The 72,089-nt window shown below is 33.5% G+C and overlaps 4 protein-coding genes and 2 pseudogenes across 5 annotated transcripts in view; 1 reads left to right on the forward strand and 5 right to left on the reverse strand.

Annotated features, from left to right (window-relative positions):
* Positions 1 to 7,730, forward strand: part of LOC129901471 (prolyl 4-hydroxylase 1) — a 12,507-nt gene extending 4,777 nt beyond the window's left edge. Inside the window, exons 4-12 of the mRNA XM_055976665.1 lie at positions 129 to 181; positions 1,137 to 1,202; positions 2,387 to 2,461; positions 4,154 to 4,228; positions 4,477 to 4,547; positions 4,641 to 4,692; positions 4,794 to 4,883; positions 6,417 to 6,509; positions 7,395 to 7,730. Coding sequence (XP_055832640.1) covers positions 129 to 181; positions 1,137 to 1,202; positions 2,387 to 2,461; positions 4,154 to 4,228; positions 4,477 to 4,547; positions 4,641 to 4,692; positions 4,794 to 4,883; positions 6,417 to 6,509; positions 7,395 to 7,502 — 683 coding nt within the window. The 3' untranslated portion in view covers positions 7,503 to 7,730. The remainder of the gene's footprint in view (positions 1 to 128; positions 182 to 1,136; positions 1,203 to 2,386; positions 2,462 to 4,153; positions 4,229 to 4,476; positions 4,548 to 4,640; positions 4,693 to 4,793; positions 4,884 to 6,416; positions 6,510 to 7,394) is intronic.
* Positions 7,731 to 20,536: 12,806 nt separating this feature from the next.
* On the reverse strand, positions 20,537 to 22,154 carry LOC129887049 (WD repeat-containing protein RUP2). The gene has a single exon (XM_055961999.1). The coding sequence runs from the start codon at positions 22,019 to 22,021 to the stop codon at positions 20,915 to 20,917; it is 1,107 nt and encodes a 368-aa protein (XP_055817974.1). The 5' UTR covers positions 22,022 to 22,154; the 3' UTR covers positions 20,537 to 20,914.
* Positions 22,155 to 27,754: 5,600 nt separating this feature from the next.
* LOC129891397 (uncharacterized) lies at positions 27,755 to 30,478 on the reverse strand (annotated as a pseudogene).
* Positions 30,479 to 42,749: 12,271 nt separating this feature from the next.
* LOC129887058 (uncharacterized) lies at positions 42,750 to 44,014 on the reverse strand. Its single transcript, XM_055962011.1, has 5 exons — positions 43,928 to 44,014; positions 43,546 to 43,632; positions 43,360 to 43,440; positions 43,163 to 43,243; positions 42,750 to 42,963 (listed from the first exon to the last, which is right to left on the reverse strand). Exons 1-5 carry the CDS (start codon positions 43,949 to 43,951, stop codon positions 42,931 to 42,933), a joined length of 306 nt encoding a protein of 101 aa, XP_055817986.1. The 5' UTR covers positions 43,952 to 44,014; the 3' UTR covers positions 42,750 to 42,930.
* LOC129891406 (uncharacterized) lies at positions 43,953 to 45,783 on the reverse strand (annotated as a pseudogene).
* A 1,671-nt stretch (positions 45,784 to 47,454) lies between these two features.
* Positions 47,455 to 56,662, reverse strand: LOC129901479 (uncharacterized). Of its 2 annotated transcripts, XM_055976683.1 has the most exons (14): positions 55,904 to 56,044; positions 55,309 to 55,406; positions 54,167 to 54,245; positions 53,994 to 54,050; positions 53,472 to 53,527; positions 51,894 to 52,122; positions 51,374 to 51,460; positions 51,195 to 51,269; positions 51,004 to 51,087; positions 49,244 to 49,308; positions 48,931 to 49,120; positions 48,742 to 48,830; positions 48,172 to 48,286; positions 47,455 to 47,724 (listed from the first exon to the last, which is right to left on the reverse strand). In XM_055976683.1, exons 2-14 carry the CDS (start codon positions 55,314 to 55,316, stop codon positions 47,683 to 47,685), a joined length of 1,176 nt encoding a protein of 391 aa, XP_055832658.1. In that variant the 5' UTR covers positions 55,317 to 55,406; positions 55,904 to 56,044; the 3' UTR covers positions 47,455 to 47,682. The 2 variants fall into 2 exon arrangements, with proteins under 2 accessions (XP_055832658.1, XP_055832652.1); XM_055976677.1 differs by lacking the exon at positions 55,309 to 55,406 and having other exon boundaries at positions 55,904 to 56,662.
* Between the last annotated feature and the right edge of the window lie 15,427 nt (positions 56,663 to 72,089).

A 72,089-nucleotide genomic window follows, 5' to 3' on the forward strand; every position in this document is an offset into this window, starting at 1 on the left:
GAAGCTTAAAACTGCATAATTGCATCTGTATATTTTGAATGATTTTGGAACTTGATTTATATATTACTTGTTAATTTTTTTGACATATTTGTTTTTCAATTAATTAATCAATTTTTGTTTGAGTTCAGGAATCTCTAATTGGGATTATGACAAAGAAGCCATAGCACTACGTATAGGATATGTAAGTCCAAGGAAAGGAAATGGTCTCTGTTGTTTTCTCAGCTTCTGTGATTTGTCTGTGAAACTATACAACTCACAGTTTGAATATGTTGCATTTGCATGATTGTAGTCGGAAAACACATGAAATACATAGTTTTGTGATAGAAATGGTATTAGGTTGAATTTTGTCTTTGGAATGAGTTCTTAGTAACTAATGTTATCATTTTTGGGTTGCATTTTGTCTTTGCTCCCTGTTTATAATTTCAATTTGAAGGAAAAAAACTATCTTTTGATTCTTTTCTCAACACCAAGCCATCCAATGTACGATTTATAGTAGGATGTAGTGGTAATTCTGCTTGTAGTCATGTATTTAGCCATGTTCCCTCTTCCAATGACTTCTCCTCGTGGAAGTAGACAACACAAATTGTTTACCTTCTTGGCCTTCCTAGTAATGTTAGTCAAGTAGGTTGGCACTGGGGATGAGGTTTGTGTATGTAAATGTACAACCAGTAGGTCTTTAGATGGTGACATGTTGATCAGGTAAGGTCTTAGGTGAATGAACAAAATGTAATTTTCAGATCTCCAAGGATAGGAATCAACCGACCCATGTTCTCATGAAACTGAGTTTCTCGTTCTGTCTTATGTTTTGACCAGCAGAGCCTACTTGGTTTAGAAGTGCCAGACTGGGACCACTAGAATCACTTCTCGGGAAATAAGAAAGTCATGTTCATTCATATGTATGGTCTTCGTTTTTTTGTTTTGAGCAAATAAATGGAGAATCTCTTCATTCTCAGACTTAGATGAACCAGTAATTTTTTCCTCAGCTGACAACTAGGAGAATGTGCCTTAGACAAAATCCATCCATATTTGGACAATGTTTTTCTGTAACTTAAACTGACTAGCTGCATGAATGCCATTGACTGCTAGTTACTGCTTCATTGTTTTAATTATGTTAATTTGTCATAATGCTGGTGCAGGTGAAGCCTGAAATAATTAGCTGGAAACCAAGAATTGTATTATTTCACAACTTCTTAAGTGCGGAGGTAGGCCAATTCTTTTATTATATCTTCCTTTCTATCATTGCATATCTCTATATGTTCTTTGAGAATATGTTAATTTAACTCTTTGTAATACGGCTAATATGTCTTTGGTGAGATAAAAAATCTTGGTTGATAATATAACTGATTAAAAAAATTCATGGTTGACAAAAGATGGGAGTATTGCCCCTAAGGGTGTGGCTAAGTTGGCAATGAAGTGAATTCAAACCTTAGAGATCAGGGTCCAAATTCCAGCAGAGACAAAAAAAAAAACAAGGTGCTTTTCTATCTGCCTAAGCCTTAGTGGGTAGAGTTGCCTGATGGTCTGTGCTGTTGGGAGGTAGCAAGATATCTAAGGTGCGGACAAGCTGGACTGGACAAAAAAAAGGCAGCCCGGTGCACCAAAAAGCTCCCGCTATGCGCAGGGTTTGGGGAAGGACCCCAACTACAAGGGTGTATTGTACGTAGCCTTACCTTGCATTTCTGCTAGAGACTGTTTCCAAGGCTTAAACCCGTGACTTTCTGCTCACATCGCATCAACTTTATTGGGGTATAGAATGTTTAAAGGTTCTTTTATGGTCCTTGCTCCAATTTTACCAATAATATATGGCTTTTTTGTATACCAAATACCAATATATAGACTTCAACTGCATCTTGGGTTTCCCCAATATATTTCAGAGCCAGAAGCATGTGTGAATTCAGAAACATTGTAATAGCTTCTCTTTGGATTGAGAACTGCTACCAACTTCTCATTGATACTCAAAGTGAGACATTTTTAGTTAATTTAGTCTAGCACAATGTGGAACAAATTTCATTGTGCTTAAATTGCTCTTGCTGGATGTTTTTTTTTTCTTGTTCTTTTGCAACATTATCAAGTCTTTTGTTCACAAACCTTGAAAACAGAAGAAGAAGAAATCAAGTGTGAAAAGTAAGTTAAGAATGTTAAATATGAATTTCAATTGAACAATCGAGTATAATGCCTTGGCCGTATTTACGGCTGGATGGGGGAGACTGAAAAAGGGGTGAAGACGTGGAAGAGAATATGAATACATTAATCCTGATCTTTAGATCAAATATATGGATGGTATTACTAGGTCGTTTACGAAATCTTGGTAGCTTTATTAATTTTTAAAAGTACCATCTATTCGTATTGATAATTTGGGAAATTATATTCTATTGTGCCTTCACAGGAATGTGATTATCTTAGATCGATTGCCATTCCCCGCCTTCATGTTTCCACTGTTGTAGATGCAAAAACTGGGAAGGTATGCACACTATACAAAATCATTCTCTCATATTCAGCATCTATTATGATTCATTTGCTTACTTTTTTTATTTTCATACATCCAGTAAATAAATGTGCTTGGTGAGTTGCCACAATTACTTAATAGAAGTTATTTTTGCCTATAAAAGTACTCTGGTTGAAGTTCAAATTAGAGTTTCTGCCTTGAAGTTGGCCTCTAGAGGAGCACTGACTTTAAAATACCTCTTCAATTTTGATTTCATTTGTGAAAGTTCTACCCATTTTCTATATTTGCCATAGAGGAGTTTAGTTCAAATCTGTGCTCTACAGTAGGGAATGGGGAACACATCAGGTTTCACTTGATAAATGGTTATGAAAGTGCTCCTTGAAAGAGGAATTCCTTGAATTGCTTCCGTTTGTGAGACATAGGCTACTATTATTCGATGTAGAGATAGCAACTCATGGAACATTTTATTTAGGAGAAGCTTCTAAGAACAGGAAATGGACAGCTTGATGGAGTTATTTGACTAAGCTGGAGAATGTAAGACTTCATCTTCAGGTGAAGAACAGGTTGAAATGGGGAAATAGTGAAAATAGAAATAGCCAGTTCACTGTTAAAGCATGGTTTATACCAACCATTACGGGGCCCACATAATATTTGAAGAATGGCTACATGATATGGAAAACAAGTGCCAACTAAGGTAGCCTGCTGCTGTCAGATAGCATTACTTGAAGCCTTCTTTACACAGGACAAACTTATTAAGAGAGGAGTCATTATGTGCAACCAATTCTAGATGTACATGAAAGAAGCTTAAGATTACCTCTTTCTTCACTGCCTATGGCAAAGGACATGTGGCATATGTTTTTGTGTCTTTTAGGGGTATGTTCAGCAATGCACTGCAGTCTCAGCGATTCAGCAATGCACTGCAGTCTCAGCGATGCCTACATTAGTTGGGACAATGGAGAGTTAGAAAAGCCATAAAGGGTATTTGGCAAATGATCCCAGCCTGCGCTCCCTGGTGCATGTAGAGGGAGAGGAACTACGGATGCTTTGATGGAATCTTAACTCCTAGTCATTCCTTAAAGACTGTGGGTGTCTGATGGACCTTCTATGCAAGTTGTGCAATGTAAATAATTTAGATCAGCTTATGAATTTTGTTAGCTCCTTCTGTATTAGGAGTTTCAGAATCAAACTGCACAAGAGCTATATCCTTTTCTAATACTTATTTGCATCTCGTGGATGCTTGTTAATGAAATCCTATACTTCATCCAAAAAAAGGTAGTTGCTTAGCTCTCTCGTCTAAAGGAAAAAACACTTAACGAGGAAAAAATAAGACATGCTTTAGCTCTCGTAGTTTGAAGGAGCAAGCTGTTGAAGAAATATGGCAACAATCATTTAGATGAATAGAACTTCTCATACAATGAACATGCTTTTTCGAAAGTTAAATGACTCCTATTTTTTAGGTTTGTCATTGTCCTTCTGAAAGACTAGTTTTTCTCAATCCTTTGTCAATCAACTAGATAGATGAAATCATCTTCTGTGCTTTTTCTTTAGATTCAAGCTACATGGTTTGATATTTTAGATAGTCCTTCGCGGTTTGATCTTGTACCACTGTAGTTTTTGAAGTGCTATGCATGGAATTTGTTATTCTGTTCTTCTCTTGTTGTAAGTGCATGAAGTCCAATTTGATTGATAGCTTTGTTTTTTCACTAGGGAATTAAGAGTGATGTCAGAACAAGTTCTGGTATGTTTTTGAGCCCTGATGAGAGGAAGTATCCCATGATACAGGTCCGTACAGCACAAGGTCCTTTCAATTCTTCTCTCGTTCTCTCCTCTTATTGAAGCATGTCATTATGTTTCTGAGTTACCAAGGATTTTTATCCATTGGGTTCCCTCTTCGTTTTTTTTTTAACTTGCCCTTTTTCTTTGTGTTTAAACTTTAAATGTTTTACTGTATAGGACATTGCGTGTGGCAACTCGTATTGATAGTTTTGGTCTTATGTTGGTGAAATTCTTTGCATTCCTGTAACTTTCAGGCAATTGAAAAACGAATTTCTGTATATTCTCAAATACCAGTAGAAAATGGAGAACTCATTCAAGTGTTAAGGTATGATTATGACCGTTTGGTTTTTCAGTTTTTCATTATGAGATGGCAGGCTGATATGTGTCAGTGTCAAGGCTAACATCTGCAGAAGCACAGGTATGAAAAGAATCAGTTCTATAGAGCCCATCATGACTATTTTTCTGATACTGTAAGTTCTTTCTCAATAGTTTGTTGTTTCTGTTATTGGTTTATTGCTCTGTTTTTCTATTTCTCTTTTCTAAATGAGAGAAATACTTTCTTATTTTTCAGTTTAATGTGAAGCGTGGAGGTCAACGAATAGCTACAATGCTCATGTATCTGAGCGACAATGTTGAGGGGGGAGAAACATACTTTCCTATGGTAATTACTCATGAGTGATGAAACCTTGATTAGTAGCTTCTTTTTTGTATTATTGACATCCAGTTTCTCTGGTTTCGTACTCTACTTGAATTGTATGAAATGAATCTACTGCCAGATGTCTTTATCATATTCAGTCAATTAGTTGATGAACAAAAAATATTTGTACTGGCATTTCATAATCCTGGCATTTAATGATACCTCATGTCTCTGTACCATCGGTTCAAGTGTCGTATGAGTATTTTCAACGTATGAATCAATATGTGATTACTTAAGTAGGGACCCCTTGCAAAATTTATATTATTTAGAATAGAACTGCTTTGGATGTAGACATTTATATGGTGCTGGAACTTGTCCATAGTTACCTTGTTAGCCAGTTATATTATCCTTCTGCCCTTTGCATTTGTTGATGGAAGAGTTGTCTGTAAGGAACATACCTAGTTTTAGTTGCAAATACTTTTCCTTTTATTTGATGTATGCTAACTTTACAAATTCTGGTTAGACGGCCTGTTAACAAAAAGAAAAAAATGCTTAACCAGTATTTTCTGGAGGAATTTGTTTGTTTTTCTAATATTTAGTTTCTTGAGGGTTTGCTTAACAAGATTTTTCAGCTGCAATTATTGTTCTTCTGTATTTATTGTAAATGTTACTTGAACACTTGTTTTCAGCAGAATTGCCTGAAGTGAAGGAAGTTATGATTTCTTCAGCATATTCTAATAGTATATTGGAATGATAGATTCGATTTATCTCCCCCCCTCCCTTTTCTTTTTTGCGAAAGATAAGTTTCAATTGATCTTATGTTGGAGAAATCAGTAAACATTCCATATTTTGTCTAAGTTCTCAAAAGGTTGGAACTTGATTTCTTTTTGTTTCATAGTTGAAGAGATGCAGAACTTTTGGGTGATTTTAGCTTTACTCTGTATCATGCAAGTATTTTTTGTAATTCTTAGAGACAATATCTTGGACTAAATTTTCCCTTGTTTTATCATGGGCAGAACATTAAACCGTTTTTTGTCCGAGCAAAATAATTATAATCCTAAATTGTCTAAATGAATTAAACCAAATTTTACAGCCTTTAACCTTCTCTGTCACCCTATAGTCTAATTTCTAATTTATTATATAACTAGTAGCTAGTGCAGATTTTGAATGGTGATTTGCAATTCCGAGAAGGTTGTAGGCATGGGAATGGTTTGCGGGGTCTGGAGCGGGGCAGTATAGGAGTTGAAAAAAAGGGGTGGAGAGGGTATTAAAATTCTACTGAGTTGTTAAGGTTTTATTTGATTTTGTTTGCCGCGTTATGAAAGGACTGAACTGGCTTATTTCAGACATGATTGTTTGCTAAGTCTATTGAGCACAACATTTCAGGGAGAAATACCCAAAAATTAAGCTATTATGTATGCTGTTCTCTGGAAATGTGTTACCTGGCCGTGTTGATTCCACCAACTTCGGTTTCCTTTCCATCTCTCTTGCATGTGTTTTTTTTTCTCCAGGTTTCTAATTTCATGCTCGTGTTTTAATTTCAAATACTGTCATCAGGCTGGCACTGGTGAATGTAGCTGTGGCGGCAAAATGATCAAAGGATTATGTGTAAAACCCACGAAAGGAGATGCTGTTCTTTTTTGGAGTATGGTTAGTGTCTTCACCTACTATAAACCTTTTCGCTGGAACTTTTGACAAAAAATTCGTCTATGAAACTCTCTAAATTACTTTGAAAATATTGGCCTAGTTGCTTTAAGATCTTAAGAACTGCATGACATCTTGTTAGTCGTTTGACTTGGCATCCATAATGTGTCATACGCCCAATATTTCTAGCCAAAGTCTCCTTAGTTGAATTTAGTTCCTTTGTGCATCGTTTTGATTTGACGGGATATGAGACTATTGTTATTTATTTATTGGATACAGCCAAAGTTACTAATCTTTGAACATGTATTAGACTAATAAAAGCTTCTGCCACAGAGTACCTGCACTATTAATTTAACTGACAATTATTAACATATAACAACATAGCTACTTTGGGAGGTAGAGAGGCTTTTTCCGATAGACCCTCAGCTCAAGGAAAAACATTTCAAAGCAGGTCAAATAAAAGGAAATAACGGGAGTGAAGAAGTCATGGCAAAATACTATAAGAGAGCATGTCAAAGCATTCTGGGAAAAAAAAAACGAAGGAAAAGAAGGAATGTTAGGAAAGGGACATCAGATGTGTTATTGAGGCCCTTGTAAATGCCAATATATTCCAGACATTTAGGCAGGTCGGTCTAGTAATTAGAGTTGCGCGTGATATGTGAGTGAGGCACACATCACATGTTCGAAGCCTGCCACAAATAAAAGTCTGATATGTAAGTGGAGAAAGATAGAGAGGCGCAGGTACTTTATCCAAGCTTCAAACCGTGTGCCACCGTCACTCGGGGATTTCTCGGTTTTCATATTAGTTCTTTAATTTGTATCATCTTAAAAAAACCTTTTTTTCTGAAACCATGAATTCCACTTGATCAATGTTTCTTTTTTCCCATTTAGGGGCTTGATGGGCAATCAGACCCTGATAGTCTACATGGAGGATGTGAAGTACTCTCAGGAGAGAAATGGTCAGCTACTAAATGGATGAGGCAAAGAAGTGCATCATAAATTGCTCATATATCTTATTTTTTTGTTTTATACTGTATCTTGATAGGAAAAAAGAGAAAGGGGAGTTATATGACATTTGTAAAATTAGCAACACATGAACTGGAAAAAATGTAGCCATATATAGAGTTTACTCATTGAACTAAACTTTAGCCATCCTAATATAAGTGACTTAACTCTTCATTTGGCAACACAGCAAAGAGGAGGGAAAGGAAAATTTTAAAAAACTTTGGGCCATTGGCAGTTATGCTCTTATTTTGTGCTGGTCATTAACTTATGAATAAAAAAAATTGCGTAAGGCATATGTATATATTTTCGTATTATAATATTGTTCTAGTTATGCCCGGCATGACTTCGGTTTTTAAGGAACTTATCCCTCACTGGACTTAAGTTTAGTTGCTAAATGGCAAATTCTTTAAATTTATTCATTTTAAGGGAAAGAAATTAAAGACCAGAAGCAGGCAAGCACAAATTGGACTCATGTGAAACCACAAGTAGTATTGTACATCTGCTTCTGACAGCCCAACATAGGCAATTATAGATAGACTAAAGATTATACACAATTTTTGTGTGCTTGCTTTGTGCATCCGCATAATAAAAATATCGTCTGTTTTTTTTTATTATTTATAATTATCAATTAAATTAAAAAATATTAATGTATCAATTCCGCAAGGATAATAAAAAGTTTAGCACTTCTCGTTCTTATTACTTTTTCAACATGAAAACAAAAAATACAAAAATCAAAAGGTCATTTTATTCAAAATCGTTAAGAAAGTAGGATTTCTAAAGGCTTTGGCTTTTCTTAAAAAAATAAAAATATTTAACGGTTAATTAAATCGTTTAAGAAATTGGATGAACTGGCTCCCACGACAATTCCATAGTCTTAATATCGAAATTATTTTCGAAACTTAATTCGATATCGATAAATCAACAACATTTTTTTCAATTTGAGTTATTGATGATGCCCTGAACCCCCTTAATTACCTCTTACATGTTTTCCTTATTTATCAGTGTATTGAATGCTTAAATAATTACAAGTTGTTAATTTTGAACTTTTCGATATAACTAACAGTCATCCAACGAATTGTTTGTGTTGCCAAGTTTCAACACGTTCACTGAATCCTTGGTGATATTTGGTAGTAGGTAACCATCTCCTTCAATTGGTTAACATGAACTTTATAAATTGCACTTCCAAATTATCAAGTATAGCTCTAGCTACTAGCCCATGGTAGGCATGATATGGTAAAGTGAGTGGCATGTAATAATACATGTAGACACACATAATACACACAATAAAATTAAGTCATTGGTTGTATTACTTATAACCTATAGAATTTTATTGGTGAACATTTAATTACTTGGAGCATGAGGTCGAACTTTATTATCCATACAAATTTTAGAGGTTGCACTTTGCTATTTGACCTTTAGCTTCATATTCATATTGTGATCTCTATTAATTTTAATTTACGCTCGCGTAAGATTCATTTAAAGAGGGAGCGCATCCTAATAAGATTTTTTTCGTACTTGAATCTCAAACCTGAAAAAACTAATCAAAATTGTAAAAGTCCTATTCATATTACCACAACATTTATCAATATATATAAATTGTAAAATGACAATATCTTTTTTTTTAAAAAAAAATCATCCAATATCTAGTATTCATTCATGGACATTGATTAATTCGAATGTACGCCGCATGAGACCCATTTAATGGAAAAGCTCACTCTAATAAAGATTTTTTCATACTTTGAACTCAAATAAAAAATTCTAATTAAAAATATAGAAACTCTATTCATATTACAACAACCTTTATCAATGGTTATAAAGTGATAATCCTGAAAGCAATAGATGGCAAAATGCTAATAGTCTTATAAAACTACAGATAACTGTATCATTCAAAATTTATAACGACTTCATGTTGAATGGCTAAAAGAAGAGGAATTAATTAAAGAACTGAATAAAAAAGATTATTTGCTTACATCATACAAGAGGAAAATAAAAACATAATTTTCTATGATGTATAAGTTTTTTATCTGAACTATATCACTAAATATTTATCGAAATATCATCAGTTATTTACTTTTTCTATCTAAAGTATCACCATCGTTTATGTAGGAAATGTGAGCAATGGATAGTTGAGGTATGTTTCAATAAACATTTGGCGATAGTTCAGGTAGGAAACTCACACACCTTATAATTTAATTATAAAACTCGAAAAATACAAGATATATTAAATGTGTTTTCGTTTTAAATAATGACTTTAATTTTTTATTTGAAATTTATGTTTGTGTATCATATATATTTTAAATAAAACTTTAATTTCAACTTGAAATTTGAAATTTTTTTAAAATTTAAAACTTGACATATAATTTTAAATTTTATAAAAAAGATACATCTTTATTACAAAAGTAATTACTCCAACTCCCACTTTGCCAACTCACTTCCCCTTCTATAAAACACATTCGACAATCAATTGGTACTACTATGAGGAATCCTTTGTTAATCGTGAACTTAGATAGATTTGTTCGTTTAATAGGATTGTATAATAGTCGGGCAAAATTTTTACATATTAAAAGCATGAAGATCTTTAAAAATATTGTTTGAATTTTTTGTCCTTCATTAAAAGATTCTGTTTTAAAAAAATATTTTTCCACCATTTTCCTTATATTTAGTAATTTGAAATCAACTAATTATATATACTGATTATTTCCTTATTTGAATCCTGAATATGAAGAAAATCATCTTGAAAGTGCCACCCACAAATAAATCTTATAGTGCGTGATCGAATTTAATCAAAATTTCAATATGAACACTAAAAACTAGAAAACAAAACAAAACGAAAAAAGAATCGTACAATAATTAGTTCAGATATCTAAATCCTAAAATTCATTGTCCCCAATATGTGTTTTTTTGGTGGGGACTGCTTGATATCAGAATATTGTGTTGTCCTTTTCATTTCACTTTTATTATCGAAAGAAAAAGAGGGAGACAATTAAAAACTCCAATTCATGTAGTAAAATTTATTATTACCATGATATATACTATGTGTCTATGTCACACTTTTTTAGATGCGGTCTTTTCTCTTTCCTTCTTTAATCTTGATCACACAAAATATTTTGGACACCAAATTAATTATTTTTATTTTCTATACATACTACAAGGTTAATGGATACGTATAAATCAAAGTGTAAACTTCCATTGTAGAACGCCTCTTACCAGACAAAAGAATTTAGTACTTTTTTTCTAATAGCATGTTCTCGAGTTAATATCTCAAATAAAGATTATTTGATTATGAAAATTTATCTAGCCAAATTCATTAAGTTTTTATTTGTATAAACAAAATTATTCAACTTAGGTTTTTATATTCCAAAATCACTTGATTAAATATATATTATGTCATGTAAATATGAGTCCCACGCAAAAAAAATATGTTCTTGCAAATTTTCAGTTGAGTATATTAGTGCCAAGACAGTAAATATGACTTGCATATTTTCAGTTATTGAAGATTAAATTATGATGCAATAAATATTGCTATGCTATATTTCAACTAATTTTTGCATCAGTTTAATAAATTCTTGTATATGTTTAACATCTTATCAGAGAGAGTTGTTTAAATTACCAAGTAAAGAGAGTAGGAATAGACAAAATATTAGATATATTATCTATTATCCTAAAATCGTAACACAATATTTTAATAAAAATTACTAATAACACAATTATTAACTATTATACAATTTATCAAATTATAATTAATTATGAAGATCCATCAATAAAAATAAATAAATAATAATTATAATATTAACTAACTATTATTTAATAGGATGTTCTCATATTCTACTAACAATTTCTTTATTGTGAGCACGTATTTTTAGATCAGATAATCAAAAAAGATAAATAGAAATTAGTTGAGGTTATATATAAATAAATGGACTTTTTAATGATAAATAAAAATTTGAGATAAGTTTTAAAAGAAATCAATAGCTATATTTTAACCCCAAAATAATTTTTTAACAGATTTTAGGATATAGATTTCAAAATTTCCTCCAAAACTAAACAAAATTCATGGCTTAATAAATTTTGTTAATTTTCTTTTTCAAAAAGTGCTTTCAAAATCTATGGCCAAAAAGGTCCTAAAGCACCATATTCTCGATCCATTTCATTTTATATGACTATATTTAACGGGGGCACAAAATTTAGAAAGAATATTTTTAAAAAAAAATTATAATATTATAATAATATAATATTTGTCTGGATATAAAAAATTTTCATTAACAATAAAATAAAAATTTAAGTGACTTATAAGTTAAAAGCTACAAATGATAAGTTGAACGCCCAACTTTTACCTTTTTGACTCTTTTTTTTTTACTTTTCCACCTAAAAAAAGTGTTTAAAAGTATTTTTCGTGTTTTTTAAACTCTTGCAAAACTAAAAAAGAATTTAAAAGTCAAAATTCACTTAATATAATACTAAATAATGCCACACATAATACATGAACTACTTTTTTAATACATTCTACCAAGCGATCCCTAAAAGACGGGGAGATAAATGGTCCCTTTTTGCACGAAAATATTGACCGAACGAATCCCAATAAGTATTTGGGAGCTGCTTTTTATGAATGTCAATTTTGTATCCTAAATAAATTATTCTTGGTTGTTTAATTATTTGATTTAAAATCATTTCTCTCTCTGAAGTTTGATTTAAAAATCAAACTCCCCTCTTTCAACTTTCAACAATAATTATTTTTTCTTCTTTATCCTAATTAATTTTTCAAAATACCTATTTTACCCTATGTATAATCAACCTTTGTCTTTTTTTTACTTCTTTAAAATCATGTTTTTTTATTTTTTAGTCTAGGTAACAAATTTTCTATTAAAACAAAAATTATTTTTTTTATTCGAAAAAACTAAAGTAAAAAAGTCCTGATTGAATATATAAATTATTGACGTTCTATAATGAAATATATGAGTAGAGTAAAAAATAAATATTTTAATAATAATCAAAACTCTAATATATACTATTTATCTTTCTTAATTTAAGTATTTATAGATTTTTATTTAAGCACATTAAAATTATATGTAGAACTATTTTTTTATCAGTTTGTCATTAAAATTTATGTTATTATTTTAATATTACATGCATTTAATATGTTAATGTATATAAATGCATGTTTCAATTCTCTCTTATTCTTAAATATCTGAATAGATAAACGATTTTTGTTTGTCAATAATAAAGTATTTTAAATTAAAAAATAAAAAATTACTTACAATACAAATATATAATCTTTTAATTATTTTTATAGGATATACCTTTATTTTTATTAATATTTTTATATTATTTAAAAGTTATTATATTATCTATTATATTTCTTTGTATAAATAGGTGATGAAAATTAAGTGCAAAATAGATATTTCATGGATAAAAGCTTGGGGGGTGGAGGGGGGATGATTATTATTGAAAGTTATGGGAGAATTTGATTTTTAAACAAGACTTGGGGAGAAAATAATTTTGACCCTTAATTATTTAATGAGAAAGAGTTGATTATTCATTCCATGCAATTAGGCTTTAGACAAAGAAGGAAAATTCAAATCGAAAGACAACCGCCTTGAAGAGCTTGATGGAATGAAAGCTTCTGACAAAGATATCATACATACAAAAAAGTTTTTTATTTTTTATTTAAGATATTGAAAATCCACTACGTTTGCCTTTTTAAATTGTTGACTATCTACTTTTTAAATCTAACGATTACTTATAATTAGTGTATATGTATATATAGTGGATACACTTTTTATAACTATTTGATTAATTAATTTAAAGTTATTTTGTGATTAATATAAGCTTAAAAAAATAATTGAATTTGTTTTATTTAACTTATCTAAATCAGCTTATAAAATGAAAGGAGCTTATAAGCCAAATAAAATAAGTTGAGTTGTCGTAACTTATTTTATAAACTGTTTTAGATAATTAAGTCAAACAGACTCTAAGTATATATATATTCCGCCATATGAATATAATTGGCGAAATGACCTAAGAGACTCTTATACTTGGCTCCGTTTGTAAGTTGGACCCTTATACTTACAATTTTGTCAACTGAATCCTTAAACTTACTGAAACACAATATTTTAAACCCCTCTGACCATTGACCGGACTTACGTGACACTGATATTGCTGAGTTGAAAAAATATTTAAATACACGTGTCTTAAAGCGAGTGAGTATTTTTTTATATTAAAAAATTAAAACAAAAAGAGAAAAAACAACTCTTCAGCTCCCACCCCTCACCTATAACTTTCTTCTTCCTTCAGCTCCACTCCCACCCCACCCCCCTCCTCCTTCTTCTTCTTCATGCCCGCCCCACACTCCTCACCCCAGCCAACCAAATCTCTTATCTCAAAATTCCATTTTAGTTTCTTTAATTTTGAAATTCAAACTCTTTTTCTATGAATCTTCTGAAATCTGAATTTTCAAATTTTGTTGGTAAAAAAATAAAATTTAGATAATCTTGAAATTTTGAAAGTCAAAAATGGAAAAGATTTGCAGGAATAAAAGGTGAAAATGAGGGATGAAATTGAAAAATTCACCTTCACCTCTAGTTGTATGTAGTGTTTTTCTCAAATAAAATGAAAATTTTCAACTCAAAAATTTCTTTTGTTGCAAAGTTCCCACAACCCTTCTACCACACTCCCATCAATTTCATGAGTATTTTTCGAATCTTGTATGAATTATTTGTGAAGAGTAATGATGTATATTGAAAAGTTGAAAAGCTTCATGAAGAAGCTTCAAGAACAATAAATGAGTTTTGTGAATTGATGAAATTAATCCAAAATTGTGATGGAAATTTGTTGAGTTTGTGTTGGTGAACTTTTAGTGTAAAAAAATTCAAGTATAATGGAAAGAATTAGACCAATTTGACATCAATTTAGTGCTCAATTATGAGCAAATATGAAGAATATGATATTGAAAATTTTCAGAACGTGCGAACTTATTTTTTTAATTTTATTTCTTTATTTTTAATATTTAATTTTCTATGTGACATTAAAAATGACATAAAATTCTATAAAATGATAAGAAATTCCATGTGTAAGCAGTTGTGCTACACGCACATACATCGAATGAGAAAGGGTTTTAAAATATTGTGTTTCAGTGAATTTAATGGTTCAATTGGCAAAATCATAAGTATAAAGATCCAATTTATAAATAAAATCAAATATAAAAATCTCTCAGATCTTTCAGCCGAATATAATTTGAGAAACGAGAGTTAAAACTAGAGGTATCATTTACTTTTAGTGGTACTGATTAGGGCTGTACAGGGCAAACCGATAAACCGCACCAAACCGACAAATCGAACCAAATCGAAAAAAAACCCGACTAGTGGTTTGGTTTGATTTGGTTTGGTGTTTGGAAAAAAAATCCGATCATTATAGGGTTGATTTGGTTTTAACTAAAAAAAGTCAAACCGAACCCAAACCGATCCGATTATAGATATACTACTTTTAAATTATGTTATACATAAAAATATTTATTAAAATGTAATTTATAAATATTTTTTAAAATTTTTTCATAATTTTTGTTTTCTTTCTTACATTTAGACTTGGACTTGAGAAGCCCATCTAAATAATATATAAAAAAAGTCCATCTTATAAAGTTATATTATAAAGTTAAAACTTCAAACAATGTTCTGCCTCCATCTTATATGTTGATATTTTGTATTAGAACTCTTTTTAAGAAGCATTGCTCTGTGTTTTTTATTAGATATAATGAAAAACCCGAGAAACCCGAAAAAATTCGAAAAATCCGAAAAAAATTGATATCAAAAAACCTGACTTTTATTAGTTTGGTTTGATTTATAAATTTAATAATCCAACACAAATAATTTGATTTGATTTATAAAAAATCCAAACCAACCCGATTCATGTACCCCTAGTACTGTTATCAAATGCAAGCATATTTAATTTATTCTTGCTTAAAACATTAATGTTAAAAATAAAAATTCTGACTAGCTAGTGGTGTTGCAGTCATTGTCAGCGTCTTGGTGCCTATACCAAAAGTTAAGATAAGATTTTATCATACGTGGAAAAAGATATTATGGATAAAATGATTGAAACCTACATTCCAAACAAAAAACCAAGTGACAAGCATGTCAGAAAGAGAGAGGCAATCTTATCTACACTTTTTCTTTTTAAAATTTTTCATTCGGTATTCAGAGTTCATAAAATTTTAATTAAATTTTAATCACACACAATATAATTCATTTATAGGAGACGTTTCAAACATGATTATTTTTATACTCAAAATTTAAATTTAAGATTTCTAATTAAAAATAAAATAAATATAAAAAAGCTTGAGGCGTAAAAATATGTGTATCGCTTTTGTATTGTTCAAAATCCCGTAACAATTGGTCACAATTTTTATCAGAAAGCAAAACAAAACAAAATTCACAGAACTGAATATCTCAAGATTATTTTCTGAAAATTCAATTTAATTTAGAAAGCATGTGGTTCGATTGATATAGCAAAAGACAAGAAATTGATCAATATCACTCTTATTGGGAAATACTTTTTTCAGAAATTGATTCAACTGTACGTGTATACAATAAAATACGTTCTCATATAATATATCTTTTTTTAAAAAATCAATTAATATATAATTTGAATAGAAAACAATAACTTGTCATGATATTTGTGCATTCTTGCCCTTAGGGCTGCTTATCTGACGGATTGGGCGAATAATTTTACTTATCGGTTTGGTCTATCGAATATCAGTCTTTATATTTACTAATCTGCTAAACAATCTATAAGATATCGATTGATTCGGTAACGAATTAACAATTATGGGACGGTTATCGAGCGGTGTATCTGCTAACCTCTAATTAAGTTTTATGGTATATTTTTTTCGATGAACGTACCTTACAAAAGAGATGACTTCTTTTCACAATTTTAAATGCAGTGAGGTAGGAACTTCTTTACGCCTTTACCTCTTTCAAAATTTTAGTATTTTTTTGAGTTTGCTAACTTGCTCTCTATTCTTGAAGACAAATTATATAATTATAGAAAAGTAAATAAGTTTTCCTGCCTTTACGGCTAATTTAGCCTTTCAGAGTTAGGACTAACAAAGGAAATATATATAATTACTCTTATATATTATGGTAAAATATTAAATGAGGCTAATATACCTAAAATAAAAGCGTAAATATTATAATTCTAGACTGTCACGATCCAACTCACCGGGCCGTGCGGGCACCCACTCTAATACCTAGGTAGGAGAACCCTTACAAAAATACATGCAGAAGTTTAACCAAAAAGCCATTAATAGCCAAAAAGAGTAGTGAAAACACCGTAAGTGAAATTTTTAAAGCTCCAAGTTTGGTTACAAGAAAAACACTTTAACACGCCAAAGGTACTAGTCTAAACAAGTACCAGAGCTTCTAAGGATACAAAGCTTAAAAAAAGTAATGACACAACTCCAACCATGAGGAAGGAAGAGTAGAAACTGTTGGAGAATCATCTTCGTCTTCACCTAAGAAACATCACTGACCCTACAACCAGACTATGTCAAGTGGCATAGCAAGAGTAGTATTAGTACAAAAAACACGTACTGATAGGCATCATCGGTCAACCCGATACCCATCGCATAATATAAGAAAATCAATGAGAAGAAAACATGCTCTTAAGAAATACACTGCCAAACCTTTATGCGCAACTCTTAATATTCTCGATAACCTCTTTAAATTCGTTCAAGCCTAACTCTCATCCCTTCTAGTTGGTCCGCTGCCAACTCTAATACGAATCAAGGCCTAACCCTTCTATCACATAGAGGAGATTCCAAACTACGGGACACTACAACTTTGTCTAACAAGTCTATTACCTTTAGCTTTCACACCAACACCTGACCGTAGAATAATTAACATCTTACTTGGAAGAGGTAAAGATTTAAGTGAACTAAGACTTTTCTCTTAACCGTACTGGCCCGTTGTGGTGGGACCTATCCCACTCTGGTGGCCTAGCCACAGTGAGATTCCTTCCGTCAAAGCGGCCTGGCCGGAGACAGTAACTCTGACTTCTCCCTCAATCCCCTTTTTCATATATACCAACAGGAGATCATCAATATCTAACTCGAAGTCACTAATTTATTAAATCACATATCAATTACTCTCCACTTGTTTACTTCGGTCTCACATCTACGATATGAATGTATCTAGCAACCATAACATAACCTGAACATTCATATTTATATAAGCACATTATCAATTTACCATTTAAAGAGTAATATATAGTTTACCGTGTAATTCTCAATTACAACTGTTAACATGGAAACACTTGGACATTTGGTCCTTTCATATCAATTATTACACAAAATGGGCATGCTCAAATATTCATCAATCAGTTTCTCTATCATCACATATATAGTCAAGATCAATTTACAAATGATAGTCACACAATGGTTCTCTTATGGAACCCATATCCAAACTATTAGTGTGTCGGCGTGATACCCGATTCAATATGTGTCAAAGTGTGACACCTGATCCAATATATATGTCGAAACGCGACACTTGATCCAATATATGTATCGGAATGTGACACCTGATCCAATATATGTGTCGGAACGTGACACCTGACCCAATATATGTGTCGAAATGCGACATCCGATCCAATCTCACAATCACAATGCATAATCACAGTCCACAATAATAGTTCACATACTTGCACAATCAAGAAATCAGGTTCATTGCATATAGTTGTTCACAAATAATCATTTCATATGTTTTATTTCACTTTATTGCATGAACACACATTACTTAAACACTTCACATGTAACTGCCCCTATGAACACCAACATATAAATATATATATCTATATCTATATATATATGGATCAATAGTCCCATACTGGATCCTCCTTGATTATCACAAGCCTTTAGATCTCACTCTAACCCAACAATTTCCTTTACCTTAATCTTTACAAGAACCATCAATCATATCAACAAACAGTATTACAGTTATCAACCAAGAACTAGACTATCATCACTAGTCAAAGGATAATCATACCCACATGGTACATTCCTATCATAAACAACAATAACAATACATTTAGCCATCCAAACTCCGTGTTCGAAGACCTACGTATGGAATCTCCTGTCAACTACAATATAGAATGCGTGAGAATAAATTTACAACTAATCAATCAGAGAACCCTAGCTTACCTGGGCGTCAAGCAATTGTAGAAGGATTATAGCACGATCCTTGACTTTTGGAAGGAGAATCTATGAAGACGGGCCTGAATCTGTGGGTTGTAGCCTTCCTTACGTTAGAAATCTCTTCTCCCCTTCTCTCTAAGCCTAGAATAGTATCTTGGGGGTTTCTAGGATAACCCTCATCTATTTTGGCACTTAGGGGAAGAAGGAGATAATAAAAATACGCCACTTTTAAGTTCTGGCCCGTCGGATTCCGCTACAGCGGCCTCAATCCCGCTCTGGCGGCCTGACCCGGATAATGTCTAGTAAAATGGGCATAACCTTTTACTACGAATTCCAAATGAGGCAAATTTGGTGGCGTTGGAAAGAAGACTCAAAGATCTTTAATTTGATAAGTCATGGGCCGCCTAATTCATTATAGACTAAGAGATATGGTCATTTTAAGTTGACATTTGTTTAAACTCAAGTCCAAAACTAAATCGGAAAGACACTTTCAACTTAACTTTGAGATAGGGGCATATTACGACCTTAATTCATAAATAATGCACTCGTATACCAAGGAATTGATCCTAGTATTATGATGAAAGAGATTTGTATACCCTTACCGCAGATATATTTAGTAATGACAGGCTAGGTCGTTACATTAACAGGTTAACGATTTACCTAATAAGAAAATTGAATAATTTGCCTCCACACTAATAAGCTGTTAATTATAAAATTTTAATCCGTTCCCAACCGTTTATTCGATAAACCAATAAGTCAATTTTACGATTGGCTTATCAGTTAAGATTTGATTTTGAACACCCCTACTTTCCCATGAAGGTGTTTTATGACTCTTATAACATGTAAAAAATCAAAATTAAACCACATTTGTTTTTTTCAAAATAAAATACTTCAACTTGCTCCTCACCCTCACCCGTCTCGCACAACCTTAAAATAAACCTCTCCTGCCCCGCATAATCTTAAACTTAGCCCACCTCGTTAATATCTCTACATAGAAGGCGTTCCTACCTACTAAAAAAATTAGAAATTAGCGTCAAGACAATTTCATCGCTGAACAACAAAATTCATTGCTAATTTTTTTAATTTTTGAGACACCATTAGTAACATAATATAAAAAATTCTATTAGCTACGAGTAACTTAATTAACGACCAAAAAACAAATTCTATCTAAAGCTGATCAGTCTGTTAAATTAAGCTAAATTCTCATTTTTCTTTAGCAAATTTCATCTCCTCGTCTATTTTATTATCGTCTTGTAGAATATTTTCGTTTCAATTTTTTGTTCCAAATACATTAGATTCTTGTCTTTTACTCCATATGTAAGTAAACATTAAAAAATTCAAGTGAAATCTCATTTGAGCAACGCAATAAAACCAAAAATTTTAGTCTCTTTACCAATTATTTAGTATATTAGGGCATGAGCTAGTTACGACTTATGAGATACCAACTACAAACATATTTAGTATAGTCCATAAATGAAGTCAGATTTTACAAGACATCACTAATAAGAAAATGAAGCAACAAATCATGTCTCCGAAATGTCTCCTAATTAAAAGTGAAATTTATTTAATACGCATTCAAAAAATAGCAACTGAGGTAAAAAAAAAAAAGAACCAGATGAATGGAGAATTGAACGCATAATATTATTTTTGTTTGGTGTCGCTTAATTAATCATTTCATTGGTACACAAACTAAGGTCTTTAATTTACGTGTCTGTACCTTCTTCAATAATAATAACACTCTAGCTTACACTATAGAAAAGTAAAGTAAATTAAAATATAAGAGAATCTATTTGTTATAAAGTTCAGTAGTAGTGCAGATATATTTATCTTTTCTACGAATTAACGATCTGTCAGTAATTAATATTCCCTTTTATTACAATTGAAGACAGAAAAAGGAATAAAATAGTATTGCAATTTAATTTTCCCTTTTTTTCTTGAGATATTTTTCTATATATAGAATCATATCCTCTATCTATTTCAGACAAATGTAAGTGGCAAACAATTCCTCTAATTCCTATTAATGAGAGAATTAGAAGAATTGAAAAAAAGAAAATAATGGGTACCTTTTTGGGTTGGCCATGGTTTCTATGACTTCTCATGAAAAATAATACTAGTAACTAGTACACATTTTGCCCAATACTCATGGAAAGACTTGACTCTTCTCTGCGTACGTCACTGAATATATAATCAGTGCAGTTTAATATTGCATCCATCATTGAATAATTAATCATTTCTTGCCAGTAAAAACTCGCAAAACACCATCTGAATCTCCAGCCACGAGCGTACATTGATTTTCGTCCTTTTGTTGCCAACATACGCTACTGACGAACCCATGGTCATGCCCGATAAGACCCATGGGTTCGCGACCATAGACCCATATTGGCTCACCCCATCTCTTGTCATAGACAAAAACTTGATTACTTTCCGAGCCACAACAAATTAATCCACCCGGTCTCCATACCGATAACCCGACGAACCTCCTACTATTATTGTGCCCTTTATAAATCCGAATAACCCGTTGTTGGTCCTCCATATTCCACATTTTTAAACACCCGTCTATGCTCGAAGAAACAATCGTACGTTCATCAAGAAATCGAATGTAAGTAACTGCTTTCTGATGTCCGTCCAGGACGAAGAGAGGATCAACCATTTTCCTCATATCGTACGTGTAGATCCTCCGGTCAGCGCATCCAGCGGCTACGATTGGCCCTTTGAAAGGATTGAATTCCACGCAACACACCGGACTATATTGCTTGCTAGGTTGTACCATAGATAAACACTTCCCGTTGTCACCGCAGCGCGGGTCCCACATTTGCATGGTTCCATCGTCCGATCCGGATGCACCCAAAACCGGATCCGAATGGCAATAGTCAATGCTCCAAACCCGCCTACCACCATGCTCATCCCGCTCGAAAAAGGGCATTTTCTTCTCTAGGTCATATTCCATGACTACTCCATCGTAATCACCCGACCCTAGAACCCGACTCCCCAAACCGGGTTTCCACTTTAAGCTACCGAGTCTCGCTGGAGTACAAATAAAAAAGTCACATGCATTGGCATGATCTAAAGCGACAGGCGCATCAGTATTGGTGCCCCTTTCGCCTTCTCTCTCTTTTTGTAAGAGCGAATTTACACTGTAAATTCGAATTTTCCTAGCAATTCCACCGGAAGCTAGGAAATTATCACAAGGATCAAATTCTAACACACCAAGTGCGTCACAGCCAGATCCACCAATACTATTGCAAGATGAAATTACAGTAGAAAGACGAAAATCCCAGTCACATCTTGCTTCTTCTTCTTGATCTTGATGCAAACTTGATGAGATATCTGTCATTTCCCATTCATGCTACTAATTTTTGGAGAAATAAAAGTTGTAGTAGCAAAGAGAAGAGTTGTTAGTGCAGGACATTTTTTGAAAATTAAGCAAGAAAAATAATTATACAATATAGTTTGATGGATTAATATGTTTGAGTAGTATAGTGTAAAGAAGGGAAAAGGAGTTGTGCAGAGAAAATTATATAATGGTTTAGTAGTATATAAGTGGAGGAGACCAAAAAAGGAATTGTGGTAGAATATGTACCTCATATTTCTTTGAACTAAATGCATGTGGATGATACTAATGCATATTGTGTTACGTGGAATAACCAAAGCCTTTTGTCTATTCATAAAAGTACACTTATATGATTGAGAATTTGGTAGATTTATATACACTAAAATAGCATGATTTTTTTCTAAAAACAATATTAGTGTATTTTAGCTTGTGTGATACAAACTTGTTTTATTTTTTAATGTGAGGTGGGTGGAACCTTCAAATGTCAAATTAATTCTGGATCAGCCTCTTCTTTTAACCCTAAAAAAATAGAGTTAAGCACCGCCTACACCCATCCTCTCCAAATTCCACTAACTTGATATGTTGTTGTTATTGTTATATATAATTATTTATTTGTTTTCATGATATTATAATGAATCACATTCTTAGACAATTATTGATAGGTATCTTTCAAGTGCTAATAAATAAATAAATAGAAATTAGCTATCAAATTCATCGTTAATTTGTCTCTAAATAACACACAATTAAACAAGATTTTTTTTACAATATTCATCACTAATTTATCATAAAATAGAATTAGCGACTAATTTTTATTATTTAGTGATAAAAATTATCGATCCTTAAATAATATAAGACAGTTGTTGTTATGGTGTTTTGAGCTTTGCAAGTTGATGATTTGATTCCATTGATATGAAAGTAGATAATGTCTCATGCATGTTTATGTATATATGTGTACCACTTAACTTAAAATGTGGGGACAATTTCAAGGGATTTCATGAATAGGCATCGCAAGTCTGGCCTTTTAATTTCTCATTACTAATATAATATACGGATACAAATTTAATGTATGATTCTGTTGTCTCCACGTATGTTGTTGTGGCAAATAGTAGCTGTAGATTTACAGTAGCGGAATCAGAATTTTTAATAAAGGGGTTCAAAATCTGAAAAAGTAGACACACGAACTAGCCGAAGGGGGTTCGACATCTACTATTTATACATAAAAAATATTTTAACCATGTATAAATAGTATAATTTTTTACCGAAGAGGGTTCGGATGAACCTCTGAACACCATGTGGGTCCGCCACTGTAGATTTATATGTACAAGTACAATCTGTCTACTCTGTCAGTTTAATTTATATAGCACAGTTAGAATTTTAAGATTCAAACCTTTAAATATTAACTGTGAATTCGACTATAGAAACTTTAAGTTCTTTAAAATAATTTTTTTATATTTGAAAACCATCATAGAAGAATAATAAGTCACAATAATATTTAAAAGACATAAAGATTTCCATAAAAAACCTTGGTTACTCTTGAATTCCAACTCATGTGCCACATAGTTGAGACGTAGAAAGCACTATTTGGAGTGTGGCATTAATCAATGGTGAAGTCAGATGTGAGGAGGGGGATTCAAATATCAAAAAATTATATTATCGTAAGGTAAAAATAACTGCTTGATATATACATGAAATTATGATTTTTTCTTAATATGTATAAGAGAAAATACAAGTTCAAATTTAGGATGTGACAATATAATTTGAATTTTTCTGAATTCTCTAGTTTGAATTCTAGCTTCGCGGATGCTAACTATTATCGTGGTATTATGGTACTATATTTCTATTCCAAAATAATTGTGGTTTTAGCACTCCGACTTTATTTTGGGAAGTATTAAAAAATAAGATGTTATTTATGACGTTTAAGGCAAAAAAGTATCTTTCTTGATTAATGTTATTACACGTCTTTTTAGTTGATTTGTAAAAATATTACTCTTCTTGTCTCAATTTTTATGGCACAATACATAGAGAGGGCGCGATGGGAGGGAGAAGGGAGATAATACAACCTAGATGCACATATGAATACAATAAATACAGTCGCCTAATAACTCGAATTAAAAATATGAAAATACAAAGAGATGTGAAAAATATAGAATACATATAGAGAGAGAGATCAAGGAAGAGAGAGGGGGTAATAGGTGAGATAGAGAAGGGGCGACGGGTGAGAGAGAGAGATCAAGGAAGAGAATGGGGCGATGGGCGAGAGAGAACACATGGAAGACAGAGAGAGGTGAGCGAAATTGAGGAGAGAAGTAAGAGATTTTTCTTTGTCTAACAATGTCTTAAAACAATTGTTATGAGTTGTAAATATCCAAATTTTAAATACTGAAGCTTGATTATGACCCAAAAAGTTTAAGTCATTTCGATAATTTTCTCTAAAAAGAATACTAATTAAACAATTAAAATTCTTCATGAAACACAAATATATGCAATTCTTTGGATATACCCAAATTATTTATTTATGTTAATTATTCGTAACTTCCAATTTAATTATGACTCTTTAATTTTATTTCAATAACAATACCTATAAATTATTTTGACTAAATTAAGAAAACAATTAAACTGCTTTGCATAGTCAGTCTAATTAACAACCTAGTTATTTCATGTCAGGTCGATTTCATCACTTATTAACTTACATGTACATCTATTAATATGGATCGTGATGAATTGATTGAAATATTTTCAATATTAATTAAAGATCTCAAATTTAAATTTTTAAAAAATGAAAAAAACTTTGCTGAAAATGTTGTCCCAAAAAATAAATCCTGCAATATACGAATTTTAATTTAATCAAATTTCAATATAAATATTGAACATCAAATAAAAAATCAAACAGAAAAACCTACCTATCTCTAGCATTCATATATCGAAGTTTGTGTTTCTTTGCCAAAATACTCAAAGGAAAATGTGTGGCTTCTTGTGTGGCAACAAGAGTCTCAGAAGCAAAGCTAAAATTTTGAAACTTTTTAAAAGCAATTTATTTTGTTTCATATAAATCATTTATACACTGTGAAGAAATATAGAATTTCAAGTTAAGCTACCGAATTATGTTAGAAATTGTAATTTACTCTTTTACCTCAGTACCCTTGAGCTCCATCATAACTTCTTACTATCAAATTCATATCGTATATTTTCTCCTTTTTAATTTATATGACACAATTAATTCGACATATTTTAAATACATAATTTGCAAAATATCATAATAATGTGACTATAAAAATTTATAGAATGAAACGTTTCTAATAAACTGTTTTTAATTTAGAAAAGTATTTTGTTTTAAAAATAAATTAATAAAAAAATTATTTCAGATAAATCGAAACAAATGGAGTATGTATATATTTTATCTCATCCCATATTTACTCAAAACAAATAAAATAATTGGATGGACCACTTCAGATTTTCTCATGATTAATAGGTAATTCAAGATATAACTGACTTGGCGGCTCCACCGCCAAAGTGAAAAATGAACATTAAGAAAAATACAATGTAATTTCGTAAAAATTAGGTAACAATTAAGCTGTTTTCTGAGGATACCTATTTTAAATTGCATGTACGAAAACTGTGAGATTTTATTTTGTTGGATGCATTAGAAAGAGAGGTGTATTTTTTTTATTTCTCATTTAATGTTTGATATTTCTATCGAAGCTTGAGTAATATAAATTCATACAGAATAGAATTCATTTGAGAATGACAATTCTTATCAAGAACTTTTTCATATTCAGAATTTAAAACAAGACTTCTGATTAAAAAAAAAAAGTTCAATTCAGACATTCACTCAACCACTTTATTAGGTAGTGAGAGGTGTATTTCTCGTGTGTATAAGCTCTTAAAAAAGACCTAATGCACTAAAGTTTTTCACATGCACATGTTTTAAGAATTTGACGTTATTAAACGGAGGAGAATTCTAACATTTGAAATTGAGATAAGTGTCAAAAAATATATTTGAATTATCATTTTTTTTTTGAGTTGGATTTAATTTTGATGCACTGTCGATGTATTATTTTTAGGCAATATTTACCTGCTATTGCAGGTTATTACATCTTCTTTAGTAATCTTTATTTATTTATTTATTTTGTAAAATAAATAAAGACTGATATCTGTTTTCTCTTTCTTCTCCCATGAAACTTAAACACGATTTTATTTTTGAATAATTCCATTCATCTTGCATCACTTTCAAATCTTCTTCCTAGTTACATATTCTATTATAATTATTATACATATGAATATCATGAATTAAGGTGTTTTGAGATTAAAAAATGGAAGAAGAACGAAATAATTTAAGAAAAACAGAAGGAATAAAAAAAAAAAGAATTACAACACTATGTTTCGTCGCTGCCATGACAATAAAGAGAAAAAGTAGTGGACTAGGAAAGGAAATAATCTAGAAACTAGAAAGGAATTTGGATTATAGTATAATTAGGATTCAAATTACCTTTAATGTTTTTCTATTTATAATTATAATTTTCTTTAAAAGGTGAAAATATTACTTGAAAAAATTATGGTAATTATCTTTTAAGTTATCTGATGGTGCAGAAAATCTTGTACACTGATAGTGCACCAAAGTTAAACTCTTTTGAGTTTCATACCTAATCAATGATAGTTTAGGTATGAAACTCACACTCTCAATAGTTTAGGTATGAAACTCAAAAAAATGTGATAGTTTAGATGTGTTTTTGACACTTATCTCTTTGAAATTTATAAATTTCTATTTTAACTTTAAATTAAAATTAACTAATAATCAAATTCACATAAATTTTAAAAATATACCGATCGAGTATAAATAAACGTTACTGTTTTTGCCTAGACTTTTAATATTCTAGTCTCCATACCAGACAAATGTTATATCGATCGATATATGTATATTGATGTAACTGAAATGTGTTTTCTTTATGTAGAACGAATATCACTTTCAATTGCTTTTTGATTTTCTTGCTACTTGTTATTTGTACTTTTTTTCTTCTCTGAACTTAATTTCTTTCTATTTATTCTAATTTTGATGGACATCTATCGGTGGTTATATTAGTGAGAAATAATAGATAGCTTGTGAAATTAATTGAAGTGCGTGTTAATTAACATGACAACGAGAGAAGAAAAAGTTAATGGTAACAACACGGGTATAGTTGCTAGTAGTGGTTGTGCAGTGTAGTCTAATTGAGCAGAGGGACGTGGTACAAGGACATCTCTCTTCAAGAATCCTCATTAAAGATTTAAATGAATAAATTTCATTCAAAGTAAATTAGTGGTTATAAGAAAAAGAAAGAAAATTAAAGATTTCCAATCATAAAAACTTTTAAATTCCAAAACACATAAGCAATTTCAGTAGAAACTAGCAATTAAAACAGATAGGTATACCAACATTGGTTGTGGTGGAATGGTAAGTACTTTTTCATCCTTAACCAGGAGGTCTCGGGTTCGAGTCCTCTTGGATACGAAGTCGCCTTTGTTAAGGAGGGTTTTACCCTCAATATGGGAAGTATATTATCCTAAACATTCAAAAGCACAATTAAACAAAAAGTCTAACAAGTAAATCCAAGTGTCTCCAACCTTTAACAAACTTGATAGAAACATCATTTGCCATAAAATGTAAACCAAATTTGAAACCTTAGTTCAACCTAGAAAAGATACACCTTACTCCTTTTGAGTCCAAAACAAAGATATAAATGTATGCACTATTTGGGACATTCATTCACCTCTCAGAGCCAAGTCTCTAGCAACTTCATTGGCTTCTTCATAGATATGGTAATCTGCACAAGTTATACATTCCTTCAAGTCGAAAATTTCCTTCAACTTGTGCATAGTTATTTCATTTGGCTCAGGCATACCATTAACATATTGGACAAGCATAACATTATCCCACTCCACAATCAACTCTTTCCACGCATCTGACTAATCCATTCCTCAAGGTTTCGAGTCCAACAATCACATTGTCTTCAACATCGATCGTACCATTATACTTACCTAAACACATTCCAGTATCGTCTCGAAAGATGCCACTATATCGCCCTAACACATTACCTTTCGTTCCAATCCCATAAATGTTTAGCTTAATCCGAGGAGGACTCGAGTTACATCTCAAAAGACGAGGTCCACGAATTTCCAAAAAATATTCTGCCCTGTCCAGATTAGATAATAAATTGGTTTGCATTATAGTTTCCATAAATTCTTTTACAAGAGACCTACAAGACAAAAATTAGAAGTGATGAATACATTGTTATTCCTGTATCAAAGTTAACAAATCAGAAACAATAAAGATGAAAATAAAAAATAGTATCTGAATCCATAAAATTCACTGTGTGTCCTTAAGGAATTTAATCCCCTTACTGTACCCGAGGTTATGGATTATTTCCTCCCAAGATAAAATGGATAAACTATTAAAGAAGTAGCGGTACCTCAAACTTCAATAATTTCAGCGAACTTAAAAGTCAGCAACAAAATCACACAAAGACTCAATTTTGTTTGTAAGAAAATATATGCAGAAAAGGAAGAAATTCGATGTTCAAAGATGAGAGGAAAATCCTCTATTTATAGACAATAAAGAGTAGTGTGAACAGGTGCTTATTGTGGCTTATCGAAAAAGTCACAACCCTTCGCAAAAGTCACAATCTTTCAAAAAAGTCGCAATTCTTCAAAAAAGTCACAACCTTTCGGAACGGTCACAACCTTTAGGAATGGTCATACCCTTTAGAAAAGGCACAACCTTTCGTAAAGATCACAATCTTTTATTTCTCATTCACACCTTTAAAATCCATCATAAATGAAAGAAAATCAAGGATATACTAATTGGCACAGTATATATGTACCTTTGGTTATCCAACCAAGATTTGTCAGTATTTGTGTTGTATGCTATAGATTGAGTCTCTAAAAATAAAAGCATATGTTTAGTGAAAGTATCGCCAGACCAATCAATAAAATTGAATCAAGATATATAGAAAGAAATTAAATAGAGTATGGTACCCAAGCTTCCATGTCAATGTTTGGATCCACGTCGAAGAAATGCCAAGCAAATCTTAAGAACACACCATGATCAGTACATATCAAAAGATAGTTATTTTTTATTTCAATCTCTGTTATGAAGGGGAGAATTCCCTTTAGGCGTTGAACGGTTTCTTTGTGATCCTCCTCTTGACAAATAACGGGCAACAAATCGTGAAATGAATTTGAAAGGACAAAAAATTGATTCATACAAGAAGAAGACCAGTTTGCTCTTAGTAGGTTGCCGATGAGAGAATAAAAAGGATAGGTCAGGTAGAACAACGTTGGTCTTTGGACTATCTTCTTACAATTTTCGTCAATAGTTAAGACTTGAAGACCTAATTTTTTGAAAACTGTTGCACCAACTGAAGACATAATAGAATTGTATGTTTCTATATTGTCAATCCAATTGGAAAAATTGCGTTTTAATAGAAGAATTATGGCAAGCTGAAATTGTGAACGAAAACTATATTCAATGCTTCCCAAAGCAAAGATTACTACTTCAACATGTGAATGGGAGCCTAAAACGCGAAACAAGTGTTGTTGAAAAGTTTCATCATAAATGTTCAAGATCAAAGCGCTTTCCAGCATACAATTTTGATTTCTCAACGTTCTTCATCATCGATTCAATCTCATGAAGTAATCTTTTTGCTTCATCTTCTATGTGAAACTCAACGTTGGACTCCATATTCTTCACACCCTGGGTCCAAATTTAAACACTATATGAAGCAACTAATAATGTTTTGGAATTACTATAACCATGTAAGTGTGAAACTTGTTGGGAAACGCGGATTAACACAAAAATATATATGGTCAAAATAGAGGAAATAAAATGAAAAAATAGTGACACCAAGAATTTTAGTGGAAACCCTTTTAAATAAAGGAAAAACCATGGGTCAAGAGGAGCAACTGACATCACTATAGTAAGAAATTTTACACTAGGTAGTCACGATAATAATATCAAAGTGATCACAACACACTCAAAAGGAATAACACTCTTTTGATTTCCACCTTACTAAAATATCGCTCACACTCTATTTCTCTTCACATACTATTTTCTTATAGGGGGCAGTTAAGCTTTATACTACCATTTCAACTTCGATCTGTGAAGATCGGTGACGATCGCGTTGCGTGTTTTCTGTTGTTCAATCTGAGCCGCCGATTTAGTTTCTGAACTGTCAATTTAGTTTGGGTTGTTCAATTTGAACGAGCTTTAATGAGCTAAAATATCAACTGGGTCATATTTATTGTTTTGGGTTCTTTACTAAAGAGCTTCATTTTCTTAAATATCTTTAGTCTGGACTATATTTCTTCAAAAACAACAATTCCATCTTCTCTTTTGATTTGTACAGTTTCGATCTTCGAGGAGGAACACAGATTGTATACCCCATTTTGCTGCATTGTGTTATTCATGTCACCCTGAAGTTTCTCCATCTTTGCTTGCATCTCCTATCTATTGTTTAGCAAATTTATCTTGTACATATATATTGTTTCATTAAAGAGACATTTTGTAGGTATTTCTCTTTTCTCTTGTTTTCTTATCTTCTTTGCAGGGTTACCTTATTGGTGCCTTGAAAGTGTTCGACGAAATTCCTCAACGAAATACTGCTTCATTAAATGCAATCATTTTTGGGTGCTTGGCCCAAGAATTTGTTCAACCCAAGATCTGCTACCCGCACAACTCAAAAATCATTGTGAACATCACCTTGGAAATCAGGTTTATTTCAACTGGAGTTGGTACCTCCGGTTCCTATATCTTCTCCTATTTATTCCTTACTCATACAATTGTAGTTACATTTTGTTAACTTTAAACCTTCGAATAATTTATTAGTTCATATATGTTTTTCGTGGCTTTGGATAGTGATGGTAGACTAGGGTCATGTTCTCACTCAGGGACGGGGACGGGGACGGGGATGGGGACGAGGGTTAGGAGGGGTAAGTGGGTTAAAGGAGCATCTAGAATGAGAATAGGCTCTTGGAACATTGGGACGTTGACGGGAAAATCCATAGAGCTAGTTAAGATCTTAAAGAAGAGAAAGATTAATATAGCGTGTGTACAAGAGACCAAATGGGTAGGTTCTAAAGCAAAGGAGGTAGATGGGTATAAGCTTTGGTTCTCTGTAGATCGAAGAATAGGAATGGGGTAGGCATTTTAGTAGACAGTAACTTAAGAGATCAGGTGGTGGAGGTTAGGAGATACAATGATAGGATGATGTCGATTAAGGTGGTCATTGAAGGGAACACGTTGAACATTATTAGCGCTTATGCGCCGCAAGCAGGCTTAAACGAGGAGGATAAGAGGCGTTTTTGGGAGGATTTGGACGAGTTAGTGGAAGGCATACCGTCTACTGAGAAGCTTTTCGTGGGAGGGGATTTCAATGGGCACATCGGGTCTACTTCGGGAGGGTATGATGATGTGCATGGAGGCTTCGACTTTGGGGTCAGAAATGGAGGAGGGGTCTCATTGTTGGATTTTGCAAGAACTTTGGGGTTGATGATAGCCAATTCGAGTTTCCCTAAAAAGGAGGATCACTTGATAACCTTCTGGAGTGCGGTGGCTAAGAACCAGATAGACTTTTTACTCCTTAGGAAGGATGATAAAGGTCTGTGCAAAGACTGTAAGGTCATTCCGATCAACAACCTTACGATCCGACATAAGCTCTTGGTGATGAATTTAGGGATCAAGATGACGAGGAAGAAGAGGATCGGGGATGACCGACCTAGGATCAGATGGGGGAGTTTGACCATGACTAGCGCCCTGGAGATGGGGGGAGAAATTGAAGGATATGGGGGCCTGGGATAGTAGAGGGGATGCGAATACTATGTGGGATAGGACGGCTAGTTTTATTAGGGTTGTATCAAGGGAAGTGTTGGAAGTCTCGATAGGTAGCCGTGGCCGGCACCGAGGGGACTGGTGGTGGAATGGAGAAGTGCAAGGGAAGGTGGAAGCGAAAAAGATAGCGTATGCGAAGCTGATAGAAAGCAAGGACGAGGTGGAGAAGTGGACAAATAGGGAACTTTATAAAATAGCGAGGAAGGAGGTGAAGTCGGCGGTCTCGATGGCAAAAACGGCAGCTTTTGAACGCCTTTATGCTAAACTAGAAGAAAAAGGCGGGGATAGGAAATTGTTCAAGCTAGCCAGGATGCGGGAGCGAAGGGCACGCGATGTGGATCAAGTGAAGTGCATTAAGGAAGAACATGGAAAAGTATTGGTAGAAGAGACCCTCATTAAATAGAGATGGCAGTCGTACTTCCAGAAACTCTTGAACGAAGAAGGAGACAGAGAGATTATGTTGGGAGATTTAGAACATACAGGGAGGCGTCGCGTTGGTGAGTGTTGCAGGAGTATTTTGGTCGAAGAGCTTAAGAGTGTTGTGCGTAGGATGCGCTGGGGAAGAGCGACCGGATCTGACAAGATCCCTAGTGAATTTTGGAAAAGCACGAGCCAGGTAGGTTTGGAGTGGCTGACTAGGTTATTTAATGTCATTTTTAGGACAGCAACAATGCTCGAAGAATGGAGGTCGAGCGTAATAATCCCTCTATACAAAAACAAGGGAGATATCCAGAGTTGCAACAACTATAGGGGTATCAAGCTTCTAAGTCATACTATGAAAGTGTAGGAAAGAGTGGTGGAGATGAGGGTTAGGAGAGGCGTGTCTATTTCAGAGAACCAGTTTGGATTTATGCCGGGACGCTCAACTACTGAAGCTATCTATCTTATGAGGATACTGGTGGAGCAGTATAGGGAGAGAAAGAGAGACTTACATATGGTATTCATTGATCTAGAAAAGGCTTATGATAAAGTTCCATGAGGAATACTATGGAGATGTTTGGAGGCTAAAGGTGTACCGGCGGCGTACATTAGAGTGATCAAGAATATGTATGAGGGCGCCAAAACCAGGGTAAGGACAGTAGGAGGAGACTCAGAGCACTTCCCAGTTGTGATGGGGTTACATCAAGGATCAACTCTTAGTCCGTTTTTATTTGCCTTGGTGATGGATGTATTGATGCGACAAATTCAAGGTGAGGTGCCATGGTGTATGCTTTTTGCGGATGATATAGTCCTGATCGATGAGACCCGTAGCGGAGTTAACGCTAAGCTGGAGGATTGGAGACACACCTTGGAGTCTAAAGGGTTTAAGCTGAGTAGGACCAAGACAGAGTACTTAGAGTGCAAGTTCAGTGAGACACCCCATGAGATTGGCGCGGAAGTTATGCTTGGTGACCAGTCCATCCAAAAGAAAGGTAGTTTCAAGTACCTGGGGTCTATCATGCAAGGCAGCGGAGAGATTGATGACGATGTCACACATCGTATTGGGGCAGGGTGGATGAAATGGAGGCTCGCTTCCGGGGTGCTCTGTGACAAGAAGGTGCCACCACAACTTAAGGGCAAGTTCTACAAAGTGGTTGTTAGACCGGCTATGTTATATGGGGCGGAGTATTAGCCAATTAAGGTCTCTCACGTCCAAAAGATGAAAGTAGCCGAAATGAGAATGTTGAGATGGATGTGTGGGCATACCAGGAGCGACAGGATTAGAAACGAGGCTATTCGGGATAAGGTAGGAGTGGCCTCAGTGAAAGACAAGATGCGGGAAATGCGACTTAAGTGGTTTGGGCATGTGAAGAGGAGAGACACAGATGCCCCAGTGAGGAGGTGTGAGAGGTTGTCCATGGTTGGCTTCAGAAGAGGTAGGGGTAGGCCGAAGAAATATTGGGGAGAGGTGATTAGACAAGACATGGCGCAGTTACAGCTTACCGAGGACATGACCTTAGATAGGAGTATGTGGAGGACCCGCATTCGGATAGAAGGCTAGTACATAGTCGTGTTATCCTACCATATTAGTAGGCGCATTAGCGCACTATAATTTTCTTTGTGGAGGACTCAAATTAGGATTAAAGGCTAAGTGATTCATCTTTTGCACCATAGTAGTTGTAGTTCTGCTCATTGTTTATTGCCTTTTGATTTCTGCATTGTATTGCTGTTTATAGTTATGGCGTCGTTGTACTTTGAATGTCTTATCTATCTTATCTTATCTTATTTATTTATTTGTTGTAGTTATGCCTCTTTCTTCCCGTACCACTCTACCACGACTTTTCCTTGTGTTATTCCTGTTTTCATCTTGTTTTCTATATGTTTGCCCCTATCTGACCTTTTATCTTATCCTCTCTTAAAGCCGAGGATCTTTCGGAAACAGCCGCCTTATCTTTCAAAGTGGGGGTTAGGTCTGCATACACTCTACCCTCCCCAGACCCCACATTATGGGATTATATTGGGTTTGTTGTTGTTGTTGTATACTATTTTCTTATAGTCTATGGTATACCTCACTTTGCTCTCTAATTTTTTTTTCTCTATCTTGGTGTGTTCTTACAAATGAGCAAGAGTGCTCTATTTATAGAAAAAATCCGTCCCTATGATGTCATCAGTAACATCATGAAGAAATAAATATTTCAAACTTTGGTAGGTTTATTGGTAAGATTTGGTTTGATAAAAATGATAATATTTTGGTTGTTAAGATTTGCCAACTACTAAATCCACATTTTTTACTATCTAATTTTTAAATCTTGCAACAAAGTAAAAAAAAATTATGGCATGAGATGGACTTCTACAAATCTCCCCTTCCAGTCTCATGCACCAGAAGGAGGTATCTTCATCTTCTAAGAGAGAGCTCATTCCAACAAGTTCTTTGTACAATTTAAACTTGTCCCTTGTTATCACTTTGGTCAGCATATCTGCAAGATTATCATTTGTAGAGATTTTTTCAACCTGCATAGATTAGTCTTCTATTTTTTCTCGAATCCAGTGATATCTCACGTCTATGTGTTTCGTCCTTTCATGGTACATGGAGTTCTTGCTCAAGTCTATTGCACTTTGACTATCACAATAGACGACATACTCATTCTGATGAAAGCCAAACTCTTGAAGAAATTGCTTGAGACATATTATCTCCTTTACAGCTTTAGTAGCCGCAATATATACTCAGCTTCAGTTGTAGACAGTGCAACACACTTTTGCAACTTCGACTGCCATGATATAGCTCCCCCCTATAAAAGTAAACAAATATCAAGTAGTGGATTTTCTGTTATCAAGATCACCTGCCATATCAGTATTTGTATAGCCCTTCAAGATTGGGTTTGATGCTCCAAAACACAAGCATTTATCTGAGCTTCCTCTTAAATATCTGAGTATCTTCTTTACAACTTCTCAATATTGTTTTTCTGGATTGTCGAGCTGACAACACCAACTGCGTGAGCAATATCAGGTCTAGTGCATACCATTGCATACATTAGACTTCCGACGACAGAGGAATATGAAATTTTGGCCATGCTCTCTTTTTTCTCCCTAACTGTAGGACACAATTTTTTACTCAACTTTATATGAACATCAAGAGGTGTATAAAAGACTTAACATTTCTTATGTTGAAGCACTCCACTACACGTTCAATATACTTTTTTTGTGATAAGTAAATCTTTCTTTCTTCTCTAAAATGAGTAATTCTTATTCTCAAAATTTGTTTGGCATGACCCAAGTCTTTCATAGCAAAAGACTTAACATAACTCTTTCTTCAACTCGTCAATCTTGGAAATATTCTTGCCCATAATCAACATATCATCCACATATAGCAAGAGGATGATAAAATCACAATCAAAAATTTTTTGTACGAACACATAGTGATCTGAAGAAGTCTTCTTGTAACTTTGCTCCTCCATAACAGATTCAAACTTCTTGTACCACTATCTAAGAGCTTGTTTTAGGCCATAAAGACTTTGTGAGTTTGCACACAAAAATTTCTTTACCATTTACTTTGAAGCACTGAGGTTTTTCCATATAAATCTCCTCTTCCAGATCACCATGAAGAAAAGTCGTCTTCACATCCATCTGTTCAATCTCTAAATTAAGAATATAAGCCAAACCAAGAATTGTACGAGTAGAGGACATTTTCACGACAGGATAAAATATTTTGTCAAAGTCAATACCCTTTCTTTGACCAAATCCTTTAACAACCAATCTAGCTTTGTACCTGACCTTCAAGCTGTGTTCTTCAACTTTAACTTTGAGCACCCACTTGTTCTTCAAAGCTCTCATACCCTTAGAAAATTTCACCAACTCATAAGTGTGGTTCTCATGCAAAGATTTCATCTTATCTTGCATGGCTTCTATCCATTGATCCTTATGCTAATATTCCATGACCTCCTCATAGCACTCTGATGTTCCGTGAATTTACGGTACTTTTAATGCTTTAAAACTTAAGAATGTGCATGTCTTTTAAGTATTTTTTAGCATATTTGATATTGGTTGTGCTTATTTTGCAGGAACCTAAGTCGGATATTTGATTGAGGAATCACAGCACTAAAGAAAGATATTTTTGGGGTTTACGAGCTCATCTTACGACTCATCTTTAGTTATACGGATCGTAGGTATCAATCGTCAAAAGACAGAAAAAAAATAAAAGTTTAATTGAAGACCAAAAGTGAAGTGAACGACTCGTTCTCAGGTTTACGGGTCGTCAAAAGTAGTTATCAAAGCAACAATGATGAATAAGGGCAAAGTGAAGAAGACGAGTAAGTTATACGACTTGTCTAAGTTCCTACAAGTCATAAAACTCACTCATAACTTGAAGTTACAGGTGATGAAGAGTGGGCAATATCTACGACCCCATCTGATAAACCGTCTTTAGTGTTACGAGCCGTAGAGAATATTCGTGAAGAATAAGAATCCTCAGTGCGAAGTGAAGGATTACGAGTTGGGTCTACGACTCATCTAAGTTGTTATGATCCATAGAAGCGAGTCGTGGACCCAAACCGACTTTTAGTTTCTTATGATTTCCAAATCCATATTTATTTAGGAATGTTTATCTATAAATACACTTCTTAGGTTCAGATTACTTTATGCACGTTTTTGGGTTTGAGAATATAGCTTAAACTACTTTTGAGCTTTTATTCTTGAATTCAGGTTTTTGTTATGGATATTTTACGTTCGAATTTTATTGAAGATTTTTGGTTTTCATAATACTCGTTGTAAGTTTATGATTTCTTTTAATCTAAATATTATTGATTGTGAACATGTAGTTATGAGTAGCTAATTCCACCACTAGGGTTGTGGGAACCATGAAGAATCAACGACGTAGAACTTAATAAAAAGTAATTCTTGAATAGTGTGCATGCATGTATTATTTTTCCCTTTATTTTGATTACTTTTAACGGTGGCCAACGTTAGAACTTGTCATATCCTTACTTGCCAGATCAAGGAGGTAACGGATGAGAAAAGGGATTAAACAATGAGATTTGGAGCTAATTATCCTCATCTAATTAGTATGAATAGATCAAGGAATAGTTAAATCTAGGATCATTGGTAAGGCTTAGTAAAGCATATACTTTTAGACGGATCAAGTTGCGTAGTGAAATTCACTTATTTGCCGGATCAAGGACTTAGGTGAATTAACTTACCGATTCTACATGTAACATACTAGGAAAGAATTACTAATAAAAAAGGTCTACTTAGTTAAGGATTCGTGGGGAACACATAAAACCCTAGTTTCACTTCTTATTGATTTAAACCATATTAAACTGTACTTTTATTTGTTGGCATTTGCTATTTGATTTATTGATTAGATTTATAAAAATCCCCCGCTTTATTTTCTCTTTTTACGGAAATAACTTGATTACTAAAGCAAATAACAAGCGATTGATCTAAAGTCTAAATCATATTCCTCGTGGGATCGACCCTAATTTCCCATATAACAGATTCAAACTTCTTATATCACTATCTAGGAGCTTGTTTTAGCCCCTAGAGACTCTTTTTGAGTTTGCACACAATTTTTTTTACCATTTACTTTGAAGCTCTTAGGTTGTTTCATATAAATCTCCTCTTCTAGGTTACCGTGAAGAAAATTCATCTTCACATCCATCTGCTCAATCTTTAAATTAAAATTAGTATCCAAACCAAGAATAGTATTAATGGAGGATATTTTCACGAGAAGGAAAAATATTTCGTCAAAGTCAATACCTTTTCTTTGACCAAATCCTTTAACAACCAAATTATCTTTGCACCTGGACTTCAAGCTGTGTTCTTCAACTTTAGATTTGAACACCCACTTGTTCTTCAAAGCTCTCATGCCCTTAGACAATTTCACCAACTCATAAGTGTGGTTATCATGCAAAGATTTCAACTCATCTTGCATGGCTTCAATCCATTGATCCTTATGCTCATCTTTCATTGCCTCCTCATAACACTCAGGTCCACCCAGTCAGTGAGTAACACATGCTCATTAGGTGAATAACGAAAGGAAGGAATACGTTGTCTTGTGGACCTCTTAAGAGGAATATTTGATTCGTCCACGACTTGATGAGCAAGAGTATCATCAATAACAACATCATTGTTATCATCAACATCAACATATTGATCTGGGACTTGATTCTGAATATCACCATGATCATCAAGCCCACCAACGTCATACACATTTATATGAGGAACTTGATCAAGATGGACTATTCCATCTGAACTTGAAGAATTTAGCCTCTCCACTTTGTCAATATCTTCAATGGTTTTATTTTTCATGAAAATGATATTACGGTTTCCCACAAGCTTCTTCTTAGTTAGATTATATAGCTTATAACCAAATTCATCAAGGCCATATCCAAAGAAGATGCACTGCCTTGTATTGGAATCTAACTTCGACCTCTCATCTTTTGGCACATGTACAAAAGTTTTGCAACCAAATACTCTCACATGGTCATATGAAACATTCTTTTCATACCAAACTCTATTTGGAACATCACTTTGCAAAACAACGGCAGGAGATAAATTAATAACATGTGCAGTGATCAATAAAGCATCACCCTAAAAGGAGTTCAGCAACTTTGCTTAAGAAAGCAAACATCTAACTCTTTCCATCAAGGTCCTGTTTATCCTCTCAGTCAACCCATTAAGCTGAGGAGTCTTAGGAGGAGTCTTCTGATGTCTAATACCATGATGCTTGCAGTATTCGTCAAATGGTCCACAATATTCACCACCATTATCAGTCTGAATACACTTCAGTTTCTTTCCAATTTCTCTTTCAACTGAAACCTGAAACTGCTTAAAGACATTTAACACTTGGTCTTTAGTTTTCAAGACATAGACCCAAAGCTTTCTTGAACAGTCATCAATGAAAGTGACAAAGTAGAGTGCACCATCTAGAGTCCTTGTCTTTATTGGACCACATAAATCAGAGTGCACCAACTCAAGAAACTCTGTCTTTCTTGAAGGAGGGTTAGACTTAAAGGAAACTCTATTTTGATTTGCAGTCAAGCAGTGCTCACACTTTTCTAGTTTAGCACTTTGAAAATCTGACAATAATTTCTTCTTGTCTAGAACATTATGTCCTTTCTCACTGATGTGGCTAAGCCATTTGTGCCATAACGTTGAAGATTTATCGCTCTCAACTGTATTTACCATATTGGCATAAGTAGAAATTGTAGTCCAATATAAACCACGACGTTTGTTACTACGACGTTTGATCAAGGAACCCTTAATGAGTTTCTACTTTCCACTGCCATTGGTACTAACAAACCCTTCATCATCTAGAATACCAACAGAAATTAAGTACAGACGAACATCAGTGCATGTTTTACATTGTTCAAAACTAGTTTAGTTTCAACAATAGTTTCCAAACAAACTGTACCAATACCAATCACCCTAGATACAGTCTCATTACCCATACTCAAGCTTCCAAAGTCACCAGGAGTACAGGAAGATAAGAAGTCCTTCCTTGATATCACATGAGATGTGGTACAGTGTCCAAAACCCAGCCTGACTCAAGTCCGCATCAAGGACGGTAACAAGATCTTCTATGATGACGGTGGCTAGGCAATTTTCATTGTCATCTTCTTTATTTTTCCTCTTCAATTTCCGAAAAAAGTTCTTTGTGTGCCCTTTCAGCCACAATGATATCACTCAATATCCTTAAGTCTACCTCTGGATTTGCTCTTGTTATGTTCTCTATTCTGATAACCACGACTCTTGTTTCTTCTCATAGGTCCAGTCACCAGGACATCCGATGAAGAAGAACCTTGAGATTTTTCTTCTCATCTCTTCGTTCAAGATACTGCTCATAGCGAAATCCATAGAGATCACACTATCCAAAGTAGAATTTGATAATAAAATTCTAAATGTTTTCCAAAAGTCTGGTAGGGAACCAAGTAGAAGTAAGCCTTGAATTTTTTCATCAAATTTAATGCTCATAGCAGATAACTGATTCATGATTCTCTGAAAATTATTCAGGTGATCTGTTGGAAAACCATCACGATATTTTAAACTTAACATTTATTTTATTAAGAACATCTTGTTATTCCCAAACTTCCGAGCATATAAGCTTTCAAGATGCTCCCATAGGGTTCGAGCATGTGTCTCCTCAAAAATATGATTTAACACATTATAGTCAACCCATTGCCTAATATATCCACAAATCTGTCTGTTCAACAGATTTCACTCTTCATCTATTTATTTATCAAGCTTTACAATGGTAAAAACTGGTTGATAAAAATTTTTGACATAAGAAAATCTTCCATTTTCCCCTTCCAAATAGCATAATTAATATCATTCAAAATAATCATTCTACTAGTATTGGCCTTCATTATTTTTTCCCAAGAAATATATATAGCTATTGCAAATCAAAATAAATATTTTCTAATGTGGAAGTTCAGACTATGCTGCAATTACAGAGCATACTCAAATAGAAGTTTACTTTGATATCAGTTTGTTGGAAAAATGCGGATTAACATAAAAATATATATGATCAAAATAGAGTAAATAAAATGAAAAAATAATGACACCAAGAATTTTACGTGGAAACCATTTTAAATAAGAGAAAAACCACGAGACAAGAAGAGCAACTGATATCACTATAGTAAGAAATTTTACACTGGGTAGTCACGAGTACAATATTCAAAGTGACCACAACATACTCAAAAGGAATAACACTTTTTTGGTTTCCCACCTTACTAAAATATCGCACACACTCTATTTTTTTCTTCACATATTATTTTCTTATAGTCTATGATATTCTTCACTTTGCTCTCTAATTTTTTTTCTCTCTATCTTGGTGTGTTCTTACAAATGAGCAAGAGTGCTCTATTTATAGAAAAAAATTACTCCTATGATGTCGACATCATGAAGAAACAAATATTTCAAACTTTGGTAGGTTTATTGATAACTATTGCAAATCAAAGTAAATCTTTTCTGATGTGGAAGTTCAGACTATGCTGCAATCACAGAGTAAAATCAGATAAAAACTTGCTCTGATATTAGTTTGTTGGGCAATTTCTTCCGTTTCAGCAATTGTGGTATTTCATTGATTGATTTGCATTTCTCTCCCTTAAGATTAGCTGCATATTATCTGTCTAGAGATGGACCTTGTGTGCCAAAAAACTCTTGATGAAATTGTATAGACGTGATGAAATTGAGGAACAATGAGAGACATATGTGCTCCCGATAGAAAATTGTTCATAGTAATATATTTTTTGTTTAAAAGACCTAAAACAGTAGTTGATTTCACAACTTTCATTTCGATTAACCATAGTCATTATATCAGAATAACTATTTGGACAAACAATTTTTTTGGGATTCAAAAAACTCCAAAATGTTGATTTCACAATTTTCATTTCAAATCACTCATACAAACAACTTCAATTGTATTCATGTCCAAACACAATTCTAATTTTTAATTCAAATACTATTGTTTCTTCTTCAAATTTCACCATTTTATATCTTAACTCACAATAATTGTTGTAGCTAGTTTATAATTATGGCTGAGTACTCAAACAAAATGGAACGAGCTAGCTCACAAGATTAACAAGGATCCATGCAACAAAGAGTTAGTGAATAAGAATCAGGTTACTTGAATAAATAAGAATATACAAAGATTTTAAAGACATGAATTGAAAGATATGTGAAATTCGAGAATAAAATCCTCAAATTTTAACATAAAGTGCTAATAATCCTAATTAATTTTATTATTCAAAATTAGCATATTAAAATTAATTATAATACTAATAAAACCAATTCAAGAGCTTAGATCAAAATAATCTAAACTCATATTTCAAAAAAAATAAAGACAACAATTAGTATAAGACTAATTACCTTTTTTAATTTACTTTAATAGAAATAAAGATATCAAGTTAAGAGTTAATCTTTACTTTTAAAGAATCGTTTTTGTAAGGTTGTAAGATAAATTCATAATAATCACTTACAAAGGTATAAAAACGAGATATCTCTCAAATAATATTAATCATGTTTTCTCAAAATAACAAAATTAACCCCCCCCCCCCACCCCCAATTCATAGAAAAAACAAACATATCTCAAGTAGCATGTGATTCAATATCTACTTTTATGGAAATAATAACTAGAAATTGTTAAAGAAGGAAACTTTTAAATTATGTAACTTTTAAACTAGGAAACACGTAAAAATAATGACAAACTTTGTCCTAAACTTTTTGGTGGCAAATTTCCACCAAAAAGTGACAGGGCAGGGTGGTTTTGCAGTGCAAACTGATGATGATATAGTGTTGAATTAAGTCAACATTCTAATAATTTAATAGGTTGTCAAACATTAAAACAATGTGAAAGATAAGAATAAATCAGGTGTAAGTTTTTTTAAAAATAATAAAATGCACACAATGAGTTGAGCTCTGAATCATTGGTTCATACTTGCATTAATTGGAAAACAAGATAGGGTAGTGTCATGGTTGGTTGAGATGAGAATATTGTGTCAAAATAACCTCACACAGTACCTTTTATGAGTCTTCGGTATCTCACTAAGATCCCAACTTAAACACAAAATCAGCTGCAGTTTTGCAATTACAGCAAAGAAATCAGCAGTTTCTAGAATTAGCCTCCGTCTAGAACCTTTTAGCCTGTACCTTTGAACTTGGCATCATGTTGCTACGCAACAACAGAAAATATATTCAGAAAACTTAACTTCAGTTGAAATGTAGGCTGTGAAAATTAGCCGCGAAGTTAGTAAGCAGCCAAAAGTTTGATGAGTTGGGTAGAAGAATGCGAGGCCTAGTAATTTATGAAGTATTTAACATACTTAAGAGAAAATATGGCTCCTTCTATAATGATTTAAGAGAAAACTCACCAAGCCACCTCCATCATCATTAAAATCTGTAGTTTCAGCTCCAGCATCATGTACTTCAACATGTTCAGTAGCAGGCACAACCTGCATTGAACCAAAAAGGCCAGTCAAGGGTCAGAAATACTGTACTCCAATAGTATTTAGAGAAGCAAGTTCTACATAGACTATGTATCATCAACGAGTTCAGTCAATCGATATACCGTGATGTAATGACCCTCAATAATATCAAGCTTGCCATTCATAGTTTGATGAGCTCTCTTTGCATCTTCAAGTTGAGCATACTAAGATGAACCCAAATTGAAACATAAAGACGTTACTAAAAGAAATAAAATAATGATAAGAGAATATACACTGGTAAGAAATATTGCAGTTCATTAAATACTGACTTGGACAAACCCAAATCCCTTGCTATGTCCTGTTTTGGGATCTTTAGTTAATTGAAAAGACTCTACTGGCCCAATAACTTCAAAAATCTGAACACACCAGACATAACAGAATGCAATTAGAAACAGAAGACAAACGATAAGTCAGAGATGGGTCTTATCGTAGCAACACTGGATAAGCCGATTATACATCCTGAGAAACAAATCAGTGTTATAGTGGAAACAATATTAATTTGTTCTTCAGCATGTTATATTATAAGTCAAGGTAGATCATCATGGCAGAATATTGTGTATTTAAGCCTTTACCATTATGTAGTGCACGTGACAAGTGAATATTTTAGTGCTTTGTTACTATACCCTAATAAAGAGATGTCAGTTTTGTTACCTTTTTAAGAGCTAAATCTGTCATGTTAATAGGAAGATTTTCTACATAAAGTTTTCTCTCAGAGGCAGCATTTGGCACATTATTGGAACATTCATCTCTCCGAACCCAGTATGTAGCGTAGACATGGTAAACTGCACAAGTTATACCTTTCAGCAAGCCTAAAATCTCATTCAACATGGACCGAGTTTCTTCATTTGGCTCGGGGTGACCATTAACATATTGGACAAGAATTACATTATCGGACTCCACCATCAACTTCTCTGCTTTCGGTTTTCCTTCCTTGCATCTGACCAACCCAAACCTAAAGGCCTCTAGTCCAGCAATCACACTGTCTTTAACATCAATGTCACCCTTATAGCAATAGCTATCTAAGCACTTTCCATTTTGATCTTTGAAGACGCCACTAAATCGTCCAGTCTGGTCTCCTTCTGTGGCAATACCATAGATGTTTAGCTTAATCCAACCAGTCTGAGGAGGAACTGAGTGGTATCTGAAATGACGAGCGCCACGTTTAGAACCCAAAATTTGTGCAAATTCCTCGCTAGTCTTATTGCTTTTGATACCATGCAAAAAAACTTTTTCAAGATAACTGCAACATAAAAGTTAAAAGTTACATGTTTAGGGATGAAGTAAACCTTTCCCTGCTATTGTTCCTTCAGATCAGCTCTGTCACTCTATTGTTTTCTGGAAGCAAATAATTTGTAAGTACTTGCATGATACAATCAACAAAATTGAGATCCTCCAACTAGCACTTAATTTACATATCTTATAACGAGGAGAAAGAACCGAAACCCCATACGCAACAGAAACAAAAGGCTACTGACTTCGATGATATGCTAATCGGCAGCACCTTTGTTTCCCAGTATCAATAGAACAACAATAGAGAACTGTATTTGATAACAAATGGAAAGTTCAGTATCTAGTCACACATCCAAGTACCTTTGCATATATGACCAATCACTTTCTGGTGTTCCCTTGTCAATGTTGGGATCCACGTCAAAGAAATGCCAGGCAAATCCTTGGAACAAACTAGCATACATCTGATGGTCACTAGTCTTTATGGCAATCTCTTTTGTGAAGTCAAAAATTCTCAGTAAGCGTATCTTTGTTTCTAGAGTATTCTGATCATAAATCGGCAGATCCGTGCACGTAGCTATCAATGAGTTTGTCAGCAGAAAAATATTGTTAAGAGAAGATGAAGACCAGTTTGCTCCCAATAAGTTGCCAAGAAGATAATAGCAAGGACTAGGCATATAGAACATTGTTGGTCTCTGAGCTTTCCTCTTACAATTTTCATTATCGGTAAGAACCTTAAGACCTAGTTTCTTGAAAACTATGATATCAGCTATAGACATGACAGGATCATATATTTCTATATCGTCAATCCACTTTGAAAAATCTCATTTTATTAAGAGAACTACGGCAAGCTGAAATTGTGAATTGAAATCATATTCGATGCTTCCCAAACTATAGATTACCATCTGAACATGTGAATGGGGGCCTAAAAGCAGGCGAGACAAGAGAGTGTTGATTGTCACATTATTTTCGAGATTAGAGCACATTCCAGCATAGAATTTCGAGTTCTCAACATTCTCCATCATCAGTTCCATCTCTTTAAGCAGCCTTTCTGCCTCATCTTCTATATTAAATTCAACACTTGTCTCCATATTGTCATTCATCTTTATGAGGTTCAGATTAACGTTGATGTCTAGCAGTTTAAACACTATTTGGAACAGCTAAAATGAAGCAACTCTCCCTTGTGTTCAGGACTTAATATAAACCTGCAAGTCTAGAACTTCCAGTACAAAATCAGTAGCAGACAAAATTACTTTACAGCAAGAAAAAATGCATCTCATTATCTGTAAGTGTAGAGCTAAAAAGTACAGAATTGCTGGCAGGCTCAAAATAGCTTTTCTCCTAGAAAAACATATTTCTCCACATCTTTACGAGTATAATTGCCGCACATCAAATGCCGCGTGTTTGAAGGTGAAAAGATATTTCATGAATCAACTTAGTTGACATGTTCTCTACTATAAGTTGGTTCCAATGATATAAAAGATTGCAGTGAAAGCTAAGAGGAGTATGAGCATACCCTCCTTTAATCCATTCAGAGCCAATCAAGTTGGATTTGCTCTGAAGTGCCAAATCACAGATGTAATGCAAGAGAAAAAACATGAATATTAATTATTTTTTTAGAATTTCCTCTTCCGTCTAAAGTATAACAGAGTTAGTATTTCATCTGTATAACAAGCAGTATTAGGTAGAGCAACTTAAAACAGTTGCTCTTCTGGACTTAAGATGAAATGGCAACAAAGGAACTATTGAAAACAGAAAGATTAAAGGACGATGTAACACAAAAGGAAATACTAGATCCTTGAGTGGAATCCAAACATTCACTATCATGAACGAAATCCTCACAGAACACCAAGTACAATTTAAAATGAAACGGACTCATGAGTTCAACATTACCAAATCAACAGAAATTATAGGACGACGGAAATGGTAAATCCTTCAATCGAGTTCAAACAATCAATATTACGAACACAAGGAAAATGAGAGTAAAAGAGAAGATACTGACGGCAACAAATCTGGAAATTGTCGATCCTTGACTTCAAACTATCCTATTACTAACGGATTCCTCACAAAATAGGAGATACTGAGAGCGCAAAGTCAGTAAACGATCGCCATTGAAGAGATACTTCCACGATATGAGAACTTTTGGAATTGTATTGGATTTCAACTTCACTTTAAAACGAAATTCTTCTGCAGAGAGTAGAGTAGTGTAGTGCTCCAACAGAAATTCTGCTGCATGGCAAGTATTAAGCTTATGTCGCAATGAAAGAATAACCGAATTAATATAAACGAGTTAGGCAAATAAAATTGGGTTAAAATTATTACTACACCTTTTTTTTTATTTTTAATTGGTATAAGTAATCGAACCTAATTACATCTATCTTTTTTATGTTAAAGAATAAGCTCCCACTTCTGCGATTCGAATACAAATTTGATTATTAAAATTCTGGCTCAGTGGATAATTGAATTTGTGATTAAGCTAGCAGTGGAGGTGATTAAAGCTCCAGACTGATGGTGCTGGTCGAATGAATGGACATAGTGATTACTTATTTTTTTTGTGCTTGATAAACTAAAAATATTTATATATAATCTAGAAAAATAATATGACAGGTAAACTAAAAATATTTATATATAATCTAAAAAAATAATATGATGGGTAAAAGCGGAGGGAAGAGTAGGATTAGACATGTTGGAGGGCAAAAAATAATATGAAGGATAAAAGCGGACGGAGTAGCAGTGTGGCCGCATGGGTTATGGAGATGGACATGCTAAGACTTGAAAGAGGGTAGAAAGGAGACAATCAACATGGGGACACCAAGTGAATTTTTCTCAATTTTTATAAAAATAATCCTGAAGAACGTTTTCCAAAACTGTCTAATACCAACAACACCCTAAATCAGATCAATTAAGCGCAAATAAGTTGCCAAAAGAATAATATAACTGCACACAATGAGTTCCCTAAGTGACTCGGTGGATTAAAATGAGAATACCGTGTCAAAATTACACAACTTTCATCACAGTAACACCTATAGCCTCATCTGTCCGAGTATACAGAACCTTTAATGAGTCTTTTAGTATCACTAAGATCCCAACTTAAATACAAAATCAGCTGCAGTTTTGCAATTACAATAAACAAATCAGCAGTCTTCAGACATTTTAGATAGCCCCCTGTCTGAAACCTTTTAGCCTGTACCTTTGAACTTGGCATCATATTCATAAGGTTGCTGCAGCACAACAGGAAATATTCAATCAGAAAAATCCAACTGCATTTTTTATTTAAAGAAAAGCTCAATCAAAACATAAACAAGAGTAAGGTAAACTGACAAAAACTTAATATAACAAAGTTGTAACTAAAAACGCTTTGGATAGTGAGAACAAAACACTAGGTCAAAATCAGCCCAGAATTTAGTAATTTTCTTCTTTATTTCCTGGTCTGAACTCCAATTTCACTTCACAGCTATCTCATTACTGGAATTAAGACCACAAATAAACAGAATAAGTATAAATGGACACTTTATGAAACAGACTAACGGGGTAGAAATTAACATTCTGCAACCCCAACACCCCCTCCCCCAAATAAAAAAACAAACACGCTCAATGAACCATTTATGCATTTGAAGAAGAGGAAGCAGATAAGGACACAAAAATGCTCAGAGAACTTGGGCATTTACCAAGTAGATGGCTGAAATCGATCTGCCAGCAAACCATCTCTTGTGCATAGCTTGTTGAGCACGAGATGCAGCTTCGACACTATCAAACCGCAAGTACACGTAACCAGAGGTATTCCTGCCAAAAGATACATCTAGGATCAATAACTGACGAAAATAACATTTATTTAACAATAAGCAGCCAGCCAGAATAGCTGACTACTGCATCGTGGTATTTAATAAAGACTTGTCTAACAGGAATGAAGAACTAGCCACTTAAAATCAATAGGCCATTCAACAATCAAATTTGAAGCCAATATCATAGTTCAGTATGATTGTCAAGCTAATAATCTCTTAGGTCTTTCCCTAGCAAAAACAAGGTTTCTTGGTCTTCCCTTTTTTAAGAGCAAAACCAAGGTTTCTTGGTGTCTAGTAGACAAAGAAAGACAGGCTGCGAAGAAGAGGAAAAGCATTATCCTATCCAAAAGTACACAAACAAATTAAAGGATCTGCCAGGCAAAGAAATGAAAGCATTTTACTATTTTAGAAGTCAAAACAGCTCAAAACTCAACACCATATAAATTAACCACATACTTGTCCACGTGGATATGCTTGACCCTGCCATACTTGGAGCATTCCTCCTTTACATCATCTTTAATATCCAAATCAAATTCTGGATCCGTCTGCAGCACATACTTGAAAGATCAATATATTGTGAAATAATCTTTATCCATGATGGGTCAGAAATATGCTGTTAAATATGAAACTCCACAGGACACAAACCTCAGTTGCAGGATCAAACATGTTTTTTAATAACAAACATTCGCTGGGAATTCCGATGGGTTCGGGAGCCATGGAAGCAATGAGTTGCGTTGGGAGCATATTTGGAAAAGCTGTTGCCCCACCCATTGGCATGCTCATTGCTGGCTGAGCTGCTCCATTAAGTGCAGGAACTCCAAGTGTACCCGCAACACTGCAGAGGAAAATTTGAGCATTAGATTTGCATGCAAAACGTGCTAAAAACACACCCCCACCCCAAAAAAATGGAGGACAAAGATAGACAAGCAGCCCAAAAGAGGGAGAAAGTTGGACAAACCCTGAAGCAACACCACTGCGGTCCAATTTTGCCATAAGCATGGCCCTTGACTGAGCATTCAATGCCTGGAATACAGAAAAATTATTCAGATAGGTGTTCACTTTATGATAGAGATAGCAATTATTAGAAGCCTACAGCTCTCATTTGGCAATATTATTTCCTCTCTCTGCACTGTTATCAGATAGAATGAATTCATCAGATATCTATGAACAGGCATCCATATGCAGAGTTACCAAAAGAAAAAGAAGATAAATATACATTCTTGTCAATTTACAGAAAAAGGAAGATCCCCACTAATTTTCATACTATGAATAAAATTATGCTATAGCTTCCTGAGCAGCTCCAGAATGGATTAGTCTTTAAAAAAATACAAGTTCCACCCCTCTACTTCATACTTCCTAGAATGGATAAAATCAGATCCACTGCTATTAAGCTGTTTTGAGTGCAACAACATACCCAGTGAAATCCCACAAGTGGGGGTCTGTGGTTAGTGAGAAAATTATGCATCAACTAGCTGAAAAAAAGCATTCGATGTGAGTGCACTTGGATAACTATTTTTTTACTTGGCATATTAGAAAGAATGAAGCATGACACCCCCTTCATGCGAAGACCTAACTGGAGCATGGACCGGGAGCCCGAATAGAGATGGACTCTGATACCATGTAGAACATGCACCTAGGCCTAGCTCAACCCCATAATTAAGGACTGGACTCTCGAGAAGTTGTGAATATTGTATAAAATAGTATTATTTATGAGGCAGTGCTAAAGTCTCACATATTTTAACATCCCAAAATGAAAAGAGTGTCCTGTAAATTTCCTAGAATATGTAAAAACAAGAACTAAAACTCATGTGGAATTCTGCTTTACAATGCTCTAATACAAAATTAGATCTCCCCTAGGAGGAGAGATACCACTCATTGACAACAACATAAACCAGATGAATAAAGAAAGTCGACCAGACCTTCCTAACCTTGATAATGGCTCCATGTTATTTACTTTTTGGTGTTATGCTTGCGGTGTGTTCATGGTTTGATTTGTCTCTATTTTCATCTAAACCAAACCCAAACCAAAACAAAATCATTTTTTTGTTTCGGATTTGTTGGTTTTTTCAGTTTTTTCCCACATGAAATACAAATTCATTTCACTATCATCTAGAACTAAAGACACAATTTGTCATGTCTTAAGTTTAGCGAGAATAGAAGAAATTGATTTATTAAAAGCTTGTATCTGTGAGAAATTTCACTAGGAGCTGTGACAACTATTCATTTCCATAGAACAAACAACATTACATCCATAAGTGTTTTCAAACTTATCAAGACTAAATTGTTAAAACAATAAATAAATCACTTATAAATAACTTCAACATAGAAGAGATTAGGATACTCAAAACGACATTTTTTTTCAAAAAAAACAATGTAAACGACTTTTTATGGTTAAAGATATATAAAGTGTTTATAAAAATAAATTAATGATCATAAAATTTCTATATTAATTTAGTCAGTTTGATTCCTTTTTTTCTAAAATACCTAACCAACTCCAGAAAAAAAGGGAAAATAGGAAGAAAGAAACAGAGAGACTAAAAGCTATAATAATGACGCAGCACACTGACAAATTCTTAAATCGCTCTTCTCAGGTCATGTCTAACACACTTGGATGGACCTTTTACCACCTCCATCATACTCATAAATTATGAAGTATTTAACTTATTTAAGGGAAAAGATGGCTTGCAAGGTCCTATAATGATTTAAGAGCAAACTCACCAAGCCACCCCCTTCATCATCATCAAAATCTGCAGTTTTAGCTCCAGAATCTTGCACTCCAACATGTTCGGTAACGGATGAAACCTGCATTGAATCAAAAGGCCAATCACAGGTCAGTGATCCAATAGTATTCAGAGAAGCAAGGTCTAATGCGACTATATACCACCAACGAGTTCAGTCTATCAACATACCTTGATGGTGCGACCTGCAATCTCAAGCTTTCCATTCAAACTTTGAGCTGCCTTCGCGTGTTCAAGTTGAGCAAACTAAGATGAACCCAAATTGAGACATAAAGGTGTTACTAAAAGAAATAAAATAATGATAGAGAATATACACTGGATAGAATTATTTCAGTTTGCTAAAGACTGACTTGGACAAACCCAAATCCTTTGCAATGTCCTGTTTCAGGATCTGTAGGTAATTGAACAAGCTCTACTGGCCCAAAAGCTTCAAAAATCTGAACACACCAGACATAACAGAATACAATTAGAAATAGAAGATAAAAGCTTAGTCAGATTATTGCAGCAAGGACATTGGAAAAGTCAATTATACATGCTGAAAAACAAATTAATGTTATAGAAGAAATAAAGTTTAGGCAAACGCATATATGGGTGTCTGTATCAAGGACTTAATTTACAAGAGAAAAATAATCCCTAAGAAAGAAAATCATAAATGAAGTATTTGATACATACACCCATATAGGCGTTTGCCTGAACTTTATTTCCTCTATAACATACATTTGTTCAGCAGCATGTTATATTCTATCAGTCAAGGTAGATCAGCATCGCAGAATATTGTCTTTTAGCCTCCACCATCATGTAGTGCACAAGACAAGTGAATATTCTAGTGATTTGTTACTATAGGCAGATAAAGAGAGGCAGTCTTCTTACCTGTCTAAGCTGCAACTCTGTCATGTTAAAATGAAGATTTCCGACATAAAGTTTTCTCTCTGATGCAGCATTTGGACCTGCCAACCCTGATCCACCACCAGACGCAGCTGACTGAACAAGGTTCTTTTCAGCTTCAGAAGGTTTTACCATGACTGGTTGACCAAAAAGCAAGCGACCAGATAAAGCAATAGCCATTGGCACAGACATAGCATCATAAAACTCAATGTACCTGCATAGATACCAATACTTTATTAACAAAATTGAAACTCAATGTACCTGCAAGGATCCCTTGTTTTTTGGTGCACACATGAGATTCCTACTTGTATAGATGCTTGGATGACATTCATAGAAAATCATGTACATTTGTAAGGTTTCTACTTTATGGTATACACCTTGAATACAGCGCTAGATTTTACCCATTGTTAATAATATTTTTACTTCATCCAAAAATTTGTGGCAGGACCAAGAAGCATAAAGAAGTACCCTGGTTAAATTAGTGACAGAAACATCCAGAGAAAGGACTTGACAGCCTTAGCAATGGTAGTACGTGTCAACAACCAGATTAAACCTGTGCTTGGAATTCCCAAAATAAACGGGCAAGGAAGCTCAAGAAACTTCTCAGAATTCCACAGAGGTGAATACACATGGACGTGGGTCCCACTGACATATCAGTAGTCCTTAGGTAGATGCACTTGAAATCATACGGTTTAGCATCTAATCCATATCCCAAAAACTTTAAATGCCTTCAGGACCAATAACTGATTTGTGTTTTACTACGTTTACAATTGGCATACTATATATAGACCTATCTCAACTCGACTAAAATTCACAATACTTGGCAATCCATATAATCCTGTTCTTTTCACAAGTACAAACAAATAACCTTTACTCCACCAATCATAATGATTTTTAAGGAAGTCAAAAATGCATGTGTACAATGACAACTATACAATTCCCGACTTGGGTCAGTATAGTCAAAAATGCATGTGTACAATGAAAACTATACAATCCCCAACTTGGGTCAGCATAGAATCCCCACTTTCTATTTCGCTCTGCCTGGACTCATTTTATATAAAACCTGCAATCATTCTACCCTCCCCAGACCTCACATGTGGGATTTCACTAGGTATGTTGTTGTTGTTGAATCTTTCTCCCTAATCCGGACTTGGGACTGAAAATGTGTCTTAAACTATCAGAAGTCATAGAAAAACCAAACAAAGGGAATATCTGTAATAGGCAAAACAGTTATGAGAAACACAGTTTTTCTAAAGGCGGAGAGTAAAAGAGCCACAAAGAAGTCTAAGGAACAAATCAAAAATACGGTTTAATTGCAAAGCAGCAATTTTATTAACCATCATAGTAGACAAACAACACTTTAGTTTGAATTAGGAAGTGTAACATGCCGCAATGCTACAGTCAATCAAATATGGTTAGCATCTCCCTCAAAAAAGAAAGCAGCACTATCATAATCCTTGGGACTTTCAGGAGTACTTTGCAAAGCAAGATGCACATTAATTTACTTGAGAAAGAAATGAAGAAAAAATTACATCCAGATAGTAGAGAGTTTGAATGACATACCCAACTCCTTTCGATCGCCTTGAATTCCGGTCCATGATTAACCGCACATCCCTCACCTAGAAATGTATAAAGGAATGTCAAAAAATAGAAATCTCCATGATAAACTGAATTTTAGAGGGCCTTTTGGTACACTCATACTATATACACCACAAGACCTGCAATAGGTCATGCATAAAATCATCAGTTAAACCTGATCAGACTATATTGTTCATCCAATCAAGTATAGAATCTTGAGACATGAGAATGTAATTAAGCTACCTGATAAAAAGGCAGAGAAGCAGTTACTGCAACAGCAAGGAGATGCATACAGCATGCACTAATAGTATACGGAAGAAGGGTCAAGCGAAGAACACAAATCATTTTTTTGGTCCTAAACATGAAGTATCATATCAATTCTAGAGGACCACAAGAAAATGAAATTCTTGGACGAACATAGCCAGCACACATTGATCATCAAACCATAAATTTGCCAGCAGCATAGTTCATCTACCATGAAACAGAGAGAGGACCAAGTGAACTAACCTTTCCTGCTTGTGAAAAGAACTCATACACATCTCTTTCAGTTGCCTTCAGGGGCATCTATAGAAGTTCAAACCAAATAAATCAGAGAATGAACCTTTTGATCAGATAAACCACCTAGTTAGAAATGATTATGTAGATGAAAGGGCAGAAACAAAGACATTGAAACTATCTACCTGGTAAGCAAAAACAGTTCTCTGGTCCCTTTCTGGATCAGCTTCTGGTTCTATTTTTTCTTTCTTCTCCTTGAACCTCCTGTATAAATGACTCAGACCATGATGAGAATATGTATGACATAGATCATAGCAAGGAATTATTTTAAACATGACTTCGTTAACCAGCTAGAGTCCACGCAGACCGTCGCATTCCTATTTCACAAACTATAGAACATATTGAAGCAAATCAGCCTCTAAATTGCATTAATCTCATGGTTAGTAAAGAACGATAAAGTATGAGGCTCTTATAAAATGTAAGTTGCACATAGTAGAGCGTGGACTATAATTTCAAGTATTTCATGGTGCACCTGCTACATTGAAGGCAATCAACTACAATAAACATCAAAGTTCAACCAAACTTGCATAAATACATGGACATGCTACAAATTATATTATGACATGATGAGTCCTCATCCTCTAAAATCTCCCCTAGCTGCGCTAACTTTCACCTCTTTTCAATTAAGTAACCCCTGCAGCAGGATAGGTCATCAAGACATGCCTTTTCGAGAAAAAATGTCGAAGAACTCAACAAGATTCCATAGTTTTGGATAGGCTAGTGGAAAAAGCAAACATCATTTATCTACTTGTTAGATGAATATAGCATGATCTCCTCATAAATGCTCAAGGACCCTACATGAGTTTCGTCTTTTATATCTAAACAGAAAGCAACTAGAATTCCAACCTCCAGTAAAACACACATCATTCCCAGTGAAAAAGAAAATAAGTACACATGAAGCAAATTCTAGAAGATAATGTGAACTTTTGAAGCATCTCCATGTATTAAACTTCAAGTTAATAATATGAATGCAGTATGTGTTGTGACATTATTCGCTGCCCAGCACCAAATTTTGAGACTTTTCCCTGCTTTCACAAAAAATAATCACATATAGGGTTAATGTATTTTCGTCTTCGTACAGAAGAAAAGGTTGAAAAACTGATACAGCCTCACACCATATGCGTTGCCAACCTAGAAATTCAATACATCATTTGTCAACATCTCAAATCAGATTTAAGAAAAAAGTAACCTTAAATCCATCAATGCAGAAACATTAGAAGGATTCAGGAGTGAGAAAATCTCAAAGACCAAAAGAAACTTAACAGACCTTATCATACTCAATATATGTGGGAATAAGCCACTTCTTCAATCAAGCCTTGAAGGGTTTCCGCATTGTTAGCCCATTAAGATGTGGAAACAATCCATCTACGATTTCAACCCAAGTCAGAATATTACATTCTTTGTGGTTAAACTGACACTCTTTTACGCACTTAGACCACTTCAAATAGTCTTCTTAACCCACTAGAACTCAAAACACTCAGCAGAGTGTGTTCAAGCACATACTTAAACTCAGCCATGACCTAATTTTCTGTTTTTTGGGTTACAAAAAAGTCACAGGCGTAAAAAAAAATTGATATAAATTTGAGAAATGAAGAAGATGAGATGCAAATATTGATCATTCTTTTTTCATTTTCGCAATGCCTTTCACCACATTAGCAGCTACATAATTGCATTTGCCAGCTATATTGATGTACATTGGAAACTATTCTCCAATCACTACCGCTTGAATTAATAATTATTATCAAAACACTAATCATTTTGAATTAAACTCAAATTTGTTAAGATGCAACAAACAGCAGCACTTGATATGACATGAGACTAATAATGTTAACATAAGATACAAGCAAAGCAAAGAGTATAACCTGCTGTCCCGTGATTCAAAGTCACGCTCGCTGTCTCTCAACAGCTCTTTCTCTCGCTCTCGCTCAATCCTGGAGCGACTACGGCTCCTCCTTGACCTCTCCCTATCTCTATCTTTCTCCTTCTCTCGCTCCTTGTCTCTATCTCTATCCCGATCTCTACTCTTCCTATCTCTATCACGTTCCTTCTCCTTCTCCCTGTCTCTATCCCTCTCTTTCTCCTTCTCTTTTTCCCTCTTCTCCCTGTCCCTGTCACGGTCACGGTCTTTTGAGCTTCTCTCTTTGTCTCTCTCAGATTCCCGGTCCCTGCTCCGATGCCTTGACGACCTTTCCCTATCTCTATCTTTATCTCTCTCCTTATCCTTCTCTCTGATGCTTTCACCGTCGCCGCGAGACTTTTTGCTGCTCCGGCGCTCTCTATTGTCGTCGGCTGCGTATTCCTCACTTCCATCTCTCTCCCTCCGGCGATAGCCTTTCTCGCTCTTCTCCTTCTCGGCGCTGCTGTTATTGTCTCTGTCTTTGCCCTTCGTAGAAGTACCGTTAGTCTCTTCCACAGTCTTCTCCAGATAATCGTACTCGTCGAAGTCCATTTGCAGTGATGCTCTCTGCCGGACGGCCGATGGCTCGGTGTTCCGACGGTGAAGTACTGGTTAGATTTGACGGAACCCTAGGCCGTAGCGAACTCTGAGATTAGGGTTTTTGCGACTGGTTCGAAGCTTAGAGGCTATCAGGTCAGTTTTCCAGTAGTACTTTGTATAAGGATATTTTCAAGGTTTAATATACTAGTAATTTTCAACTCAAATGGTCCCTCAAATCTTAAGATTACTCTATTTCTGTTCTCCTTGTATAATACATTGCCAAGAAAGTCCTTTATGTATATAAAATATGAGCACTTTTAGACCATAAAAACAGATATCCTTAAAAAATTGACCATATTCTCTCATACCACATTTGTTTGCACTTAATTAGTCTTAAAAGATCCGATTTGGTCAGATTTAACGGTGTGCAAAAATTGAATCGAGTGATTAATTGAACCAAATATTATTAATTTATCGCTATTGGGTTATTGGGTTAACGGTATTTTAATGATTTTATATTAAAAAAAATATCAGGTTATTAGTTTGATTTTTTGATTTTTTAATATAGTGTTATTGGATAAATCAATTATCTATTAAAACTGTAGTAATTAACTATTTTATTCGTGTATAAATATTAAATATTAATTTCAATACCTTACTACTTATTATTTTTGTCATTTAGTTTTCAATTCATATTTCAAAGTGACATTGAATTCACAATTTTACATCATAAAACAACACCAACTAAAGTAAGAACTATATTCCTCACTTTCCAATAAATCCTTGACTCAAGAGAAACTATATCAAAGCACATGGAGAATGCTTTTAAGAATATACATATAGGACAGAGTTAATATGCACAAATGGTCATGTTGTCTATGGGCTTGATCAGGTGGAGGCTTTAGTTGTGGAAGAAGGGAATGTTAGGCTTCATTTATTTGCACTTAATAGAGGTCTGAATCTTAATTATTCAGATTCAGCTTAGTAAGTGTGTTTGGTTTTTGGGTCTGAATCTGAAACATTCAGATTCAGCCCATTAAGTTCATTCGTTTCTTTTTTAAAAAAAAAGTCTCTTAATGGATTTGAAAAGATCCGAATGAATCAGATCTGTAGGAGAGTTTTAACAACATTCAGACTTATTAAATACGATAAAACAATAACGCAACACACGCCTCGCCTCTCTGCTCTTTGCACGACTTTGCTCTCACTGCTAAAAACTTTCTTCCTTTTTTTTCTCAATCAAACACCATTTTTTTCCTCTTGAACTAATAAGTTTTCATAATCTTTATAAATATTTTTTTAATATTAATAATTTTTATGGGGTGTATTGATATTTGTCAAGAACTCTTGTTGCAATAATATTTTTAGCGTATTGATGTTTATCAAGATTTGTGAGTGAAAAAAATAATAGCTATGAATAAATACAATAACTATATATAAACATTTGAGGTTTCTTATTAGAATTTGGTCTTAGACCATTGATTTTATTGATACTCTTTGATCATCAAATCAAATTCAATTGTGAGATTACACAAGATATATTATTGTTGTTAAACTATGTACATACTTGAGGTGTTTTATTAAAATTTTATTTTATGCCACTAATTTTATTGAGACTTTATATGATCAAACTCTATGTGGGATTACAATAGATATGTTATTATTGTTGAACTATGTATATTTGAGACCTTTTATTAGAATTTTATTTTAGGCCACTAATTTTATTGATACTCTTTGATCTTCAAACTCTCAAACTCGCTGGTATGATTAAACTCACTTGTGAAATTAACTCAGATGTATTATTATTATTATTATTATTATTATTATTATTGTATTTTAATCTCCCAATTCATGTGAATCAGATAATAGTAAAAAGAGAAAATATCAAAACATACTACAACTAGATAAGTTTTTGTTTTTATATTTTAAATATGAAGATTTTTTTCTGTGTTTTTTATCTTTTTAGTCATTTTGATTGTCTTTGCTTAGTTATTTGTTGTTGCATTTATTCTGTAATACCCCCTAAAACGTTGTATGTCGGTATTTCAATTCTCGATGAAAATGATAATGTCTCTGTATTTTAGGTATAACTTTTCATAAAATAATCCAAATTAGGTGATTCAAATTTTTCAGTAACCATAACATCATTACCTACAACTTTCATGAAGAACATATCTTAATATTTAGAGTTTAAGTAGATCAAATAAATTAATCTTTGTAAGACATAGTGCTGTGACGGAATAGAGTATTTGTAGAATAAAATTCATATCTCGATGTAGCATGCTTCAAATTGGATGATTCTTGAACTAACTGAAACTAGAATTCTATATCTACAATTTTTATGAGACACCAAATCTTAATAAGGAATTTATCTTGTTCAAACGCAGCTTCGAAAATGGATATTCCATTAAAAGAGATCTCATCTCACCTACCATAGAAAGATTTAGAACCATTTGACATCATCCATGACATCAAAATCCTCCATTGAATTTTCAAGATCATCCTTTGTAATTAATTTTATTTATTGTTAAATCCCTCCTTCACACCTATAAATACCCACCTTATTTCCTCATTTTATTCATCAAGCTTTCTTAAGCAACTCTTCTCTCTATATACTTCTTTACTCATTCTCAAATATAGTTTTAGTTTTAGTAGTATAAAAATACTACTCCGGTGATTCTTATACTCCGGATAGTACACAAAATGCTCCGGCGAGAAGAAAAGGCTAGGGGTCCAAGAGTGTTCCAATTCGGAGTAAAGCTTCGGATTTAAGGTATGTAAGGCTTTCATAACATTGGATTGAGTTCGTTCATGTGCCCAATATTTAAATTATTTATAATTGAGTTATAGTTGAGTTTTATCCAAATCTTGAGTTCTAAATGAATTAATTCTTTTTCTATTGAGTTAGATATATTTATGCATTAATATTATTATTATTGTTATCTCTCATATTATTAGAATTATTGTTCATAGCTACTTTCTCATGAATCCTAATTGATTTGATGTTCATGAATATTTTTACACATTTTGAGTAAATGATATTTTGAGAAAGATGTTTTGATGAGATGAAAATGATGTTTTTGAAGTATAATGATTGATGAAGAGGTAATGAGATGAGTTTGATGATTTAAATTAAATTCCAATGAGACTAGATGATGAAATTAATATGAGCACATATTTTGGGAGTAGTATTGAACACCGAGTTGGGTAAGAGTTTAATTGACTCAAACCCCAGAACGACGTAGCCAGCGTAGGATGGAGGCTATGCCTCTTAAGTCCTAAAAAGAGGACCTTGATGAGTGGATCCAAGATGGTGATATCCTTTACCCTAGCAAGGTATTGGATGGATGTGGCAACGACATCGCTTCGTTGTATCATCGCTAGCTCATAAGTGATGGTTGTCGGTTAGAGAAACTCCCAACTGAGTAAGCATTTCTTATTATTATTTTAAATTTGCATTACATATTAATGTTGAGATGATGTTGAGTTTTGAGCTGAGTTTTATTGAGAAGAGTTTCTTGATATTTGTCCTTACCTTTCTGCCATTTTACATACTCGTGCATTCCACGTACTGACGTAGTTCGACCTGCATCGTTTTATGATGCAGATACAGGTGTTAGAGATCCTCAACAGGCGTATCGTTGAAGATCATTATTTTTTAGCTATTTGGTGAGTCCTTATATTCGGAGGAACTCTTTATCCTTTAATTATTGTTGAGTATTATATTTCTTTTAAGGTAGCAATGGACATGTCATTGGCACCATCTAAGAGTATTAGAGGCTTTATACAGAGAGTTTGATGATGTAATCGGAGTAGTTCTCCTTAGAACTACTTCTTCTAAGAATTATCTATTTTTCCTTTGATGTTGATGATGAAAAGCCCACATTAGTATTCTTAAGTCTTCCGCTGATGAACAAATGAGTAATGAGATCAAGTGGTTCTCTCGAAAGCCAGAGATGATTTTTGAATATCGGTCACACCTATGGTACCCTCTCGGGGCGTGACATATTCATATGCTGCATTTATTATATTTTATATTTCAGTTGTGGAACAATCTCTTGAAAATTTTAAAATGACTTGGAAGAATTTGGAGGTAGAGAAAAGTTTTTTAGAAAATTGTATTCAAAAAATATTCTTAAAGTAGTTTGAAGCCAGACTCATGAAATAAGGTTAAAATAGCTCTGGAAACCTCTTATAACTTTATTGTTATCCAAAAACAGATGAAAAAATATTATGATTATCTAAAAGAAAAATATCAAGTTTGGCTGCCAATAACTAAAAAGACTGCAATATATATGATCTAGCAATCAATACTATTCTGATGTCTAATAGTGAGTGGGATGAGTACATAAGATTTAGTATTAGGCGAAACTCATCGGTGTCCCCCTAAAGTTGACACCAACTTTTACTTAGACACCTTAATCAAGAGATGTTCATTTTAGACACCTCATGTAGGGGTCCGATGTGTCATGTTGACACTTTTTAAATAATATGTTATTGAACTCAAGTGCGTGTATTACAATTTCGTCCACGTGGATTAGTTAGACAATTATATCATGACAACTCATTATTCTTTCCACGTCATATTGTCTCCAAATTTAAAGGGTAAAAAGTTAATCTTTCAACTCCATTTTCTCTTCTTCAGTTCAAAAACCTATTTTCTCTTCTTGAGTTCTCCAATCAAAACCCTAGGTAAGAATATGAAGGTTCATTTTTTCTTGATTTTCTTTCAATTATTAGTTAGTACTAACTATTATGTTAGTTTATGTTGCCAATTTTCAGGTTTAAAGGTTGAAATCAAGTGTTGAAGATTGTTATTTTATCAGACTTTTTGACATTGGGGAAATCGAAGATTCTATCAACTACTTCTTGTGTTTGTATGTTTCATTTTTGAAGAAGGTGTATGTTTTAGGTTTTCTTTTTTGTTGGATTTCTGAGTCTATGCAAGTCAAAAATCAATGTTTTAATACATATATAATTTATTATTATAAAAAGAAGTGAGTTCGTAGTAGCAATGAGGTTGGGGACGATGATGAGGGGTAGAACGAAATTCTATTTAACACAATTCACTTTATATTTGGTATCATCAAATCTATTTCACCATGGATGAAAAATAGTAGCTAGAAAATGGAGAAGAAGAAGAACAAGAAAAAAAATTGCACTGATAAAGTAAGGTTTTTTTTGGGTATTTTCTTGTGTTGGGTCTACTTTTTGAGATATGGACGATTATTCTTTTTGAGAGAAAACTGTTTTTTTTTTCAAATCAGAGAAAGAAGCTAATTTAGGGCAAAATTGAAGAAGAAAGGGTATAAATACATAGATGGGAGAGATATTACCGTTATAGGCCAAGTGTGATGCCACATCAGATTAAAGAAGAGCTTCTACGTGCCTCAGATAGGTACAAAACACGCGAGATGTCAACTGTGTAAAAAGTGTCAACATGACACAGCGAACTCCTACATGAGGTGTCTAAAATGAACATCTTTTGGTTTAGGTGTCTAAGTAAAAGTTGGTGTCAACTTTAGGGGATCATCGATGGGCTTCGCCTTATTTAATAATTTTTTCTTCATTTTATTGTAAAAAAAGTTTAATTTCATCTGTACAGTTAGATATTGAAAATAAACAGTCATGATAATTTAGTGTTTATATCTAAAAATCACATCTTAATATTCAGATGTGTATTCAGATCTAGACATCTAAATCTTAATACACATCTTAATATTTAGATGGTTATTCAGATTCAAATGTCTGAATCTTAATGGAAACAAATGAGGTCTTACTTGGATAAGTATGTGACAAAAAACAAGTTAGTGGTGTTGTATGTTAATTGAGAGAGTTCGAAGGTTGAACAAGTATCTAACATGATGAACACTAAAGGTAGAGTGATCTATATGGGAGACATTGGTGGGGCTTCATGTGCTAATGCCGAGGTACATATTTTTATTTGAATTTAAGTAACAATCTATTATATATATATGAAATTGCGTGAAATAAAGAGTTTATATTTTTTATACAGTCTTGGTTTATAGGTTAAATCTTAATGTATAAACATAAGATGTTTTTATTTAATAATAATAGCTGGTAGTCTGAATCTGGATTAGCAAAATTTATTAAATGAAGTCAATTTTACTGCTATTTTGGGATGTTATAATTATTTTTTTATGTTATGATATTCAACTAGTTCAACTGATTACAAATAAAAATTTCAATACATTTAACATATAAGTTGTCACCAACAAGATTACTATATGATTTTCTATGTGTCGTTCCTCACTTGCAGAATCTGATCAAATTGTTTGTATTTCCTTTTTTAGTGACCCTATCTATTTCACTTCTACAGAAGAAATAATTCTTGACTACAATTTTCTATTCTTTTAATACATTAAAATTTTGTATAGTAAAAGACATTAAGAGCATACTGATATAGAAATTATTTATCTTGAGCAAGATTCAACATTAAAGAAAAGTCCGACAAAAATGTCATTTTGTGAATTATGCTTTTTATTATTGTTTAAACTTACTCATAAATACTTGTGTCAAAAAGTTAATCTTTGAGCTACATATATTAGGAGTTAACTGACATTTGATGATATTCCTTTTGTTCACAAAATGCGTCGTAAAGACTTTTTTATTAAACTTGAAGATTATGTTTTTAAAAGTTTACACGATTAAAATTTTGGATTATATTGATGGCACTATATTTAATAATTTTCAACTTTGTTTTTTTTATACAAAATTCATAGTGGCTTAGTTGATGGTTCATATGTATATGTGTCATTGTAACGACTCATTAGGTCGTTTTGAGAACTAAAATTTTTTATTTCATAAAAGACTCATCCCATAAACTTTTAATAATTATTTTGGACTATTCAATAATTACGGTTATTTAGTTGAGGGTAAGTTTAGATAAGTAATTTAATTAATGAGCTAAAGTGGCAATTTATTTAATACCATATACCACTTATCTCATATTTATTAAATTAGAGTTAGTAGGTTTGATAATAATGGGTCATAATTTTCGTTTCAAAACAAAAAAGGGAAAAGTCGACGACGGAAAGAAAGTGCAGCCGCAAAACTGCAGGTAACTACGCCTAAACCTTGAATTGGATATATCGGCAGGGGGGCATGTTTCTATAATTGTTATTGTATGTTTGTGTCTAAATAATTGGTCATTAAATTATTACAATGTTGGCATATTTTGTTCGTTACTGTGATGTAACACCCCAATTTTTTTTTGCGAATGACTCGAACCATTCTTTATATGCGTATAGACTCGAACAGAATGACTTCTAGTTATATATATGAGTTAGGATCAATTCTTAAGTATTTGAAGAGTATATAGATGTGGTTTAGTTTATGTAACATCCCCAAAAAATGTTGTATACGATGTTTCAATTTTCGCCTAAACATGATACAACCTCTGTATTTTGGGCATAACTTTTTATAGGTTGGTCCAAATTAGGTGATTCAAATTTCTGAGTAACCACAAGATCATTACCTATAACTATTATGAAGACCATATTTTAAGATTCGGAGGTTAAGTAGGTCAAATAAATTATTTTTTGTAAGGTAAGATGTTGTGACGGAAATGAGTGTTTATAGAAGAAAGATCATATCTCACTTTAGGTTTATCCAAATTGGTTGATTCTTGAACGATATGAAACTAGACTTTCATATCTACAATTCTTATGAAGACACCAAATCCTAATAAGGAATTTATCTTATTCAAACGCAACTCCCAAAAAGAGTATTCTGTCAAAAATAACTCATTTCACCTACCATAGAAAGATCTAGATACATTTGACATCACTCATGACATAAATTGTCCTCCATTTAACATCATCCATGACATCAATATATTCCACTAAATTTTTAGATTTTTTTTATAATTATTTTATTTATTGTTAGGTCATCTTTCCCACCTATAAATACCCACCTTATTTCCTCATTTTATTCATCAAGCTTTCTCAAGCAAATCTTCTCTCTATACATTTTTTTATACATTCTCAAATATAGTTTTAATTCTTAGTAGTGAAGAAATACTATTACGGTGATTCATATACCCCGGGTAGTACACAAAACGTTCCGGCAAGGAGAGAAGCTAGGACTCAAGAGTGTTCATTAAGTCTTTCGGTACCAACTAAAGCTTCGGTTTCCAGGTATGTAAGGTTTCAATGAGAGTATTCTTTCCACTCTCATGTCTAAATTATTTTGATTATATGATAAATTATATTTATTTTCTTTAAGCTTTACTTTAAGTTATGTGGGTGTTTATCCATGGGTTCTTCCACCCATGTAGTCCAAAAACTCTTTCAATTAAATATCTTGATTTCAAGTAATATTTTCTTATGTTAATTCTTAATTTTACTTAATAGTATGAATCATGGTTAAACTAATGATTATTGCTCTATTTTGATGCAACATAATTTCATATGTATGAATTGATGGTTTACAAGTAATTCTTTTATTTATCTATTTAAAGGTTCTTGAAATTCATGGTGGGTTGTTTAAAGCATGATTTTTAATTAATGGATTTCAAAGTATTTATGTATATTTATTTACATACATATTTGCAAGTTGAAGTGATTTGAACTCACCTAGTTTTACTATATTTTAATAAAGTTTGACTTAAAAGCTTTGACTCCAAATAAAAGTTTATGAAAGCAATATTTATGATCAAAAAGGGAGTCCTATGAAATGAAAGAATAATGAAATGATATGAATGATGGATTCTTTATGCAATAAGGACAATTTTTGCATATTTGAATTATTAAATGTTTTAATGAGCTATTCTACCGAATCTGATGTTTGAATTCTCAAGTTATATGCTATGAATATTTTGAAGTATTAAACTATTCTGTGGGATTGACTTAGCACCGAATGAGGCATTGAGGTGGGATTCGATAAGGGAATCCTAGTAGCAACCCCTTGTCTCATTAACTATGTGCCAACATAGGAGCCCTTGTAGGCTTAGGCTAATGGATCCATGAAAGCCCTTAAAGTTAAAGTTAAGGAAATGAATGAAGTTGACGGAGTTTTACTTGGCAAGTAGTCTCCCCGGCCAATGTAGGGGGTTATGTTGGATTCCATGTAATAGCTCGCACGGTCTTAAATGTCGGTTATGGTTATTTTCCCACAAAATGAATGTTTTAAAGGATATCCATATGATTTATTATGCATACATTAAATTATGTTCCATATTACATAAATGTTTTAATGTTTTCTCAATATTCATGCATCCTTACATACTTAGTACATTCAAAGTACTAACGCATACTCTTTTGCCTACATGATATCACCATGTAGGGATCAGTGCTCCTCCTCGTTCTCCTCCACGTGGCTAGTTGAGACTTCGTTTGAAGACTATTTTTGGTGAGTTCCCATGTTCCGGGAACAATACTCCTTTATATTTCTAACTTATGATATGTTAAGACGTTTTACTATGAAATTTCTTCTATTATGATTGAGGGTGAGCTAGGGACTTGTCTTAGCCCCGTTAAATCTAATAGTTAGAGGTATTGTTGGACATATGTAAGTTGAAGATTTATTATTATGATTTCCGCTTGTTTAATTATCATCATTACCTATGAAAGGCTAAAAGAATGCTAAGAGGCTTGTTTGAGGTACTTTCGGGTTCCTCATTCGCCATGTCACGTCTAGGCCCTAGGCTTGGGTCGTGACAAGGGGTCAGTACGGGACAATATGTACTGAGTAGGTATCATCGACCGACTCAAAATAGAAATCAATATGCATAAAGTAATAGCGGAAAATCGACCATAGCACTTAACAGGTGACAACCAACAAGATCAAGATCAAGTGACAACACAATGAACAATTACATAACCAGTCAACAATATTAAGATACACATGAGGAGTCAGACCTCCACATCATGCTCTTTTGGGAAATGAGTTGTTGGAGATTGGGTAGTATTAAGTCATTTTAATTTGTTTTCCTTTAATATTACCATGCCGGAACGTGACATCCGATCCAAATATACCGTGCTGGAACGTGACATCCGATCCAAATATACCATGCTAGAACGTGACACCCGATCCAAATATACCGTGCTAAAATATGACACCCGATCCAAATATACCATGCCGGCTCATGACACTCGATCCAAATATAATTAATTTATCATTTTTTATTATTACATTCCACTTCATTAATAATATTTCATCAAGCCTTCTTTATTCAAGGCACCATTTTTGATAGGCAAGTTCAAGATTATGAATTACACGATCTTGGGATTTTAGACCAATCACAACAACATAACAACCATCCAAACCACAACAATTAAATGAATAGTAAACTTCACACATTACTCAATGACTATCAATCTCTATTAAGAATCTATCTATGATATAGAATAAACCATAACCTACCTCAACCAAAGAATCAAAGTCAAGCAAGCTAATTCACCAATGCTTTTCCTTTCCTCAATGCCTCAGGATGTTTTCAATCTAACAAGTATACAATATTCGTAAGCAAGCGAATATGTAGACACCCATATACTATAACCAATTTTCTAAATCTCAAGCTTAGGGCTAAGTCTCAATTCCTCCAAATAACGTAACTCTAATGGTATTTATATAATACAATATACCTAATATTTAATTACATTGTGATTATTATAGAAACAAATTTGAAATCAAAACCAGTACCTGAAATATGAAGCCAATTACATTTACCCGTGAATCTGTGAGGCATAATGCTATCTATGCATCTATCCTATAATACAAATTGATAACATTCCTCCCAATGATGAGACAATCATTATGGTTAAAATTACATTCTAATTACCCAATAGTTGTTGTCCACATGTCACGCTCCGAGAGGATACTCTAGACATAGCCGGCACTCGAAAATCATTATTGGCTTCTAAGTGAACCACTTGGCTTGATCACACATCCGTTCATTCATTCAATCAGCGAAAGACTTAAAATAAAGAGGTAATTAAGTGGTCAATTCCAATCAACAATCTAGCTCAAGGAAGAAAGGTCATGGGACAACAAATCGAACTTTAATCTATGTCATTAAAATAGTCTGACAAGAACAATTCAAGAAAATAAAATACTCAATCGACCCATCACTATCTAGTTTATGAAGCCTTTATCATTACTATCGAATTGGTGGTAATGACAAGTTCATGGCTACTTCAAATCAGAATGAAAAGACTAAACTCGATGCAAGAATAACAATAGTAGTATCCTCTGAATGTAGGGAAGGACTCACCAATAAGGTGAGTGTGGACAGATCCTCAACGGTGCACCTATTGGTGATCTCTTAAACCTGTCTTTGCATTATGAAATGATGCATGTACAAATGGACGTCAGTACATGAAATGTACGAGTATGTAATATGGCAAAATGAAACATGCGTCAAGATAGAATAATATCAGTTCAACTATCTCAAGTCAGAAATATAAGGAAGACTCAATCAAGGTGTCATAAGTCTAAAGTAAAAACACAATTTAGACAGAGACCAATCATATACAATCCAATCCAATCATATACAATCCAATCCAATCATATACAATTCAATTCAATCCAATCATTTATAATTCGATCCAATCCCATCATATACAATCCGATCCAATACAATCATATACAATCCAATCACATACCATCCAATCCAATACAATCCAATCATACACAATTAACTCAACAATAAATCCAAAGGACTCAATTCAATAGATATGTAAATTAGAATTTAGCAATGTTTTACAATTCGACTCAATCATCTACAATCTCAATCAAACCAATCATATCATGCATAATTCACTCAATTTGGGAGTTTCTCTAACCGACAAACATCACCTATGAGCCAGTGATGTACAACAAGCCGACGTTGTTGCCACGTCCGTCCATACTTTGCTAGGGTATGAACGAATCAACCAATCATGGATCCATCAATCAATCAAGTCTTATTATTTTAGGACAATGAAATGGAAAACATTCAACTTTGATGGTCAAATCCCTTTTTACGTTGGCTACGTAGTTCATGAATTTCGAGTATGGACTATACTCTTACCCAATTCGATGCTCAATACTCATCCCAAGACTCAATATGCTCATATCTATCAAGTGAGTAAAATATTCAAAATAGTCATTTAGTCTCTCTGGACTCTTTTCAAAAACTCAATCAATCTGGTCTCGTTGAACCTTCTTTCAAATCAACTCATGTCAATCATCAAACTCTTCTCTTTAAATTTGATACAATCTCAACTCAATGAATGCATTTAAAACATAATTTTTAACTCCTCAACTCAATCCCAAAATAGACGTTTTAATGTAAAAATATTCACCTCGTTTATACTCAAAATATTTATGCTCAAAATAATATTTAAGAGACTTCTCAAACTCAAATCATGCTTAAACTCTTTCTAAATCAAGGATGAAAATAATTATTCTTTAAACTCAAAATAGTGCATAAATAATTTATTCAAAAACGTTCACAAATCGTTTTTAAAACTCCTTCTCAAACAATCATTTATACCAAAATGCTCATAAGACTCCAATCAAATCGAATTATGTAAATCATATCATGTAGTCACATTAGACTCCAATCCATTTCATCTCAAAACATCATCATCAACATAACCTTTTCATCAATCATTTTACCTTTGTTAAAGATAAACATCATTCACATCATCATCAAACATCTTGCTCCAAAATCCTCATTTAACTCTATGTTCAAGTTCATCAAACTCATTGAAATATGTATCATCTCACTTTGAAAGCAATATTTTTATTTATATACATGAAAAATCATCAATCTCGACCTCAAGCCGAATTATGACAAAAATAAAATCTCATCTTGAGTTCATGTGAATGAATACATGAATTCATACTCTCAACAAACTCAACTCAAAGACATTATCAATATATATGAATTTTTATACAAAAAACTCAATATAATTTATGGATAACTCAAGAACTCAACTCATGGAACCTCAAACTCAACTCAACTCGAATCAATAAAGATGTAGGGCACATGAATGAAATCAATTCAACGTTGTGAGTAGCTTTACATACCTGAAAATGAAGAACAAACCAAGGATGTGATGACCTTACTTGAAGAACTTGAACCCTAACTCTTATTCTCTTCTCCAATTCTTGCTCTCAATGTTCTTGGATATTTTTTTGGAGAGAAACACCTTAGAAACTGATATGGGGCGAAAATGGTGATCCCTAATATAGTAGGTTTAGATATAGGATGGGTGGAAAAGGTCTAGAATGCTCTTTCCTCAAGAAAAATCTAAAAAACGAGTCCAGAACCCTGCTAGAGCTATAGTGGGGCACTGCGCCAGCACCCAAACCACTGAGGCTAGTTTTGGGCGCTATAGTGGCGTCGGGCGCCACTCCAACACCAGGCCTGGAATTACTGCAATGATAGTCTATAGTAAAATAGTCATAACTTTTGACTCCAAACTCTAAAAAATGCAATATTGGTGGCTTTAGAAAGAAGACTCAAAGACCTTTAATTTGATAGGTCATGGGACACCTAACACTTAATATGCTGAAAGTTATGTCCATTTGAAGTTGACCCTTATAGAGACTCATCGAAAAACTTAGCCGATTGAAATTATTTGGACTTGGCTTGGTATTATAGATCCCTCATTAAACTGTCACGATCCAAGCCTAGGGCCTAGACGTGACATGGCGAATGAAGAACCCGAAAGTACATCAAACAAGCCTCTTAGCATTCTTTTAGCCTTTCATAGGTAATGATGATAATTAAACAAGCGGAAATCATAATAATAAATCTTCAACTTACATATGTCCAACAATACCTCTAACTATTAGATTTAACGGGGCTAAGACAAGTCCCTAGCTCACCCTCAATCATAATAGAAGAAATTTCATAGTAAAACGTCTTAACATATCATAAGTTAGAAATATAAAGGAGTATTGTTCCCGGAACATGGGAACTCACCAAAAATAGTCTTCAAACGAAGTCTCAACTAGCCACGTGGAGGAGAACGAGGAGGAGCACTGATCCCTACATGGTGATATCATGTAGGCAAAAGAGTATGCGTTAGTACTTTGAATGTACTAAGTATGTAAGGATGCATGAATATTGAGAAAACATTAAAACATTTATGTAATATGGAACATAATTTAATGTATGCATAATAAATCATATGGATATCCTTTAAAACATTCATTTTGTGGGAAAATAACCATAACCGACATTTAAGACCGTGCGAGCTATTACATGGAATCCAACATAACCCCCTACATTGGCCGGGGAGACTACTTGCCAAGTAAAACTCCGTCAACTTCATTCATTTCCTTAACTTTAACTTTAAGGGCTTTCATGGATCCATTAGCCTAAGCCTACAAGGGCTCCTATGTTGGCACATAGTTAATGAGACAAGGGGTTGCTACTAGGATTCCCTTATCGAATCCCACCTCAATGCCTCATTCGGTGCTAAGTCAATCCCACAGAATAGTTTAATACTTCAAAATATTCATAGCATATAACTTGAGAATTCAAACATCAGATTCGGTAGAATAGCTCATTAAAACATTTAATAATTCAAATATGCAAAAATTGTCCTTATTGCATAAAGAATCCATCATTCATATCATTTCATTATTCTTTCATTTCATAGGACTCCCTTTTTGATCATAAATATTGCTTTCATAAACTTTTATTTGGAGTCAAAGCTTTTAAGTCAAACTTTATTAAAATATAGTAAAACTAGGTGAGTTCAAATCACTTCAACTTGCAAATATGTATGTAAATAAATATACATAAATACTTTGAAATCCATTAATTAAAAATCATGCTTTAAACAACCCACCATGAATTTCAAGAACCTTTAAATAGATAAATAAAAGAATTACTTGTAAACCATCAATTCATACATATGAAATTATGTTGCATCAAAATAGAGCAATAATCATTAGTTTAACCATGATTCATACTATTAAGTAAAATTAAGAATTAACATAAGAAAATATTACTTGAAATCAAGATATTTAATTGAAAGAGTTTTTGGACTACATGGGTGGAAGAACCCATGGATAAACACCCACATAACTTAAAGTAAAGCTTAAAGAAAATAAATATAATTTATCATATAATCAAAATAATTTAGACATGAGAGTGGAAAGAATACTCTCATTGAAACCTTACATACCTGGAAACCGAAGCTTTAGTTGGTACCGAAAGACTTAATGAACACTCTTGAGTCCTAGCTTCTCTCCTTGCCGGAACGTTTTGTGTACTACCCGGGGTATATGAATCACCGTAATAGTATTTCTTCACTACTAAGAATTAAAACTATATTTGAGAATGTATAAAAAAATGTATAGAGAGAAGATTTGCTTGAGAAAGCTTGATGAATAAAATGAGGAAATAAGGTGGGTATTTATAGGTGGGAAAGATGACCTAACAATAAATAAAATAATTATAAAAAAAATCTAAAAATTTAGTGGAATATATTGATGTCATGGATGATGTTAAATGGAGGACAATTTATGTCATGAGTGATGTCAAATGTATCTAGATCTTTCTATGGTAGGTGAAATGAGTTATTTTTGACAGAATACTCTTTTTGGGAGTTGCGTTTGAATAAGATAAATTCCTTATTAGGATT

This window comes from Solanum dulcamara, chromosome 1, assembly GCF_947179165.1.
Source record: "Solanum dulcamara chromosome 1, daSolDulc1.2, whole genome shotgun sequence".
Classification (NCBI taxonomy): Eukaryota; Viridiplantae; Streptophyta; class Magnoliopsida; order Solanales; family Solanaceae; genus Solanum; species Solanum dulcamara.

Excerpts from the sequence above, each read along its gene's own strand:
- LOC129901479 (XM_055976677.1), bottom strand. The coding sequence starts at position 56,490 with ATGGACTTCGACGAGTACGATTATCTGGAGAAGACTGTGGAAGAGACT. Across the intron at positions 48,287-48,741 it reads AAGCATATCCACGTGGACAA|GAATACCTCTGGTTACGTGT; the intron begins GTATGTGGTTAA and ends ATCTTTTGGCAG. Across the intron at positions 47,725-48,171 it reads CGATTTCAGCCATCTACTTG|CAACCTTATGAATATGATGC; the intron begins GTAAATGCCCAA and ends GTTGTGCTGCAG.
- LOC129887058 (XM_055962011.1), bottom strand. The coding sequence starts at position 43,951 with ATGACAGATTTAGCTCTTAAAAAG. Across the intron at positions 43,244-43,359 it reads TTGAGGGTCATTACATCACG|GTTGTGCCTGCTACTGAACA; the intron begins GTATATCGATTG and ends GGTTCAATGCAG. Across the intron at positions 42,964-43,162 it reads ATGATGATGGAGGTGGCTTG|CAACATGATGCCAAGTTCAA; the intron begins GTGAGTTTTCTC and ends GTTGTTGCGTAG.
- LOC129887049 (XM_055961999.1), bottom strand. The coding sequence starts at position 22,021 with ATGACAGATATCTCATCAAGTTTGCATCAAGATCAAGAAGAAGAAGCA.